The sequence below is a fragment of the Bidens hawaiensis genome, unplaced genomic scaffold, assembly GCF_021521415.1.
Source record: "Bidens hawaiensis isolate Kalapana, Puna unplaced genomic scaffold, B.hawaiensis_p1.1 tig00015256_1, whole genome shotgun sequence".
Lineage (NCBI taxonomy): Eukaryota > Viridiplantae > Streptophyta > Magnoliopsida > Asterales > Asteraceae > Bidens > Bidens hawaiensis.
The window spans coordinates 496,910-568,998 of NW_027492361.1; the positions used below are offsets into that span (position 1 = coordinate 496,910).

Consider the following 72,089-nt stretch of genomic DNA (forward strand, 5'->3'; position numbering starts at 1 on the left):
TGTCTAAAATCAAGTAAAAATGTCACGAAAAAACGTACATTTTAAAACAATTTGTAGTGGTTTTAAGTAAACTATTTGTTCGTGCAAACGTTAATACGCTAGCATGCGTAAGATTGGGTTTAATTTATAATAAATACGTTTTTTGTAAACGTTTCATCTCCTAACATGCGGGTTACAAATTGATTATAAAATATTGTAGACTAAACGACACGTTTCCTAGCATAGGTATTACAAATTATTATTGTGTATAATAATGGCTAAAAATTGTCTAATCTTCAAACGAGCGTGCTAGAATTATTATTTTAGTAAATAATAAGCTTTACACTTTTAATATTTCTAATGAGCGCATTAGAAAATGTGGGCTTGTAAACCTATGAAGAAACCTTTATGAATGCTTAATCTTCTAACGAGCATGTTAGAAATTATTATTTTGATAAAATAATAATAGTAAATACGGTTTATATATATAACTAAAAGTTGTAAACTGTAATCAATAAAGCATTTTGTAAACATTAGTTTTCTAATATGTATATTAGAAATGAAATAGTTATTGTGAAATCGGTTATAAAGTTTTGCAAACATAAAGAGATATTTTGAAAGGAATAAAATATGTGTTTGCAAATATACATGGTTCATTGCTTATACGAGAAGTGACATGTCGGGTAGACTATTGATGGGAAAACAACTTAGTGTTGTTATGAACAAAATTAATTATTCAAATATTACTACTAGCGTGTAGAATATTATTTAACGTGTTATTGTGGTTGGACAGATTTGGACTGTTCAAAAGTCTCGGTATGAATGAGATAATGATGATATGACTTCATGAGGCCCTATTGAGGGAGTACCTCAAGGCAAACCACAAGATGATGTCATTCTGATGATCTTAACCGAACGATGAAAGTGTTGAAGATAATAACACTTTGAGATTGATGTCTAGTTATTGTCAACTTATCCATTGGAATTGTTGTTAAAAGAATTGTACACATTATCTTGTAACTTCGTTTGTATTATTTGGTGTTCAATATCTTTGGATAGCACGCGCAATTTTACAACGAAATAAATCAATGTGTATTATGACATAAGAGATATTATTGTAAGATTTCATTTAATGGATAGTGCAAAAAGAAATTTGTACACTTAGAAACTCGGAAGTTGTTCCATTGACTATGAGTCCGTTGACAAGGCATCATTTATCTAATTACACCAAGTGCAAACATGGTGAGTGTATTAAGATAAAATACAATAACAAGATATGTCATTCAATGAGGAGAGCATCAACATGAAAATGCACAAGTGCGTTTTGATTATTAGAAACATATGAAAGTAATATATGTTATTATTGTAAATTACTATAAAAACTTTTGTAGTATTTATTTTAAGAGAATTACAATAATGATGAACTTGTCAGTACGTATATCACTATTAATATTGTTTGAACTATGGTGGAATCAATTTGAAAGTCAATTTGAGTGATTCCATTTCGACCATGACAGTGATTGTAGATAAGTACCATTTATCTTGTTGTGATAAATATGTTCATCAAAGTGACTTGAATTATAGACTTATGTTTAAGTCTCTATGAGTCAATGGTTAAAGCCTTGGAGGTTAAAGGCAAACGAGTTATAACCTTAGCAAATGAGATTAAATTTGGTGTTAAGACGTTCTAAAAGTGAGGTTTAGGAACGGTAAATGAAATCAGATTATCTTGTCTAAACTAAGAAGTGAATGTTGGGAAGGTAGTGAAGAATCAGAATGAAGCATCTTCTATTCACAGACCTAAGTATTGTAGTCTAAGCATGCTAGACTAGTACTTGTTAATTATGGTGCTTGACGAAGACTAATTAACGTGGAACATTCATAACATACACAAGAATGACTATGTGTACAAACAAGTTAAAACGAATTTTATTTAATCTAAAGGTAATAATATAACTCTTAAGGATCTTGAGTAGATCTCAACTTTCCAAGTTCTCCTTGATGTGACTAAGTTTGTGATGGCTTGTTAACTGCCATATGATAAGGATTATATTAGACGCTAGAAAGTGGTCGAAACTTATGATAATGCATGAATTGCTTTATTGGTAATGTCAATGAACTCGCTGATACAATGCCGTGGTATTGTTCAAATCATGAGTATCGATGTATGATCATAAGTAAATTTAAACAAAATATGTCAAAATGCAATAATGTGGGGGATGGTGGTTGAGATGAAACTTGTGATGATATCTCAAACCTATGACGAAAGCAACAACTTTTCTTTAATTGAGATTATTGCGACTATATCTCAAATCAGTGTAGATTGTAGAAAGGAAAAGCTTGTCTTTATCCAGTTAATAAGTTGGATAAAGAAAAGAAATTTCTTATAATTAAAAGAAAGAGAATTTCTTTATGCCATCAGTACGTTGGATGATGTTATCCGATAACACTTAAATGTGGGGGTGTCTTGCACTTGAACTTGGAATGTTTGGCAATAAAGATTATTGCAAACCTGTGACTTGGTGGAGTACACAATGGTTATAACGAGCTAATTGGTAATTAGACTCGAATGCCAATTGGTTGAAATCAGAATCTAGCTAGATGTCTGGTATTAATATAATGATGTGTTTGCCTAAAAATGAAAACTATGTTCTTCAAAAGTCGTTATAACAAGATTCGGGGTGAATCTAGAGGTTATGGTCTTAAAAGATGATAACAGGCCTGGAAGTTAAGAACACATCATAACAACTCATCTTAATTGCGCAATTATCTAGTATTGACTTGACGAAGTCATAAATAATGATTTTGGATCCAACAACCTGAGGGTTGATGAAAGATGAAGTTGTAGAATGAGACTAAAGCCCATGAAGAAAGCGAGTGCAAAGGAAAACCTAACCTATGAGATTGGAGATCCCATGATCTAGGTTCAATAGGACAACCTAACTGCATGGACTAAGGGTGGTCACTGTGGGGGCATGGCTTATGTACAAGTTGACGCATAAGCCAATATCTATATCCTTCTAAATTACAAAGGGTGTTTAAATAAACATCCTAGTCCATTCCAAAGACAGTCAGTGACAAAGGGGAGGCTAAGCATAACATATGGTTAATGATATGGGGATCATGATAACCATTATGTTTTTAATGATTTGAAGGTCAAATCAACTATGTGATGGTTAATGATATGTGGATCATGGTAACCATAATGATTTGAGGGTCAAATCACCTATGTGAGAGAGAAGTGGGGTCGCTTCGAATGGATTTGTGGGGGGCGCAAATCCTAGAGCTCTTGCAGAACCAGGCTAGTGTTCCATGACCATAACGAACACGACAATGAGGGGTTAACCAGACCAGGAAGAGTGTCGTGTGAAATGTAATAACGTCTACATCAAAAGGGGATTGGTTCAAGGACACCGCGTCTACCAACCACTAGGAGACTAACTATGTTTCACAAAGGAAGGTTCAAGGCTAACACTACCTATCCTGCAACGCTCAACCGCTGTAACTTTATTTGAAACGTGAGTGTACGAATCGATCTCCATTCATGTGGGGGATTGTTGGAAATTTTGGACAATAATTAATATTTATTAGTACTTGTTACTAATAAATAAATAAATAAATTAGTAACGTGTCCAAAGAGTAAAGATGAATGCGATATCGATACTCTAAAGTGTGTAGTTGAGAACTTGAACATTTGAGAGCCGCCTTAGTATTTTTGGTGGTTGGACAGGGTACTACGACAAGTGTCGACGTGAGGAACGACCTTGTGACAAATGTTGGTTGATCTGATGAGTCAGCTTGCCATGTGTCGTGACCAGGGAGTCAGTGTGCCACATCATGCCATGTGTCTTAACTGAAGGTGAGTCAGCATGCTAGGTGTCATCTTCTGGTGGCCTGCGCACCACACGCTACCACGTATCCTATGACTCATCACATGAGTTGCTATATATAGAAAGCTCGGGTGAGCAGATTTGGACATCGGAAAAAACCGAGACCTAGTAACATGACTACGAATTCGGTCACACAATCAACCACTAATTCTTAACTTTCATTTCCAGCTTTGAGATCCCGAACTCTTATTACAAATAAAGTTCGGGTGCTAGGGTAATCCCGGCAGTACATACTGTTTCAGCTGTTGTACCTTGGGAAACAGACGGGCTCGCAAAGGTGGCCCGAAATCTGTTTTAAGGGACTTTTGTTTAACAGAAATCCTCAGCCACAACCGGGAATCACAATTTGTTCAGTTTTGTAGCTAGAAAGGTGTAGACGTTTTCTGTAAGACCCCGAATCCCGGGAATCCTACAGTTGGTAATCACATCCACAATTTCACAAAAATTTAAAACCAAACAATTCTTTGTATTTAAAACCAGTTCAGAGTGAATAACAGTGGAAAAAGTTTAAGTATTAAAAGTTCCAAACTCGGGTACAAGTGTCCAAAATCGAATGTAAATAAAATATCCGTTTTATTTGAAATCCTTGACCAGAAATGCCTTCAACCTTCCGAGTAGTCTCCAGCACGTCCAAGCGGTAACCTCCAATCCTTAACCTGAAAGTCAAACTAACATACACACAAAGTCAGCTAAAGCTGAGTGAGTTCAAGTTTTCATAAACAATATTTCATACTTTATTTCAAAACTTATAATTCTAAACAATAAAGGGGATAATAATAAAATAATTAATATAATTCACCAAATAATACATTCATCGTCGAACACACGTACACGGGCCTCTCCACCACGAGTCAAGACTCGAGTAATATATTTGACCCGGACGCGGTAAGACCTAAGCATGTGACACGAGCCTCTCCACCACGGGTCAAACCCGAGTAATATATTTGACTCACATCCAAGCACGTGATACGGGCCTCTCCACCACAGGTACAACCCGAGTAATATATTTGACCCGATCTCGGCTCACACATCCAAGCACGTGATACGGGCCTCTCCACCACGGGTACAACCCGAGTAATATATTTGACCCGATCACGGCTCAACATACAACGGGCCTCTTCATCACGAGATTTTAAAACCCGAGTAATGTATTTGACCCGCCAAAATGATGATCACGCCACACGGGCCTCTCCACCACGGGATTTGAAAACCCGAGTAATATATTTGACCCGGCCGTGATCACCATGCACACACACATCAATAAGCCTACTCACATCATTCTTAGTCACGAGGAACTAAATATCATCACACAACCGTAGACTATAAGGTAACACATACTCATACATACATACATACATACATACATACCTCCATACATACATACATATATATATATATATATATATATATATATATATCATCCCAAGACATTCCAAATTACAAGTAAGCCTATGGGCCATAAGGTAATATATAATAATCAGTCCAATACATGAACTAAGTAAATAGGTCTACTCGTATTCAATTACTACCAAGCCTATTAACATCATCGAGTCTAGACCATAATCAGGTATATAACCTTAAGGAATATATGACCATAACGAGTCTAAAATATCCTAAGGCATAGAATATAGTCCACTCATAGTTTTATAAATGCACAAATACAAGTAAGGCTATGTAATACCATCCAAATAGTTGTAACGAGTAAAATCGTGTAAAATTGTATTACGGTGTGTATGCTAGCCCAAAACGTAAAAATATTTAAAAGGGGCATCATGAACTCACCTGAAACGAGCCACACAAACACCAAAGAGTTTGAGAACTTCAAAGCCAATCCACAGTTTACAAGTCTGTCGGATTGCACACAAAGATTACTAACTAAACGTACCGACTCGTTTATCCTACGAGACGTTCTAACATGATTTGATTGACCTAAAGCCTTGACATTACCAAATTCAATTACATCAGCCCCCGAGGCCATGTATTTACCAAAACCACCCTTAGTTAATCCCGGGGACAAAGGGTTCCCAATTTACCCCCGAAAGTTGTTGACTTTATCGAATACGCGCGTTAACGGGTTGTTTATGCACTTAGATACCGACTCAGCCCCGTGTGGACCAAATTTAGTAAAATCACAGCCAACAAGTCCACACGACGCTACACGAGTTGGATGGGTCGGTAATTCGCAAGCACGATGCACAAATTACCAATAAACGCGAATTTGCGCCGTACCGACCCGTTTGAGTAATCGACAACCAATTCAGCCCCAATAACATAAAAATATAGTTTTTCACAGCCAACAAATCATACCGAGGCTACAACATCCGAATTGGTTGTTAATTCCCTCAAACAACGCGCTAGACGCAACAATTGACAAACTAGACAACCGAAACCTAGTTTTCACTTCATCAACAGTTGACCAATCTAACGAATGCCAAAACTCATGATACTAAAGTATATTACACTAGAAATACCTAAGAAGATGATGGAGCACAAACTTCAATTATAACAGCCCCGAAAGATGCGAGAAAGGGCAGCCACCGGTTAAGCCTAAAACGAACTTATCGATCAATAACGAATATAACATGCAGATTTTAGCATGCAAAGATGTATTTTATTACATAGGAAAACCATGAAATTAAATTATTAAATTTTTACCAGAGTTGCATAAATATCTTAAGTTTATAAAAATATTTTTATAATATTTTTCTAGTGGACACAAAAATCAAAATAATTCCTCCAACACAGAAAGGTATGTGCAGCTATTTCAGTGCGCAACAAAATGGTTTTATTTTTATAAAATTCATTACCTAGCCAAATTAAACGATTCCAATTAGGTTTGGTTCCTAACTCAAAATATTAACTTCCAGAAGTGGAACCAACCAATTTAGACTTGTCGAAAAAGGGTTATGATGTCGGGAAGACAGACCAGAATCCGTCATCCCGCATCAGCTTTGACACTCGATCTTATAAAATCATAAAAAGTATTCAAATCTCGTCCAAAAATTACGTATTATACCTTTCTGGAAACTAGACTCAAAGTAGAACATCATGGAAAGGAGAATCGATCGAAAACAATGGATTATCATCAAGTTACAGGCCCTACAATAAACGAGTACAAATCTGTCAGAAATTGTTATAATCAAAACTCAACCCTAACATGTTCAACAAAGGTTTTAATGGTGAAAAAGAGTTGTATGATGATAGAACCGACCTTGAATTAGACTCGGGAGGCCGGAGAATGGCTGAAACCTGCACGGAAATCAAGGAGGATGGAAGCAAGTTAGGGTTTATGTTATAAAAATTTTACATCTAGGCCCTTCCACTTATAAATTATGATGTCTTGGATTAAACGATAACTAAATAGGCTTACAAGAAAGACAAAGAGGTCCCCGAGGAAGGCCATATTGAGTCTCAGTAAAAATACAAACTCTACAACACATAGATCCTTTTAACGAAAATTTGCGGGCATTACATTTTCGGGTGATCAAGACGGGTTCACCAAGGGAAGAGGTGTACAAGAAGACATGATTCGGAGGTAATGCTCGGATCTCGATGAACACGAGCTAGACGATGTGAGCTTGGTTCCGGTGCGGTTTCAACACGATGATCAACTCGACTCCGGTCCAGTTTCAACACGTCAAAGAATTCAACATTCGAGCACAAGTTAAGGACTTCGGTATGAATCAAGACATATATATATATGTTATATTTGTTGTTATTCTCGTTTAAATTTGTATACGGTATATTTACTACAATTTCCCAATTTTGTATAAAGAGATTATTTATTTATTTTATTGATATTGTTTAATAAAATCGTGACCCATGTCCTACACACCTTAGACAAAAGTTGAGTGGAATGGAATCCTTGGAATGAGGAACCCGAATGAATCAAACTTAAGTTTTATAAAAGAAAACTCTGCATATGGATTGATGTTTTCTTTTACAAATTGTCACTTTCACCAAATGATGTTTTCCTTAAGAGACATGCATGATCACATTCCACATAGCCTTTTGCTTTGATTCCATGCTTTAGCTTTTGATTGGTAAAAGAAATTGTGGATATGATACCAACAAAACACTACAAAACATCGATACCTTTTCTGGAATCCTAGGTTGCTCCTATTTTTTCCACAAAGAAAAAGGGCTTCTAAAACACCAAATTAGGTGTCTCAAGATTTCTTTCAACTTTTGGGTCAAAACATTCATGATGTAATAGCTAGCTAGTACACCCACAAACACCAAAACTTGACCCCTTTGCTTACCACTCATGTGTTCTTTTCCTTGAATAGTTGAATCTATTGCTGGCTAAGCTACTACAAAAAATTTCCTTACAAAGAAAACGAGTTTTTAATGGCAAATTCGACTTTGATCAAACAAATGGTTACTGGTAAGAAATCGAGCTCTTTTGCATTCAAAGAAGATTACTTTTAAATGTAATAGAGTCAGTTCTTTTACTTAACAACTGGATTGCATTACATTTAAAATAATATTAAAAAATTCAAAAACAATTTTCTAGCTAGTATAATAAAACCGGGTTTTATTACACTAAAGTGATGACCAATGGGAGTTTTCAAAGATTATAATGCATATTTTGGTTAAAGATCAGGTTCTAGTATCTTAAATATAGAGTCGAGTGAATTTTAACTAAACTATGTATTATATAAGATCTTTTACTTTTTCTCATGACCTTTTAAACCCTAAATTAATGAAATTAGAAATATAGCCACATTATTAACACCATTTTTGGAATAAAGTAAAAAAACATGCAAAGCATGTAAAAAACCTATGGCTAGCGATAAAAACTATAGTGTATGTATATTAGGGGTGCAAAATAGCCGACCCGAGCCTGAGCTCGGCTCATTTAACTTATACAGAGCTCGAGCTCGGCTCGTTTCGAGCTCATTTTCAAAGCTCGAGCTCGGCTTGAGAATAAATTTTGAAGCTCAAGCTCGGCTCGTTTACTATTAATGTTAAAGTGTTACGATTAAACAACATGTGTTCCAGACCATAATATATATAAGCTTAAATTCACGCGAGAAGTGACTTTAGTACGAGAAATTAATATGGATCATTAATTTAATTATGAGATTTAAATGTTTAAAAATAAATAAAAATGTTTTATTGATCAAAGGTTTTTGATTGGATTTTTCAAAATTTAGCTAGTGATTAAACGACCTTGATGATGGCAAATCTTTTTTCTTGATCAAAGGTGGTTTTCTCAAAAAGATTTTATAAACTTTTATATTAACAAGTAAATGAATTTAAAACTATCAGTTACAACCATTTATAAAATATCCATTTTTTGGAATTTCAAATTTACATTTATTATATGACATATGTATCAAAATATAAACTAATTTACTAAAATATGATGCTAGACTAGACCATAACAAAATTACGACCTAAAATACTTACAAATCTTGTTCATGGAGACTCAACAAAAAGGCTAATGAATAAATCTAATTACAAATCTTCTTGATCATGACACTATTATTTACAGAATATTAACTATTAAGCAAACCTCATTATTTTTCGACTGCATATTGGTAAAAGATAATTACTGGTTCATCTCTCGTTGGTATTGGGGGACCTACCCTATAGGTAAGGGGGTCGGCCGACTCCTATGAAAAAATTTTTTAGTGCTATTATAATGTTAAAATTCTAACCGACCCCTGTGAAATTTTGACACCAACCCCTGTGGAATTTCGAAATCTGAAGGGTGATGAGCATCCGGAGAACCACAAGTGAAACTTTGCCTCGCTTTTCCGGCCGTCGCGTTATCAGAAGTCAGAACAATGAAGTTACAGAAGGAAAAGAGAGGAAGAAGATGACTTAACCTAATATTAGTTTGGCATGTATTGGACTTTTTCAAACTCAAAACCACGGCCCATGAAGATTTATTTTTCCTAAGTATAAACAAATTAGTTTTTTTGTTATACTTATTCTTGAACATAAGCCTTTTTTTTACGTTTTATTTCATTTTAAAATTATTTATTTTGTCCATTAGTTTAGCACATTATTTATTAATTTAAAATTTTAATAAATCTTTGCTTTTCATAACGGTTGAACAATATTTGTTGATATTCTTTACTAAATATTTTTTAGAAAAAACTTATTATTTTTCAAATCCTTAAAAGAACAAGTAAAGTAAGCTAAAAGAACTCGACAAGTGATGAGAATCTAAATGATAGTTGTATTTATTTCATTCAGAAAGACTTGTTTACGATTGTCAAAAGTAGATAATATTTCAACTTAATTAGACTTTAAAAAATCAAAACATGTAACGAACAATTTTAAATACATTGTCTTTTAATTATGCATTTCTAATTATATGTTAATTGTCTTTTTTTATATAACCCGATCCTATTCGATCCCATCGGAACGGTGGAACCGGACCAAAAAGAAAGTAATACTGATCCTATTCAACCGTTAAGAAACTATATAATTGTGTACCGATCCAAAAATTTTCTGACCCCTATGAGAAAATTTCTTAAATCCGTCACTGAGACGTTGATAATTATTATTAAAAAGTTCATAAGTCGGTTACTATTCTCTCTTTCCTAGCAGATTATATACAAATAATTGGCTCCTTTAATTTATCAGTTATTCCTTCAATGCAAAGTTTAATCACATTCATATTTCATATTTAATTGCTATGGTCAGTAGACTAGATAGTTGCTAGGGCTACTCAGGTGTTATTCGTCATGTACTCAACTGTCTAGACCGATATTTACAACACTGAAATCTGTTGCCTTTTTAATTGTTTTACATGTAATTTAATACGATCATTTTAATTATGCGTGTAACACTCCCCTTCATAAAAAAAACACATTAAAACTGAGAAAAAAATTACTCTGACAATTAACCTCCCCAAAGAAAATTATCAATTAGCTATTTTCCCATGGAAAAAAAAGGATTGACAAAAAGAATAAACTATACACTCTCAACAACCATTACAAAAATTTGAGTAAAATCTGTTACTTTTCTTTTATAGGGATTACTCTTTCAAATAGAAATAAAATTTCAGAATTTTCCAATCAGGTCACTGATAAAATAATTTGTTCTAATCAGGTCATTAAGTTTATTTATTGTTTCAATTCTAGATATTTCATCTGATTAACATTTTTTCCTTTAATATTTAAAATACATATTATTAGAAACCTCTCACTCAACTCCCTCTGTTCTTCAACCACCGGACCACTGGCACCACTCAGCAGCCGCACCACCGACCACCTTGACCCTACCCTCAACCTTTTACTCCATCTCCGGTGGTGTTTGGATGTAAATGATGAACAAAACGCAATCGCACCACAAACCGGCCGTCAACCAACCTCTCATATCTTTGCACTTCTAGAATCTGACCAAGTCGCAACCCTTAACCTTTTCGTTTTTCCGATCCGTTGTCGACGATGATGGTGGTTACAGTCTTGTTGGAGGCGATGCGCCAGCGGCGATAGTTGTTGGCCGGGAAATCGATGTCGGAAATCTATGCCGGAAAATCAATTTGTAGTTGTGTCGGGGTTAAGGAACTCGGTAGATTACGTGGTGGTGTTGTTAAGATTTAGCCCCGTGGTGGGTACATTCTTGGTGGTGGTGGGTGGATAAAGGTGGCGGTGAATGGCTGAGTTGATAAAGGGTGGTGGGTTTGTGATCTGAACGAAGAAGGCCGCTGAGGCCTTCTAATGAATTATTTGTGATTTATCTTTTTTTTTTTTTTGAACTGCTTGATTTATCTTATTAATTTTAATAAAACAGTATATCCTACTATTCAGGTAATAACTTTGAAAATGGTTTAAATTATCTGCCATCCAGGTAAAATATCTAAAATTGGAACAATTTTAAAAGTTAAGTGACCCGATTGGAACAAATTATTTTACCAGTGACCTGATTGGAACAATTCTAAAACTTTGTTATTATTTAGTGGAGTAATCCCTCTTTTATATGAATCAAAACCATTACGAAAACAAAAATGTGACCTTATTTATGAACAGAAAAAAAAAACAACAATGTGGTAAAAGATAAGACCTTAATTATGAACAAGAAACTGACGAGGCGAACAAATAAAACTGAGAAACAACAATTTTAAAACGCAATGTCATAAGAGCAACCATAATCAACAATGGTAATGGTGTCTCACCGTCCTGCTCTAAGACTCCCCCTGCTTATAAACTCGGACGACATTACGGGTGATGACATGGAGTTCACGCCAGTTGAGGTGGTTGTATTTGCAGTTGAAGTTGCAGTCATCATGCTTGTACTTTCAAAAGAATTAAGTTCTCCATCATCGAAATCGTTGGTAATATCATTAAAATCCCAATCTGTCAGATAACTCGGTTTTGCTGTGACAGGGGGTATTTCAACATCACCTGATAGCATGGCAATTGCACGTGACATTGCGGGTCTTGATGCAGGCGATCCTTGAACACATAACAGTGCTACCCCGATCATACGAGTAGCTTCTTCTTCGTTAAAAGATGACAAAGATGGATCTATGAGCTCCACTTGACGGTTGTTTTCGTATAGACTCCATGCCTGAAAAGTTCCATAAATTCTTTTGATCATTATATATGAACTAGTTGTGTGCTACAAAGTGTTTGCGCGCTTCATTATCCATAGGCTGTTTACAAAAGTTTTACATAAATGTAAACCGACGGAAAATTTGATGTCAAATATGTAAACAACAAAGTATGCACTTGAAACATTGTTAATTGGAATGGTGAAAACTAAAATAAGCACGCCGGCAACGGCATACTTGGAATTTTATAAAATATCGTAACTTAAAAGTTAAAAGAAAAAAAAATAAAAAAACAAATATACATATAAATACATATATAATATGTATTATACACACACATATATATATACACATAAATATGAACAGAGGACTCGGTCCAGTTGGGCCGCACCCAAAGACATTTCCAATTTCCAAGGTCCAATCAACTTACCCAATGCAGCAGATACTTCTGTTCAGAATCCAGTTTGTCATCATAGTTGGGCCGCCCACTAACAATCTCCAAACAAACAACTCCAAATCCAAAAACATCAGCCTTCGATGTTAAATGTCCACGCATTGCATACTCTGGTGCAAGTAGCCACTATGTATGATACAGATTATAAATACTTGGTTAGTAAATAAATGAAAATAACATATTTCTCTAGTAAGGACAAAAGAACTCACATGGTTCCTGCAACCCATGTGGGTTCTCTTATCATCATACAATTTTGCTAATCCAAAATCTGATATTTTAGGGCATAATTCTCCATCAAGCAATATATTACTTGCTTTAACGTCCCGATGCACAATTCTAGGCCTTGATTCCTCATGAAGATAAGCTAGTCCTTTTGCGGTTCCCATGCATATATTGAACCGTGTTGGCCAATCAAGGTGCACATTTGTTTTCCCTAAAAGAAATCAAGATGTTAAGATTTTAAAAATATGACTAAAGATCACGAGAACGGTTGGATTCCCCTTTTCAACCCATTAGTTTAAATTTGACTTTTTTAGTCTAATAGTTTCATTTCGGTATCAATTAGTCCAGCCCACTGACCCATCCAGTTTATCTATTAACTTTTCAATAAAAGACCGAAATACCCTTGGATTAGTATATTTTATAGCCTGTACATTCTACTTATAAGATTGTGCCTATAGTATGAGTGTGTTTTATGTTTAAGTGGGTCCAAAATATTTGATTATTTTGGCTATACACAAATCATTCGAGGGTATTTTGGTCTTTTTAATAAAAAGCTAATAGAAACTTGGATGGGGTTAGTGAACTGGACTTTAATTGAGACAAAAATGAAACTATTGGACTTTAAAAGTCAAATATAATTTTTTTTTTGAATGACTAAATATAATTAATAGACCTAAACAATTATTTGGATAAAACCACCGGGACTAAAACCGTATTTAAATCTTTAAGATATGTACAATTAATGCAGCTTTTAGTTAGCAGAATGTCGATTTTACCCTTAATGCATTAAAGATACTTGTTAAATTGGAAACTTGCAAGATATGATTATAACTTAAGGGTAAACAAGGTAAAGTGAGAATATTAGTAATTCCTAACTATCCATTTCTAAAATTGCACAATTATTTAATGTTCGTCCATTTTAAAAAAAGAATCAATTTGGTGTTTCTTTCTCCTGTTCTAAACATGTGAAATATAATAATATATTACTAAAATACGATCCAGGCGTGTAAAGATTGGACATACCAAAGAGTGCTTGATCAAGACTTTTATTTTCAAGATACTCGTAAACCAAAAGTCTTCTAGAACCTTCTATACAAGAGCCATGCAACTTCACAAGGTTCCAATGTTGGACAGATGAAATAGTTGAAATTTCAGTTATAAACTGACTCCTTCCATGGTGTGATGCTACTGACAGTTGCTTAACTGCCACTACACTCCCATCATTCAGTATACCCTGTGACAGTGTGACATACTATAACTCAGTATAACTAATTATTAAATTATTATACAACCAAATATCAGTTAATATCAAACCTTGTAAACAGGTCCAAAACCACCCTCTCCTAGCAAATTTGCACTACTGAAATCTGCAGTTGCGGTTTTCAGTTCCGCATAGGCATAAGTTTTTACTTTAGGCCCCATTCCAAGAATTTCTGCTAAAATAATTAAAGGTAAGGACTCTGCCAGAAACATAAAAGAAAATAAGATATTATGAAACTAAAATCATTACCGTCTTCTTCCCCGTGTTCCGACCTTTTCCTTTTCATGTACAAACCGAAAATTAACAGCAGAACGCTGATAGACGCTACGGAAGCTACAATACCAATGATCATTCCAGTTTTGTTTGAATTATTGGACTTAACTTTAAAACCTGTAATTAAAGTAATTAGCAATCACAAGAGTTGTTAGCACAAATAAAAATAGTGTATGTTTGATACCAGGAGAAACTTGTATGGCAGAAATTAAAGGTCCATAATCTCCCTGTTCAGGTATGCAGCAGGTCCCTTTTCCAGCCCAAAACAAATGAATTTCAAGATAATTTTGTGTGACAATAATATCAAATTCCTTTTCAAGAGCTTTTCCAATGCCGCCTGCCTCCTTTGATATATCAAAATCCTTCTGTGCACGGTTTCCCTAGAGAAATTGACAGCTCATCATTCACAAAAATAAAACGACATGTTACTTGGAATTTAGAACATGTGCAGGCACACTTCTTTTACTTCTAGACATTTTTGTTTCATAATATCTCCCAAGATTTTAAAACAGGTTTGAATAAAACAGATTGCGCAGGTCAGGTTGGATTAAGCTGTCATACAGATTGTTTTCCATTTGTATTTGTTATATTTAATTAACGTCTAAATATGATTAAAAAAACAATAGAGGGTTTTAGTCCCTATGGTTTGACCCAAATATTAGTCCATTAGGCTGGAATGCTGGATTAAGCTGTCTGCTGTCATAAATATGAAAAAAAGAAAAGAAATAAAATTCAATGGTTTGGACAAGTTACTTGCGATTCTCAAAACTCACCTAGTTCTCAAAGTAACCCTCCCTTATCTATCTCTCTCCCTCTCTATCTATCTATATGTGTGTGTGTGTGTGTATGTTCGGAAGGGAACCACAAAAAATGGGGAACTGGAGAACCATGTCTTTTACATGTAAACAAATAATAAAAAATTCATTTTTACATGTAAAAAACACATTTTTACATAAGCTTTTTTTGAGCTTTTACATATAAACACATGTACAAGCCATTTTCATGAATTTAAAAAAAAATCAGTTAAAAACGGTAAAAAATAATATTTTTATTGGAATGTCTTCTACATGTATTTATAAGCAAAAACTCAAAAAAAGTTTATGCTAAAACTATGTTTTTTACATGTGAAATTTTTTATTATCTTTTTACATGTAAAAGGCATGGTCCCTAGTTCCCCACTTTTTGAAGTTCCCATTGACCGCCCCCCCCCCCCCCCCTTATCAAACAAAAACCACTAAGATACTTAAAACCTTTGCGAAAACCACTTTGAAACAAGAATTTTCTTTTTTTCATTCTTATTGTCCGTTATTAATCTTTGTCAAAACCAAAAAAGGAAAAAAACAAAAAAAAAATATGTAGTTAGCGATATTACATATACGTAGCTCGTAAGCTATAAATATATACACACACCTTATATGAGATACATATATGTAGCCTCACGAGCTACATATAGCGTTTTAATTTTTTTTACAATACCGACCTTATAATTAAAAGAAATGGAAAAAATTGATTGGTTGGTAGTAGTTTTTGTGCTTTTCAAATTAAAGGATGTTTTTGTTGGAACCTCCCTCTCTCTCTCTCTCTATATATATATATAAATAAAGATCTAACCTGGATGTAAATATCAAAGACACGCCTCCCATGACCCGTCCAGCTGTTATTGTTTAGGTTAAAAACAGTCTCTGCAAAGAAAAGTTTTACAGTATACGGACCGTTTACCAGCCCTAATCCATAGTATCTAAGAGAGTTCGGAGACTTTCTAGAAGTTCTAAAAAGTTCCGGATATCTCGTGTTATTGACTTGCATAGAAGTGGAAACTTTAAATGATGTCGTGTCACTTTGGTCAATGGCAATGCCCCCATTGCTAACTGCCCATTTGTCTCGATATAATTTAAAGGAAGCTGGTCCAAGTGTTGTGTCGTTCTCGGTGTCAAATAGTATGTTGCCGAGGGACATTTCTGGCCCGCCACACTTGATTGCCAAGCTGGAATCTTTAGCAAGTAACAAAAATCATCGTGTCATCATTAAATAGTTATTTGATAATGCATTTGACAGATGTGCAAAGATACAATGAACTCACAAGGTGTTGTGTTCTTGTTGCAAGGAAAGCCTCGTTGAAGACAGTCTAATCCTGGGAAAGTACTGCACATGGAGATGCAATTATTCATAATAATATAGAACTTTCATTCTTTCAACATGAAATTATTATATAAAGGGTTTTCAAATGGTTACGTTATGTTTGTGCTGTCAAATCTAAAGTTATTAGCCACCAAATTCCTGAAATAACAGGTAAATATTTCAAATATAAAAATTATAAGCCACTAAAATCCTTAAAGTTAATGAAGAGAAGTAAACATACAATTGCAGATTAGCTCTTGACCACGTTGGAGTCACCCATTGTGGGAAAGATCCCGAGAATTGATTGTAAGACAAATCTCTGAAAATAAAATTTCATCAAATCATGAGAACAAAACTCTTAAAACCTTGTTTAAGGAATAAAACTAATGCAAAAACACAACTTACATGTTCAGAAGATTTGGACTTTTCTCAGGAAGAAGAGAACCAGACAAGCTGTTGTTTCCAAGGAATCTGACCACATTAAGAACAATAAACAACTTAAAGTATAAAACAGTTAAATTTTTCAGATATTATAAGGGAAGGTTTAGTAATAACTTACAGAGATACTAGAGAGCTCATATTCATTAACGTTTGTGGAAGTGAACCATTTAAATTGTTGAAGCTTAAATCCCTACAAAATAGAATAAATAGTGAATGAAATTTAGTACTAAATATGTGAAAAGTTTATTTAATTAATACTGCATTATCATTTACATGTAATCGAGTTTTTGCAATTGAATAATGTCTGATGGAATAGGACCAGAAACTAACGCGTTTCTTATAACTCTAGTTAAACATTAAAAAGTAGTTAGTAACTTGAACATTGAAATATACACAAGATAGACATGAGAGGGCAATTGTGTCTTTTTAAATTTGACCTTAATAAGATAGTCTTTTCAAATTTGAGACCCTGATAAAAAATTGGATTAATATATTAATTATATAGTTACTGTAATAATACTTAGCACACTAGTTATTAAGCTCAACCCTGACCTGTTTCAACACATACAAAAAATACCCAATTTAACCCAAACCACCCGATCTCCCATTCTGCCACCTGTAATGTACATCATTGCATGTCAAAGAGATATGTGTGCTTACAAGTCAGTCAAATTCCTTAAAGTGGTGATAAAATCAAGAGATGAACTCACATTCTGCAAATCACTTATTCGCCTGTAAAATTTCAAGTAATTGAATAACCAGAGGAAGAAATATCAAGAGAGAGAGAGTATGTATACATATAAAGAGAGAAAGCATGTAGCTCACAAAGATTTCAGTGAGGTTAGACTTGAAAAACTAGCCGGTATAGGACCTTCAAAATTATTCCCTTGAAGTCTCCTATAAAGTCAAAACATATGCAAAATGAGTAATTTACATTTTTGTAACTTCAAAATATCATTCTTACTCACAGTCTCTGTAATTTTGTCCAGCCTCCTATAAAAGAAGGTATCTTTCCAGAAAATGGACCATCTGAAGCCCACCTGAAAGTAAAATTAACCGATCTAAACATATATGGTTTTCACTTATTTCAAAACAGTAAGAATGGGACAAAAAAAAGTACATCTCACGCATTTTTGTGAGGTTGGCAAATGTTGAGGGAATCTCACCGCCAAGACCACAACTGTCCAGATAACTGCAAAATTTAGTTAAGATTGTATGAATTAGCTTCCAATCGAATACTGCATATATCAATAATTCATATATTCAAAGAAACATACAGTAGTTCCATATTGACTAGGTTTCCAAGTTCAGGGGGAAGAGTGCCTGAAAATTTATTGGAACCTATAGCCCTGAAAGAAACAACAGACAACTTTAACCATATTATGTAAAGATCCAACTTTTATTAGAAAATGATATTAAGAGGTAGGTACTCACAGCATTATTAGGTTTTTAAGGTTTGCAAGCTCCCGGGGTAGAGTACCCGTTAATTGATTGTGGTCCACTGACCTGTTAAGATCAATCAAATGAAACAAGACCAAGAATCCAAGATGAAAGTGTGTGTGTGTGTGTATGCGCATGTGTGTCAAGTCAAATAGATAAATGAATTACTAAACATGCTACACTTACAAGAACAACATGGAAGAAAAATTTCCAAACCACCGGGGCAACGTACCAGTTAATGCATTCTTATCAATTTTCCTGCAGAAATACGACTATCTGTCAACTTATTATGACTAAAGTTTGAATTTGATTTACGAATTTTAAAGGAAAATGCATACAATTCAACGAGATAAGTTAGAGAAGCAAATTCTTCAAGAATCACCCCTGGACTGCTAAGTTTATTGATTTTCCTGGATGACAAGTTTTAGGATACCAGGTTAATAAGAGAGACAATTAAGATAAACTATTCAAATCGCTCGTAACACTTAATAATAATACCCAATATCCATATTAGAAATTGGAATAAAATTCAAATTTTTAGTTCAAATATAGTAGATGTGCCGTTAATCAGGCTGAAGTCATGATGATTCAAATCTGATTCAGATTTACAATTTAACAAAGAACACATCTTTATTTGTAAATTCACAACAATGTTGAATGTGATTTCATATGAGTGATTCCATCGATGTTTGTAAACGAACTGAACTTTAGTGAACCGTGAACTGTTCATGAACTGTTTAAAAGCTAATCACCGAGTAGGGACGGGCCCGAGATGTTCTAGTTAGATTGATTAGAATAATGGGCTCTAGGGTGATTTAGTTTTCTTGTTGCCTAAGTCGTGTCAACACTATATATATCATAACCGAGTCTATAATTGAGAGTTATTGTTTTAGGGTTTTTGAGTTATATATTTCTTTGGTATAACAAAAGTGAGTCCTCTTGAATATTGTGTGTTGTGTGTCGTTATCGGATTATCGTTAATTCCTTTTGAGACCTTGACTGTTTGGCGGGAAGTTTGTTTAGTTAAATGAACAAACATTAACACATAGCTCATTAATCCATTTATGTCTGATTGTCTGTGTTAGGATTAAACGCACACACGAAACTGAACACGACACGAAAGCAATAAACGAACACGAGGATTTAACGTGGTTCGGTCTAAACTGACCTACGTCCACGGGTGGCAACTAGGTATTTCTTTATTGAGTGACCAAATATTACAAGTACATAATGTTGTTTATATAGAGACTGAACTAGGGTTAGTAAATTATTATGCAAGAAATCTAAACCGGGCCGGGCTTGGGCCCGACCGCCCACACCCGTCTCCTCTTTTGACTTCATATAATAAACCGGGCCAACAAGGCCTACGAACCCAACAATCTCCCACTCGGAGGCCTTGAGTACTCTCGTCTGCACTCCTGATTGTACTTTTGTAATCTGAACATTAAACTTCTTCTAGTTGCCACCGCCTTCTCATCAATTAACCTGAAGGCCCGTTGAAGCTCCCCGGAGCTCCAACACGCCAGTCATGGCTGAAACTGCCCCTGACCCATTCTCTGTCCCTACCGGCTCCCACTGTAACGAACTACCGGATCCTGAGATAACCTGAGAACAAACACTCTCCATATTCAGCAAGTAATTCATTGGAGAGACTTTTACAGCTGGAATACTGGTTTTCTTAATCCACTGTCGACCTGGAACTGTAACTGAAACACGACCTGTGCTCCCACTGTCACGATGTCCCCCAACTGATTTAACCTTCCTAGCTCGTTCATCCTGAATCTTCACTTTGGCTCTGGGTTTGTTACTTGCAAAACGAACCTTCTTCTGCCCACGAGATTCTGTGAACCGGACTTTGTCTTTCACCAAAACTGGATCCACTCCTTTCGGTGACATATCGACCAAATACAACGAACCCATTTTCTTGCCACGAGCAACCACGAGATTCCCTTTGACTACTTTCCACTGCCCATTCCCGAACTTAACATCGTGCCCTTGGTCATCCAACTGCCCAACTGATATCAAACGTTTCTTCAAACTTGGAATAACCCTCACGTCTTTCAAAGTCCAAGAAGTACCGGCTGAAGTTATCAAATCAACGTCTCCCATACCCGTAACCTCTAAAATATCATCATTCGCTAGTCGAACCTTTCCAAAATCCCCAAATTTAAGATTCTTCATCGTTTCACTACAGTGAGTGGCATGAAACGATGCACCAGAATCCATCACCCAAGCATCAACGCTACTCTCAACACTACAAACCAAAGCCTCATCACTACTGACCCCGTCATCTGTGTCGTCTTCTGTAACGTTCACCTCTTTCTTACCATTCGGACACTGATTCCTGAAGTGTCCTTTCTCTTTACAAACCCAACATTCAATATCCTTACGATTCTTAGACTGACTCCTCTTCCTGCTCCCACTGCCTCGCTGTTTTCTCCTGCCTCTACCTTATGTGACTAGCATATTGCCTGATGATTCACCTGAACTTCTGCGTCTTGAATCTTCTCCCAGAATCAGATCTCGAATCCCATCGAAAGTAATATTTGTAGACGAACTACAAACTGCAGTCACTGTTTGCGACCAACTGTCGGGCAAAGAAGATAATAACAAGAGGCCTTGAACTTCATCATCAAACTTAATGTCAACTGACACTAAGCGGGACAAGATCGAATTAAGATTATTGATATGAGTTGTAACTGACCCACCCTCTTTCATTCGAGTTGTCACTAGCTCTCTGATAAGATAGACCTTATTCGCTGCCGAAGGCTTCTCATACATGTTGGATAGTGCGTCCATCATACCACGGGCTGTGGTTTCTTTCATGGTGTTAAACGCCACATCTTCCGACAACGACAAAGTAATACAAGCCCTAGCTTTCTTGTCTAACTTCTTCCAATCTGCTTCTGACAGCTTTTCTGGTTTTTCATCCTCAAGCACTACATCCAAGTCTTTCTGACAAAGTAGTGCCTCAATCTGCATCTTCCACCAACCGAACTTCTGTCCGTCAAACTTCTGTATCGAAACCTTTCCGTCTTCCTCCATAACAATGACTAAAACGAAAAACTGGATAAAAAAACAGAGACAGACACAGCAACACGAGCCTGAACTTAACGATTGTTCTACTGAACTCTGTTAAACAATCAACCTATTTAACGTGCAGCGGAATAACGAACTGTAAATCAGAAACCGAAACTTTAAACTGAAACGATAAACCTGACAAACGCTGTTGGCACTGGTTCTAAGTTTCTTTAAATTTCTTCTGAGTTGAAACTGTTCTTCAACGAAAATAGGATCTTGATTCGCTGTTATTGACTCGTACTTTGCAAAGTAGGATCTCGACTCGCAAAACTTCTGCCTTCTTTTCAACCTTCCGGTCGATCGCTGGATACGTCGGCTAGCTGCCAACACCGAAAACCTAGATCGACAACCTGAATCTGACCTGTGGCAACTGGTGGCAGCGAAACCCTAGCAGCAGTTAGCGGTAACGCGGCGGAACCCTAGCCCCGATCACTGGTGCGGCGGCGACACGCGGAACTGGTTCACCGTGTTCTTCGTGTGATCCGAACCTAAGCTCTAGATACCATTTGTTAGGATTAAACGCACACACGAAACTGAACACGACACGAAAGCAATAAACGAACACGAGGATTTAACATGGTTCGGTCTAAACTGACCTACGTCCACGGGTGGCAACTAGGTATTTCTTTATTGAGTGACCAAATATTACAAGTACATAATGTTGTTTATATAGAGACTGAACTAGGGTTAGTAAATTATTATGCAAGAAATCTAAACCGGGCCGGGCTTGGGCCCGACCGCCCACACCCGTCTCCTCTTTTGACTTCATATAATAAACCGGGCCAACAAGGCCTACGAACCCAACAGTCTGTGAATGTTCATTTGTTCGTTTATGTTTGCTAGTTTACGTTCGTTCGTTTATATTCATTAATATATATCCATGTTACAATTTATTCTAGTTTTACAGGCTCAACAATTGTTTTGTTCACAACTTTTAATTGGTTTTAACTTAATTATGCGCGTTCATTTACCATTAAATTAATTGTTCGTGTTCGATTGCTTGTTCGGTTAAAGTAAACAAAAGAACACCTTCGATGTCTTCAAGAAAAACAAAGTGAGGGTGAGCAACTGATTCAAGAAAACAAAAGACTTACAGTCTAGTAATATGGCAAGTGGAGTTACTGTCGAAGCTACAATTACATTCGATGGCTGTATCGTTTAAATCCTGGGCAAAATATCCTCCTAGCGCTGGTCCGCTGCATGGCTCTCCACTAATGTTCCACAGGTTCCTCGGATTTGGAACGTCCCATTTTTGAAATATCGTTCTTAACGCCGTCACTGTTGTACCGTTGTCAAAATCAGAATATTTATTATGTACAAATATCACTTCTTTTGTATATTGATGGATGCTACAAGTTTCATGCATACAGTTATTGCTGTTAAAACAGATCAACACAGTTTTTTATTTACCTGCATCGGGTCATAGACAGAAAATTTATTAATTTGGGCCCTTTCTTTTAGGAGTGTAAAGCAGTGTTAGAGCTCAAGCTTGCTAAACTTATCAGAGTTCAAGCTCGATTCGAGTTCTAATTCTAAAGCTTGAGCTCGGCTCAATCCGGGCTCTATTTCTGAAGCTTGAGCTCAGCTCGTTTATTAATGATTAATTAATTGTTTTATATTTAGAATCATCTTTTATATGTATTTTAATTATATTTTTTACATAAAATTATATATGTTATTTAACTATTATTATCATGATTTTTCACATAATAACAATTATTGTATAAATATATATTTAATACATTAAATAAAAGCTATATAAATAACAGGGTCAACTAATCTAGGAATTAGGAAACACATCCCATGCTCATACAAATACTATACTGTTTAAATTTTATATAACATATATAAAGAAAATATTATTAATTATGATGCCTTCCGGTTTTGAATTAAATTCACCGAATCTAATCGGAATTATTAATTAGTAGTGTGATCGTAAAATTTCATACAAATTGATATTTGTAGCTGAAAATCATTGCAAGTGACCAAGAGACAACCAAATTTTCCCGGAACCATTGCTAATGGGAAACTGGGAAAGAAGAAGAAAAATGTCAAGAAAGTGTCTCCCTCATATTTAATAACTTGAATACAAAGTCACATGGAAACTTTGAAAAAGAAAATAGAAAATAAACATGTACTGTTTGTTCTGACCTTGAATTGGTTGTTAATAATAATAATAATAATAACAAAAAATCAAATAACAATAGTAGTAACAAATATAATTGATGCTTTCGTTGCTTGGTATCTCAATTAACAAAATCAATAGTTTATTATAAACTGTAATTCAAATTGAGCCGCCAGTGTTTTAATATGTATAGTATAATGTCAATGCATGCAAGTGTTCTAAATATATTTGTTAGTTCCGTATTTTAATCCAAAATGATTTGGAAAACACGGTAGGTAAGTCTTTCAGTTATAAATTCAGCAAAATACAACATGGTTATTAAAATTTATGTTACAAGTTGTTAAAACTTAAAAAGTCAACCATTTTTTCTGATACTATAATTTATGTTCAAGTTGTTACATGGTCAACCATTTTTCTGATATGGTCAAAAATATATAGACATTGATAGAGGTGCAAAAATCAGTTCATACACCTAACAGTTCGGTTGGTTTGCGAACTTGAAAACCCAAACCTGTGGAACTGATTCAAGTTCGCTGTGGAACTGGGTTGAGGTGGAACCTGTTCCTAAACCAGTTTGTATAAAAAAATATTGATATAAAACATATATAACATAGACAGACACATAAAATACAAATATATCACACATAAATAGGTTCCTGAGCATCGGTTCCAAAGCGGTGCATAAACCGGGTCCTAGTAATCGGTTCGTAAAACCAGTTCCTGCTTGCAAACTACAAACGGTCCTAAACCTACGGTTAATTTCGGTTCTAAACTGATTCCTATAATACTGATCCGGTTTTGGTTCAGGTAGTAGGTTCTGTTCGGTTAACCGGTTTCATTGTCCCCCTCTATAATGAAATAATCTATCCTATGTATATTAATTATATTACCATAAATATCTTTATAATATACAAAATTCTCAGAAGAGTAAAAAATACCATATTTATATATTAAAAAATATAATTAATATACATGACAAATACACGTAGAAATTGCCCAAAAATGTATAATTATCTTTACGAAAATTGTAAACTCTATAAAAAAGAATTGTAACAAAAGTACCAAATTTACCCCCACAGCCCATTCTCTAAAATAGAGATATGGTTACCAAGTTAAACTTTTTCTTTATTTATGGAGGCATAAAGCCAAATATTGTGTGTGAAAAAGAGAAAAAGTAATAAAATTAGCTTACGTGAATATGATAATTGATAAAGATAGAGATAGATAACAGGATACCAGAATTACACAAATTTTTTAAGAAAAATCAGAAACATATGGTTTCCTTTTTTTTTTTTTGGTTAAATTATAATGGGACGTAAATGCTCTAAAATCCTCAAGATAGTGATGTGAATGATAGTCATCGCCGATGTTGACCAATTATTTTGACATTTGGATTTGGAAGCTACTAACTATTTAATTACTTTTAATATGACAAGTACTTTTAATATGACAAGTAGACAAAAAGCCATTTTTGAGTGTTTACGAGCATCACATGCTCAAGATTTTCTTCTTGCTATTCCTATAGATGGGTTAGGACAGCATATGTCTCCAGTGGAGTATCGTGCTATCCTTAAGTATCGCTTCATGATTCCTCTATTCCCGGTTGATGAGATATGTTCTATTTGTCGTAATGCGTGTTTAGACTCATATGGGGAGCACGCGGTGCACTGTAAAGAGCTCCCGGAGTTCAAGTACCGACACGATCTGGTTAGGGATGTGCTCTTTGATATATTCAGGCGGGCCGGAATTTCTGTTAAGAAAGAAGCACATGTGAATTTCCTGACTGACCCGTCGGAGTGAAGATCATCTCTTCAACCGGCTGACATTTTGGTGTTTGGAAGAATAGGAGGAAAACACGTGTGTGTGGATTTAACAGGACCCTTTGGTGGGCTTGGGGTGTAGTGGTTTCGCAGTCGGTCAAGCCGCATTAAAAGCTGCTTCAGGCAAGGTGGCAAAACATGAGAAGGCGTGTCTTGACAACCAACATGTATTTATTCCTTTTGCTTTTGACACTCTTGGTTTCCTCGCGCCTGAAGCTGTGGAGTTACTTACCCGTGTTCAGCGGGTCATGCATAGTAATGTTATAACTCCAAGATCAGCTAATGTAGTTTTTAAAAGATTGGGTTTTGCAATTCAAAAGGGAGTTGCGGCGCAGCGTGTTGCCCGCTTGCCTTCATGTAATCTAAACTATGCACAAGAACTTTTAGTTATTTTAACCGGATTTGACAGTTACCCGGTTAAAATTACTTTTGACTTGATCGATATGAATTGTGAATAGTTGGAAGACTCGATAACAATTTGTGTAAATTACAGTAACACTTTTTGAACTAAACAAACCGATTAACGCAATAAAATGAGAAGGCGATTGAATCATAATTAGCGATCGAGGAGCTACAATCAGATCGAAACAGTTGAATTGTAAAGTCGAATATGATATCTAATGGGGTACCAGAGATACATACCTTCGGAAGGATCTGTAGTTTGAGCGTTTGATTTCTTAAATATGATGATGACGTAGAGAAAGAATAAGATGAAATACGGTGGTATCGACGCCTGAAATTTGAACCGGAAAACCATTGCATCCGATATTGAGAGAGAGGAAGAGAAGACAGCGTGGAATTTCAATTTCAATTGAATTGAGCAGAAGTCAATAGAGAGGTATTATTTGAAGAGGTATGCACCCGCCTTAACATCGAGCGGGGCGGGTCAACCCACAAGATATAGACAAGAGGCTTGAAATCAGGATGTCATGAAGACACAAAGCCAAAACCTATGCGCGTGGCGCATATCACATATGCTCACGCATCACATATGCTCACGCGCATCACATATGCTCACGCGTATCACATATGCTCACGCATCATATATGCTCACGCATATCACATCTGCGCGTGGCGCATCTGCGCGTGGCGCATATCACATATGCTCACGCATCATATATGCTCACGCATATCACATCGGCGCGTTGGCGCATATCACATATGCTCACGCATATTACATATGCTTGCGCATATCACATCTGCGCATGAAACATCTGCGCGTGAGAATAAAGAGAAGACTTCGCGCATCCCCAGGATAGGCGCATATCACACATGCACATAATCAACCACGTCCTTATCCAAATCAGGATAAGGACAACCATGATTGTGCTCATCAGACAACCTTCCAGAAGGTATCCTTTAAGGAATAAAGAATATGCTGATGTTGACAGCTGCCAATGAAGGGTGGACAACTCAGCAAAACCCATGTGCTACCACGTGATTGTACATGGGTCAGGTGAAATACCTTGGTCAGAGAATAATCAATGAAGAAGCACCAGGTGTCCTAAGGACACGTGGCGCGAAGCAATAGGAGGAGGCCAAAAAGGCCCTAATTGGGTCTGAGCCCAATCATTGGAAACCCTAACACTATAAATACCACACCACCTCCACAAGGGGATATAAGCAAGAAAATACATTCTAAGTCCTTACTCACTTTCAGATTATTATTATCTTCCCCTACAATATCTTATTCTCACACCGGAGGGTTACCCCAAAGAGGACCCCTCTGTCCCTTTCTGAGGGGTAAGTTCACGGTGCTGCTCGTTTTGTAGGTGGAAGAATTCATACTCCGGAAAACCATCGGTGATATAGCACACTCATACCCGAGGAAAGTTGATCGTCTACTAGTAAGTCGATCCACATTTCTTCATTGGCGCCATCATTGGCGCCATCACCTGTTACAACGGCAACAAAACCACTATCTCATCAGTTCTCTCTGAAAATCTTCACCATGGTTTCCGGTGTTCGAAACAGCGATCAAGTTCTGGAGGATAATGAGCTTGAGGATGTTAATGAGGGACATCAGTTTCTGAGGGCGCCGCGTGATACTGCGCGCACCACCAGTAACCATCCCTTCATCACAACACCTCATAGCCAGACTGAAACTCCTCCAGACGATCTCACGTTCCAAAATCTGACTGGTGCAAAACAAAAAGGACCAATGGGTCCGGAAGTTGAAACCAATGACCCTAAAGAATGGCTCATAAACGAACAACGGCGTTTAATGGACAAATACAATGAGCTGGTCAAACACAAAAAGTTAGCCGACTTAACACAAAGGCTCGCATTTGATAAACAAACCATTCAGGGAACAACAAAAAGGGCGCGCGCGCCGGAAGATGGTCACTCTGTTCACACCGAACACGCTGATTTTAGTGATGAGGAAGAAGTGCACAGCATGATGAAGACGCGAGATACTCATGCAGGAGGGTCACAGCTCCGCGCGCACATGAACATAGCACCTGGAGCCAAAGCCGATATGGATCTATACACACCGTACAACCCACAAGCGAAAGGGCAAGTGGACGTAACCACACCATATAGGCCAGCCATCTTGGTGAAGCATTCAAAATTCACTGAGCGCATCGCGAAGGCTCCCATTCAACACAAAACCAAGATGCCAAGTGGTTTGGGCAAGTACGATGGCACAACAGATCCAGATGATTTCTTACAAGGTTTTTACAACACTGGAAACCTAGAAAGCTGGACGATGCCAACATGGTGTCACATGTTTGCTCGTTGCCTCACGGGCGCAGCGCGTGTCTGGTTCGAAAGCTTGCCGACAGGACAAATCGATGGGTTCGAAGAGCTATTGGAGAAGTTCCAGGCTCACTTTGTACAGCAGCGCAGACACACGCGCGACCCCGATGACATCATGCACTGCGTGCGCAGGAATGATAAAAACCATTGAAGACTACATAACTCGTTTCAATCAGGAATCTCTTGCAATTGGAGGTATCACTGAACAACTCTTGCGCGTAGCCTTTATACAAGGTGCGCGCAGTGGTCAACTCCGCAGAGCTCTCGTAAGCAGAGATGGCATGCCAACCACTTGGGCTAAGCTTATGGAAGCATCGCGAGTCTTCGCGCGAAATGAAAAACAAATTGCCCAAGACAGAGCAAGAGATAGAGGGCATCAAACAGAAGCACCACGCAACAATGAAAGGAGGGGCAAACAAAACTCCGTATGGTCTAGGTTGCAACAAACCAGTTATTCTCCCGCAGAAAAGCAAGTGCAACAAAGTTCACCCCAGCCCTAAAAAGACATTCGTAATCGCGGAGAAGGTGACAAGAGGGAAGGCGGCAGAGAGCCTAACAGACCTCTACCAAGAATATGGACTCCCCTCACCAAAACGCCTTCGCAAGTGTTAAACACAGAGAATGTCCAGTTTAAAAGCCCCAAGCCATTACTCCATAAGGGACCACCAAACAGTGGCAAGTATTGCGAGTTTTACAAGTCCACAGGGCACAACACCGACGCATGCCACCATTTGAAGGATGCGATTGAAAGAGATGTGAAATCAGGCAAGTTGGCTCACCTGGTGAAAAACCCAAGACCAGAGAATGAACAACCAGACGGAGCCTCAGCCAGTAAAAAAATTCAAAAGAATCTGTGTAGCTGAAGGAGGAAGGCAAGGGCAAGGATCGAGGAAGAGAAGCGCGCAAGTCCAAGGGATTGGCGCGAGCAACAAGTAATCTTTCCAAGAATCAGAGGCGGCCCGTCTATCAGCAGTCCTCTAGTCATCACTGCACACATCGCTCATTATGAGGTGTCAAAAGTCTTGGTGGACACCGGCAGTGAATCAGACATCATGTATGAGCAATGTTTCAGGAAGTTGGATCCAGCAGACCAAGCAAGGCTCGAAATTGTGAATGCACCAATCTCGGGTGTCTCAAACGAAATTATTCACCCCCTAGGTCATATACAATTCGAACTAACTATGGGGGATGAGAAACACAAGCGAGCTGAAATTGTCAACTTCTTGGTCTTGCCCACCACTTCATGCCATAATATGATCTTGGGTAGAGGAACGATTGCCCAATTCAACGCCATACCGTCACCAGCGCACGGCGCGTTGGGGTTCCCAACACCAACAGGAGTAACATTTGTATACCGAGATCATTTGTGCGCAGTAACAAGTATACCGCGAGAAGGGAGAATGAAGCTTCCAATGGCAAACAACGCGCCAGAGGAATAGATTCTCAACCCAAAATTCCCAGAACAAACAATCACAATTGGAGCTACGATATCAGATGACACAAGGGTGAGAATGAAAAGATTGCTCACAACGTATATATCGGTCTTCGCGTGGCAACATTCTGATATGACTGGGGTTCCGCGAGACCTGGCGCAGTATTCTCTCAACACATTCAAGTCTGTAGAGCCAATTGCTCAAAAGAAAAGAGTCATGGGGGATGAGAAGGCAAAGGCCATGAATGAGCAAGTAGAAGATCTACTGCGCGCAAATATCATCCGCCCAATACGATACCAAACATGGGTAGCCAATCCTGTGATGGTAAAGAAGAGCAATGGGTCATGGAGAATGTGCATTGATTTCAAGGACCTCAACAAAGCGTGTCCAAAGATTGTTACCCCCTCCCAAACATTGACGCGAAGGTGGACTCTGTGGCGCCATTTAAGCTCAAATGTTTCCTGGATGCCTATAAGGGCTATCACCAAATTCAAATGGCACCACAAGATGAGGACAAGACTGCCTTCAGAACTGACAAGGGTGTTTTCTGTTACACAAAAATGCCCTTTGGTTTGAAGAATGCAGGAGCCACTTACCAAAGACTCATGGATGCGGTTTTCAACGAGCAAATTGGAAGAAACTTAGAAGTCTACGTGGATGATTTGGTGATTAAAAGCAGGGAGGAAAAACAAATGCTCAAAGACATCGAAGAAACCCTTTGGCGCCTAAAGGAAGTAAACATGAAGCTCAACCCGAGCAAATGCACATTCGGCGTAGAAGAAGGGAAATTTCTCGGTGTAATGGTCACCAAGGATGGTTTCAAGGTGAACCCAGAGAAAGTGGAGGCTATCCTTGACATGCCCTCACCATCCACCATGAAGGAAGTTCAAAAGTTGAATGGCAGATTGGTATCAATTAACAGGTTCCTAGCAAACCATGCAAGCAAATCTACCCCATTCGTTAACACATTGAGAAATTGCTTAAAGAAAAACCAATTCAAGTGGACGCCTGAGGCCGAGCAAGCTTTCAGTGAGATAAAAGAATGTCTGATAAATCTGCCTGCGCTCACAGCTCCACTACCTGGCAAAACTCTAACGTTGTACCTGTCAGCAGGAGAGCGCGCCATTGGCGCAGTGTTGTTGGTGGATCGCAAGGGAATCCAAACACCAATCTATTATGTAAGTCGGGTGCTGACAGATCCTGAGACGCGCTACACCATCATAGAAAAGTTAGTTTTATCACTAACACATGCGTCGCGCAAGCTTCATAGATATTTCAATGGTCATCCCATTGAAGTCCTAACTGATTACAACATCCAGCAAGTCTTGCGACGTCCCGCGCTCTCAGGAAGGCTGACAAAATGGGCGTTGGAGTTAGGGGAGCACACGATCACCTACAAACCTCGTCCAGCAATCAAGGGACAAGTTTTAGCTGATTTCATTGCAGAAATCCCTGAAGGAAAAGTCGAAGAGGCTCAGCGCGAAGTAGACCCTCCGCAAGCCAATAATGAAGAAAATGTTTGGAGATTATTCACTGATGGAGCTTCAAACAACGAAGGGTCCGGCGTAAGCCTCAAACTGGTGGATTTCAAGAGCACCAACAATGAAGCTGAGTATGAAGCCCTGCTGGCTGGTCTGCGCATCGCGCACAAGTTCGGAGTTAAAAAGCTAGAGGCCCATGTCGATTCATACTTGGTAGCAGCACAGGTCAATGGCCTTTATGATGCCAAGGTAAACACCATGCCTCTGTATCTAGAGCAGGCGAAAAAACTCATCGAACAATTTGAATCTTTCAGAATCATACACATTCCGCGCAGTGAAAATAAGTCTGCCGACGCGCTGAGCAAGATGGCATCAACCAGCTTCGATCACTTTGGCAAAGATGTCAGGGTGGAAGTAATGAGCAACCCGTCGGTGGGAGCGAAGTCTGTCCTTGTAATTCATACAACACCTTCATCATGGATAACTCCAATAATGGAATTCTTGAAGGAGGGAAAGGTACCGGACGATCGTTCACAGGCGAGGAAGATAAGACACAAGTCGCAGAACTACGAACTGCTTGATGGTACGTTATATCGACGCTCTTATCTTGGACCGCTCATGAAATGCCTGGATGCTGAGGAAGCAAGCTATGTGATCAGAGAGATACACGAAGGAATCTGTGGAATACATGCTGGCCCGCGCATGGTGGTTGCCAAGGCAATGAACGCAGGTTACTATTGGCCAGGCATGTACTTGGACGCGTTAAAAGAGATCCAAAAATGCAAAGCGTGTCAGAGTTATGCGCCAAACACCATGCGGCCAAAGAACAACTTGATTCCGGTGACCTCCGCATGGCCTTTCCACAAATGGGCAATCGATATTGTGGGTCCCTTACCACAAGCGCAAGGGCGGTTAAAGTTTTTGGTAGTGGCAGTAGACTATTTCACAAAATGGGTTGAAGCCAAGCCACTAGCAAAAATCACAGCCGAGGCAATGAAGCAATTTATTTGGAGTCACATCATATGCCGTTTTGGCCTTCCCATGGAAATTGTGAGCGACAATGGCAAACAATTCACTGACAGGAAGATATCCAGTTGGCTCAAGGAATTGCGCATTAACCAAGTCTTCACTTCAGTATACCACCCTCAAGGGAATGGCCAAGTGGAGCGTGCGAACCAAAGCTTGCTGAATGGGCTGAAGAAAAGGTCAGAGGGAGAATCCCATGCATGGGTCGAGGAGTTACCTAATGTCCTGTGGGCGCACAGGACATTAAGCAAAACCAGCAATGGCGAGTCCCCGTTCAGCCTAACCTATGGAACGGAGGCTATGATTCCAGCAGAGATTGGATGCCCATCCTATAGAGTGCTCATGATGAGTAAAAAAGACAACGAGCAAGAAAGAAGGTTGGATCTCAACTTACTTGAAGGGCGCAGAGAGGCGGCCATCATCAGTGAAGCCAAATACAAGAAAAAACTAGAAAAATATTACAATCAGCGCGTGAAAGAATGCCACTTCAAGAAGAATGATTTTGTCCTTCGGAACAATGAAGCTAGTCGCGCAATACCCCCGGGAAAGATGTCTCCCAACTGGGAGGGACCCTATCAAGTCTCGGAAGAATTGGGAAAAGGCGCATACGCTTTAAAAGATTTGAATGGAAAGAAGATCCCGCGCACATGGAACGCAGCACAGCTTAGAAAATGTTTCATGTAAAAGTTGTCAAGTTTGTAATCAAGGCCCTTTAAGCCATTATGAATAATGATGCGCGCTATTTTCTCTTAATGTGTGTTCTATTACCTTTTGCGTACATGTTTCACACTTCCCTTTATTAATTTTGAGCAATATGACAACATTGTATTGACATCAAACTAAAAATAAAACGAAGTAAAACATACATGCGCGAGCTTCAAGCTCAAACGCGTTAACGAGTTTTAACTCTAAAACGTCAGGGCCTTAGCCCAATAATATGAGCCTTAGCTCAGGGCCTTAGCCCAATAATATGAGCCTTAGCTCAAATTACTCAACATCCATCCTACATGCTGCGCAACTAAACCATAAAAATACCTAAGCACAGCTAAGGCAAAGCACATGCCAAAACATAGTTGTTAAGGTCTCAGGTCGAGGTCGCGCATGGGATTGTAATGGATATCAGAGTAACACATACTGACACGTAAAGGCTAAAAAACTCATTCATAATTCCCTATAATAAATGCGCGATAACGTCGCGCAAAAGAGGAATAATGAAATGCCAAGGCACGTGTCAGCATATTCAGAATATAGCAAAATAACTTGAAATATGACAAGGATTAAGTAAAATAATTTCCTTACAACCTTGTTCAAGTTTCAATGTGCAAGCATATCTTATATTCAACAAGCAAACACATGCAATATAAAGAGATGAATTGGGAATGCGCAAGATGCGAATAAGGGAAAAACAAAATTTCATTCCAAAACATAGAAGTTTACAAATTTACAAAATGATGAAATAAAAACTACAAACAAAAAAAAACATGAAGGGCTTTTCAAGTCTCTATATCAACATCAGCCTCTTCATCGCCCTCATCATTACCTCCTCCCTCAGCATCTGGCGCAGCCCGCTCCTCGTCATCTCCAAACTTACCATAATTAAGCTGTTCGTCTTGAATGGAGTCGTCTTCTATCACGATAGTGTCAGGAGTAGGTCCTTTGGCCACGCCAGAGCCGCTAGCAGAGGCAGCATTGCCCGCGCCATCATCGCTGCCACCAGTCCCTTCACATTCGTTAGGTAATTTCTTTAGCGCGCCAAGATCGGGCTGGTCAGCAAGCGAGGCTATCTGCAAGTCACAAGGAAAAGTATGAGTACAAAAGATTAGGAAAATAAGTCAAGGTAAACTCATTAAGGTTAAAATACCTTCTCAAGGATGGGAATCGGAGTATTCAAGTACTTCTCCCCCACCTCGGCCATGTCAGCGCAGACAACGTCGAGCTGATAAGGGTAGTCGGATGGATTCTTCTTCAACATGCCATATTCATAGCCATCCTTAAACCCTTCAGCTCGACCCACCAAGCGCGACGCAGCATTGCAATCCATCACAAGGGTCTGAAACTCGTCTGAGTATTCCATCGCATAAGCGCAACGAGTCACACCCTGTGAGACTAGCCATTGACGATCCTGCGCGAGGGAAGAAACAGACGTCTCAAGAGCAGGAATCTGAGAGTTTAACAACTCAACAGTTTCCTTGGTTTGTTTTAGCTCTTCTCTGTCAGACGCTGCTGCCCGCCAAGGCTTCATTCCTTTCTGCTCGTGCAGCATCGAGCTCTTCTCTCTCAGACGCTGCTGCCGCCAAGGCTTCATCCTTTTCTGCTCGCGCAGCATCGAGCTCTTTCTTCAAGCGCGCAACCTCACTCTCTAATAAAGATTTGTCAGTGTTAGCCTGCGCAAGAGTTTGATCACGCGCCTCTGCCTCCAACTCCAAGTCACGCGCTCGACGCGCGTACCTGGCCGCATCCGCTTCTGCCGCTTGCAGCTTCTCCCGCGCAGCCTGCAGCTCATGCCCGCGCTTCACAAAGGCAGCGTTGGCACTTGCTCGGTTCTCGCTAAGTTCTGCTTGGAGCTTCTCAGCTCTCTCTCGAGCGTCAGAAAGATTCCAAGCAGAAATCTTAGCCACTTGCTTGGCCTCCGCAAGGGCATCACGCACTTTTATATAATCATTGCGAAGCTCTTGGGAGGCAGCAAAGAACGCAGACCCAGCAAAAAGGTGGTCATTGAGCAAGTCAACGCGAGCGCGATCCTCCTGAAACCTCCTTTCAGCCGGAGGAACAGAGTGAGCCCAGAAGTCTTCACACACGCCCATGGATTGAAATGAGCTATCTTCAGTACTATTCCATCTCGGGCGGTATATGTGATCGGCTTCCTGCAAACACAAAACCACGCAAAAGCAACGTTTTAGTCATCTAAACACTAATCTGGAAGTCCGCACAGCGGAACAAAACAAACTTATACCTGCGAAGAGCCGGCAGAAAAGTCAGCGCCAGCCCCGCGAGATGAAGGCTGCGCCACGAAATCTCGTGGCGCTACAGGGCTTGCGCGGCCACCATCGGAATCTTCAAAATTGACCTCCTCATCATCCTCTGTAACAGGTCTTTTCTCCTGCGACTTGGAAAAATCAAAAACAGTCTCATGAAGAAGGCTGCACGCAGGAGGAGGTGAGGGAGGTCTTGACGCCGTTAGATCAGCACGTAAAATAGTCTCCTGCTTCTTAGTAATCCCAATGAGAGGAGATTCAGTGCTTGTTGGAGCAGGAGCAGAACTAACGGCGCCGGCGCCGGCGCCAGCAGTGCCACCAGCAGCTTGTGTGCCAGCTATAATTCCTATGAAAAACCAAGGAGAAATGATTCATAACTTGATCTAAAGGAAAAAATCAGAAAATCAAAGCGCAATAAATACCTTGGCGCACCGCCGTCCGCGAATTGAGCATCGCCATGAAGTCCATTTTCCCCCTTTTTGAGGGTAAAACAGGGGACTTCAAAGCAACCTTCGGCGCAGCCTCGGTACCTTGCTGCGCCTGAGGTTGAGCCACCAAAGTCGCCGGCTCTACAAACATTTGAGTGAACAAAGCTTCATTAATAACTCTATCGGAATCACGCTCATAAAACCACAAAATATAAACAAAGTATACCTGTTGGAGAAGATGAAACAGCAGGCGCAGCGCCGCTTCCCTTGTCCGCCGCGCGAAGAGATGAGGTGGCAGCACCATACCTCGTGTGGACGGGAGGATTGCCCACACCTCGAGGCAAAGAGGACGAGGAAAACTTGGAGGTAAATCCCTTGGTTTTCTCAAGTCCCTTCGCTTGGGTAGGAGGATCCTGGGCAACAGGGGCATCATTTTTCTTCTGTTTTTTACTGGCCCCTGCGCCAGGTTTGCCTTTAGCTTTGCGCTTGAGTTGTGGCGCCTCAGCTTCTTCCTCCACCTCCTTTTCCGCAAGCTCCAACTCATAATTCTCGAGCGCATCTACAATACGTGCAACAGAAATGTTAACCAAATTTGGTATTCTAAAGGCCTAAGCATAAGTACAAAGGCTTACCAGGCGCATCGCTGTCAAAGCAAAATTCTAAATCGACAGGGATGAACATATCATCGAAGCGATCGGGGAAAGCAACTTCCCCAGCGCTCAGCGCGACAGAGCCACCCTCCATATGCTCGTCATAGGCGGCGTGGACGTATTCCTTGCTTACTGCATAATACAAGACAAATGATATCAGCAAAACGAATTATATTCGCGCAGATATAATGCAATGAGCAAATAACTCACCCAAGCCATCAACATGGATGACGGGCTCAGTCGCGCTGTTGGTCCACCTCTTGCTCATACCAACCCCCACCAGCGCCTCCTCGCAAATATTCTTGGCGGGGGAGGGTTCAGCAGTTAACTTGTTAACCCATGTGCCCGTTGGGTTCTTAAGAACATTCTCATCCGCGGGCGCAGAAGTGATCGCGCGCATGGTCATGCGGATGGGAATCACACCAGCCTTAATATAAAAAAAAATTTCAGACCAGTCATGAAGGCTTTTGAAGGAAACAGTGCAGCACTTAACCTTCTGATTGCGCGGTGTGAATGAGAACCAAGAATCTTGGATTTTTGGTTTGTAAAAATATTGAAAGCGCCAAGGGGTGGGCTCCTCGCGCTGAGCTTTGCACATGAACTCAAAATGAGTCATGCGCACTAGTCCACAAGGATGGACTTGGGATATGTGAATCCCATAAAACTGAAGGAGCGCACCTATAAACCTTGTCATCGGAAGACGAAGGTTACAGTGAGTGAAAAAGTGAGAGTATAAAGAGATATAGCCGGTGGGCGGATCTGCCGCCGTTTGCCCGGTCGCCGGGAGCAGACAGCTGTACTCAGGGAGGTAACCCTGAGAGGCGACGAGATTATCGAAATCAGACTGTTTCAATTTGCAGGGAATCTCATCACATCTCTTCACCGTTTTGTTCTTCCCCACCTCCTCCGACGAGGCCTCGGCAGCCCGTTTACCCTTGTCGGTCTTCTTCAAAGTGGACATAACTAACGATTTTACACGGCGTTTGCTGGGGGAAATTGTGGGTCTGGGTTATCAGACATACAATTGGGAATCAAACAGCGGTTACTTTAAGCACGGAAATCTGGAAGCAAAAGATAAAGGCTCTTAATCGGAATGAAAATTGAAGGAGAAAGAGCTCTGAAAATAACAATGAAGATGAAGAAAAAACCACTCAAAAGGCTTGCTTTTATAGGCCCAGGAGAGAGAAAGAAACAGGTACTGATCAGAGTTACGCTCACGCGCCCCCACTCGCAGGTGCAGGCCAACATGAGCGCGACACGTGTTCCTGACACTGTATGAGGAGACATGAAAGGCCACTGTAGCACCTCGAGCACACGAAAAGTCTGACACGTAACGTCTCCATCTCTGACGCATGTCAGCACCAACCAACCACGTACATGGACGATTCATTTCAACCAAAAGGATAGAATTTCGCGCAACACACATATGAGAAATAAAAAAGAAAAGACAAACCCTATTAAAAGAGCAAACTATTAAGTCTAATATCTATCTTACCTCGCTCGCGCGAGACAAGACACACATTAGACTGGGGGGGTTTGAAGAGGTATGCACCCGCTTTAACATCGAGCGGGGCGGGTCAACCCACAAGATATAGACAAGAGGCTTGAAATCAGGATGTCATGAAGACACAAAGCCAAAACCTATGCGCGTGGCGCATATCACATATGCTCACGCGCATCACATATGCTCACGCGCATCACATATGCTCACGATTATCACATATGCTCACGCATCATATATGCTCACGCATATCACATCTGCGCGTGGCGCATCTGCGCGTGGCGCATATCACATATGCTCACGCATCATATATGCTCACGCATATCACATCTGCACGTGGCGCATCGGCGCGTGGCGCATATCACATATGCTCACGCATATTACATATGCTTGCGCATGAAACATCTGCGCGTGAGAATAAAGAGAAGACTTCGCGCATCCCCAGGATAGGCGCATATCACACATGCACATAATCAACCACGTCCTTATCCAAATCAGGATAAGGACAACCATGATTGTGCTCATCAGACAACCTTCCAGAAGGTATCCTTTAAGGAATAAAGAATATGCTGATGTTGACAGCTGCCAATGAAGGGTGGACAACTCAGCAAAACCCATGTGCTACCACGTGATTGCACATGGGTCAGGTGAAATACCTTGGTCAGAGAATAATCAATGAAGAAGCACCAGGTGTCCTAAGGACACGTGGCGCGAAGCAATAGGAGGAGGCCAAAAAGGCCCTAATTGGGTCTGAGCCCAATCATTGGAAACCCTAACACTATAAATACCACACCACCTCCACAAGGGGAGGTAAGCAAGAAAATACATTCTAAGTCCTTACTCACTTTCAGATTATTATTATCTTCCCCTACAATATCTTATTCTCACACCGGAGGGTTACCCCAAAGAGGACCCCTCTGTCCCTTTCTGAGGGGTAAGTTCACGGTGCTGCTCGTTTTGTAGGTGGAAGAATTCATACTCCGGAAAACCATCGGTGATATAGCACACTCATACCCGAGGAAAGTTGATCGTCTACTAGTAAGTCGATCCACGTTTCTTCATTATTATTGTGTCAAGTGCTATGGTTGGGACCAGTATAATCTTCTCATGCGACTTTGTGTTTTAATGATTCATTCCATTGACTTACCAGGTCAGTCTTCCATTTTACCTATTCCCTCTTTCTTCGTGGGAACTGGTCTCGTAAGGCCGTAAGGGAGGTGGGCACCCTTTGGTATAATAAGCTAAAGATAAAAGATTATAACAAACATTTAAAAAGATAACCTCATCCATATTATTATATTTATATAATGCAATTAATAAGCTTGGTGACACGTTTAAATTGGGACACTTTGCGGCACCTTATTGGTCCTTTTTGGTTTGTTTTCGTTCTGGACCGTAACAAGCGTAACGAGAATTGACCGAACGTCAATTTTATTTTGTTTTAGTATTGGTATTGTAATGAATGTGACGAACCCGACCGAATTCGAGTAGACTCAACGCGTTTTGTTTTGGTTCCAGCACTGTAATAAATTTAACGAAAACCAACTGAATGCCAATTTTGTCTTTGTTTTTGTTTTTTTTTTTTAGTTCCGGTACCGTAACGAACATGATAGAAACCAACCAACTTTGCGTAGACTCGTCGCCTCAACGCCCGGAATCGACAACGATCGGGTTTTACCAACACCCGATAATTTTAACTATCGACACCACCTCATTAGCCAACCTCAAATTTTATTAATTTTTTTATTTTGGTTTTAGTTACAGTACAATAACACACGCAACCGAAACCAACTGAATTTACGTCGACTGACCACGTCAACGCTAGCGACAACGCTTGTGTTATACCATTGCACCGGTTTTACCGACATGCCCGGCCCGGCGCAACGCGCCGGGTAAATCACTAGTTGATAAAACAAAAACTATTAACATCAATAAAATAACTATCCAAGATGACAAAACATAAATGATTCAACTAAAAAGTAATAGAACATCATGTAAGAAATGTTCATATTCATTTAGTGAGACGTTGCACGTCCATAGTTGGTCTCAATCCTCGTTGAAAGAATCGTTGTATGTAAAAAAGATTATTTGCATTAGGTAGTGTTTAGTATAAAGGAATGGACGTTTGAATGAAATGAATTAGTTTAAAGGAATGGAATTAAACATGTTTGGTTGTCATGTATCAATAAAATAGATTATTCCAAAGAAATGTAATTCTTTTTATTTATAGTTTTCTTCATTTCTTGAGAGAAGGTGTTATTTTTTCATTCCTTTAAAGAATAGAATGAAAAAAAGTTATCAACAATAATAATAATAATAATAATAATAACAACTAATAATACTAAAATTATAATTATGATGTTATTATCGATATTATTTTTTCTATTACAATAAAACTATTATCATTATTATAATTATTATATTATTGTGTTATCGATGTTTATTTCTATTATAATATAAGTATATAACTATTATAATTATTATAATTATAATTTTATTTGTATTATTATATCATTGTTATGTTATTTCTCCTCTATTAATTGATGAAAAATATTATGCGTGTATAGTTCACTATTTAAACAAAATAATATAAAGTGATAATTAATTTCATTCCTATATGATAATCAAACAAGACAATAGAATGGTAATGATCCATTTCATTCATTTGTCTATTCCATTATCTCATTCATCTCATTCTATTATTCATTTCATTACCTCATACCAAACAGACAATGTTATGAATTAGAATAAAAAATCATATGATACATAAATGAAAGCATTATTACTATCTCCAATTTCTTCAAATTATCAATAAAGTCTTCTAGTAATATTAATTACTAACAATATGCATAAACCAAACATACAGTCATGGGTTGATTTGGTTTTAAAGGTTACGATTTGGTTTGGGTATTATAGTTTTTGCGATTCTTCACAAAACACAAAACTAAACCAAAATTAATACTTCAGTTCTTAGAAAAATCAAAACCAAATCATTAGTTTTTAATTCGATTCAGTTTATCGATATCATGTCGGGTTTTCGATTTCGTGCTTCCCTAGAATCAAATCTTATGGATGGAAAGGGAGGTGGCCATTCAAGAGGTTAAAGAGGCCGTCGGTTTTTGTTTTGGCTTTTTAACGATGTGAACACAAAATCAAATAAGGGCAACTACGTAAAATAAAAAAACTATAAACAATTGTTTGAAATAATGAAAGTAGGTAGGAAAAATAGTTATTTAATGCTTTCCCTTTCTAAATCTTCCGGTCAATACCCGCTAAAGATAAAGTCGCCGCCAAGGTTGACCACTTATTCTAATTGCCTTCAGACTATCAATCAAACTATATTGACATTTTAACTATCGTTTTCACACTTTTCTGAACTTTAACGACTCCTTAAGTCGGCAAATTGGAAGCAGGTTGGTAAGCTTCATCTTCATGAATGATCAATTAGGATAGTTGTAATTGGTGGTGATTATGAAATATTATTATCAATTTATGAACAATAAGTTCGATTCATGCAAATAACATGACCTAATTATGTGCATATGATATTCTGACAGTTGAATTAATCGAATTAAGCTAGTAACGATAAAGGAGTAGAAGAGTACCTTCGGCAGGATCGGTAGTTTGTCCGTTTGATTGGTGAAGCATGATGCTGATGATGCAGATAACGGAGAAGATGAAATTCGAATGCGAAATTGACGACAGCGGTGCCGGAAACTTGAAGCGGAAAGCCATCGCATCCGATAACTGAGAGGAAAACAGGAAGCTTTTTATTCAAGTGGTTGAGGGTGCGGGCGTTGGTCCCACGCGCGGTGAATGTGTACACGTGATGGTGCCTGTAGACCACAGCAAACGTAATGGTTTATTTATTGTATGAAAGTTAATAATTAATAAGCTTTTTATTTACTTGTAAGAAAGTTAATAATTAATATATTTGAGGTTTGATAATAAAATTGTTTCACAAATAAATGATATGTTATAATCTGGTTTAAAAACTATCTGGGTTTGGTGATACCTATTACCCGTTTATTTTCTTTATTATAAAATTGTTTCTTAATTATAAATAATATCTTTTTTTAAATAAAATGAGATATTAATTTTTAGTATATCCCTATTTTATAGGATTTTCATATCAAATAATTGGTAAGATTAATTTTTAATTTAATGAAATGTTATAACCCGTTTAAGAGCTATCTGGTTTTGGTAAGACTCATATCCATGAATTTGGGTTAAATCAATGAGAGGTATCCATTTAAAAATCAAAAAATCTGGTGGCTTCCATAAAAATGGGGAACGACCACATCACGACACATAGGATTTTAGGGTTTTCTTTTATATATATTATAGATTGTATTTTAACTATTTTCTTTTGAACAACAAAACAAACATATTGTTTTCGCCTTCTTTGTTTCCGTATAGAGGAGTAAATGATTGCATTCAAGATTCTCGAAATGAAGCAGTTTATTTTAGTTGGAATTCAACCCTCCTGATTACAAAGAGGAACTAAACCATCCCCGTATAATTTAGCAGCTAAGACTCATCTTAACCTTTACATTGAGAATTTGCCTGACTGATGCGTCCATGGTTCATCTCCAACTATAAAACCTTACCGGCGTGAAACGAGTACAACATGACCATCTCTTTCACGTCCTCAACATCAACAAGAAAGTTAACCAAAAGATTAGTAATAGATCAGCCCTAACCGTTTTAAACAACTCGTTCTCATTTGAAATCGCTCTTTCTTCATCTCTAACTTGTATAAATCAGGGAATACATCTTTCAGAGTGAGTGAACCTGCCTAGCCGAATATCTAACTTGAATTTGGTACAATTTCCTGCCTCAACTTCCCTAACAAGCATACACCTTAAATCAAAACCCATCAAAGAGAAACATGTACCAATCTTTGATTTTTTGCTACGGGCCACAAATAGACAATCTCGCTGCCATCTTCATGAAGATGAGTAAAGTGAATTGCATTAATACAACTCATCCATAGAGTGTCCTTCTTGGTGCACCATCTCCACCATCATCTGGCGAGTAAAGCCAAATTCATCAAGTTGAGACACCCCACACCTAGACGTCCATATCTTTTTGGCTTAACCATCGTGTTCCAAGCCACAGAATTGATTTCTCTTATTGCCACCCGAACCACCCCACAAAATAGTTCCTTGACTTTTCCAAATTTGCAACCATCTTCAAAGGAGCACCAAAAATCGATAGAAAATAAAAAGAGACAAACTCCCTAGAACCGCCTTGACTAAGGTGAGTCTACCCCCAAAGGATAAAGAGCTAGCCTTCCATCCGTTGAGCCTTTTTTTTTTACTGATCGATGATAGGTGGCCAATGTTTATAAAGACCCAAGCTAACCCTGAGGGGCAAACTGATAAAAGAGACCGATAAATTAGCGGTTTCACAATGAATAATAAAAGCCAAAGAAGAGACTTCTAAATCTGTTACCGCAATGCCAAAGACTTTAGTTTAACCTAACGAAATTTTAGGTTAACTGGTTTGATAACTTAAAATGATTTTCTTAAACCATAGCAGCACAACAGACTTTTCAGAGGCTCGTAACTTTTGAATTTATTTTTTACATATTATAAAAATAAAAAATAAACTTAGATCAACAACTTTAGGAAAAAAAAAGCAAATGAGTTAGTTACTTTCCTAACAAAAAATGCTTTAGAACCAATTAGTTAGATCAACGACTGTCAGTCTGTCAAATGGCAGCTGGCAGTATGGTTTCCCACATGACGCCCACACCAAACTTTGAGCCAGCGTGGGACCAGCTCATACAATATAGTCTAGCCAGAGTGGTACAACAGGACTTTCCAATTTAAGGAGTTCGGTGGCCTAAACACAAAAAAGTCGTCGTTCTAAAGAGAAAGGTTACACAATGTCAAATGGTGTCATCGAGGAGCTTGAAGAGGAATGGTGCCATTGGATCATTGCATAGGTGGGTGTTGAGGGAGAAGTTTTCACAAGACGGATTTGGTGCAAACTTTGTCTACAACGGATTTCAAAAATGACGTGTTTGGTTCAAAAGTTGTTTGAGCTGACATGTTTGGTTCAAAAGTTGTGTGAACCGGCGAATTTGAAAATGGGCTTTGGGTCTATCATTGTGCCGGAACAAAAATAAAGAAAGGCCGTTAAACCATTACAGAAATTTTAGTAACATTTGTTACTTCCTTTTTACGAGACAAAAATGTAACCATTGGTCCATTATGAACAAGTGATGTGTTAATACAAAAATATAATAAAGCTTTAAATGTCACCTTAATTATGAACAAAAACGATGTGGTAAACAAACAAAATTTAAGAAATGCAACCATATGAACAATAATAATCAACAATGGTGTCACCTTCCTTCTCTAAAACTCCCCTTGCGTATAACCTCCGACAACATTATGGGTAATGACATGAAATCCACACCAGTTGTGGTGGTGTTTGTAGTTGTAGATGTAGTCATCATAGTTGTATTTTCAGAAGGCATAGATTCTTCATCATCGAAATCGTTGGTAATATCATCAAAATCCAAGTCTGTCAAATAACTAGGTTTTGTTTTGACCACGGGTATTTCTATGTCACCTGAGAGCATTGTAATTACACGCGACATTGTAGGTCTTAATGCGGGTGATGTTTGAACGCATAAAATTGCTACCCCTATCATACGAGTAGCTTCTTGTTCGTTAAAAGATGACAAAGACGGATCTATGAGCTCCAGGTGTCGGTTTCTTTCGTATAGAGTCCATGCCTGAAAAGTACCATAAATTCTTTTGGTTGTTATATATGAAATGAAATTATGAACAGAGACCTTTTGAGGCTAAATGCATCCCCAAGGCGCAATCAACTTACCCATGGTAAGAGATACTTCTGTTTCGGGTCCAGTTTGTCATCATAGTTGGGCCTCCCACTAACAATCTCCAAACAAACAACTCCAAATCCATAAACATCAGCCTTTGATGTTAAATGTCCATGCATTGCATACTCCGGTGCAAGATAGCCACTAAATACTTAGCTAGTTAGTAAATAAATAAATGAAAATAGCATATTTCTTTAGTAATTAAGAACAGAAGAACTCACATGGTTCCTGCAACCCGCGTGCTCATGTGGGTTCTCTTATCATCATACAATTTTGCTAATCCAAAATCTGATATTTTGGGGCATAATTCACCATCAAGCAATATATTACTTGCTTTAACGTCCCGATGCACAATTCTAGGCCTTGATTCCTCATGAAGATAAGCAAGTCCTTTTGTGGTACCCATGCATATATTGAAGCGTGTTGACCAGTCAAGGTGCGCATTCGTTTTCCTTAAAAGAAATCAAGATATTAAGATTTTGATAATATGACTAAAGATCACGAGAACGGTTGGATTTCCCTTTTCATAATTATTTGTAGAACTATTTTTAAAAGGAATCAATTTGCTGTGTCCTTTTGTTCTAAATTAACATGTGAAATATAATAATATATAACTGCAATATGATCAAGGTGTATAAAGATCTGACATACCAAAGAGTGCTTGATCAAGACTTTTATTTTCAAGATACTCGTAAACCAAAAGTCTTCTAGAGCCTTCAAGGCAAGAACCATGCAACTTCACAAGGTTCCAGTGTTGGACAGCTGAAATGGTTGAAATTTCAGTTAAAAACTGACTCCTACCATTGTGTGATTCTACAGACAGCTGCTTAACTGCTACTACACTTCCATCATTCAGTATACCCTGTGACAGTGTGACATACTATAACTCAGTATAACTAATTATAAAATTATTATACAACCAAATATCAGTTAATATCAAACCTTGTAAACAGGTCCAAAACCACCCTCTCCTAGCAAATTTGCACTACTGAAATCTGCAGTTGCGGTTTTCAGTTCCGAATAGGTATAAGTTTTTACTTTAGGCCCCATCCCAAGAATTTCTGCTAAAAATAATTAAAGGTAAGGACTCTCTATCATAAACATAAACAATATATATATATATATAGGATCATGATCATGTGAGAACTTTTTGGGAATTGAGAACTGTGAGAACCATTTTGGACCACAAAAAAACCCAAAAATAAAAAAAAATCATAAAACAAAAAAAAACACAAAAATAAAAAAACTAAAAAAACCAAAGTTCTTATTTATCATCCCGGTTTCTAAAAAAAATTCTCGGTTTAGCTAAATTATACATATATGTATAATATGTACATATATGTACACACACGTTTTTTTCCTATAACATATGTATAATTTAAGGTAAATGATAATATACATATATGTACATTACGTAACTATAGATTAAATGAAAGTATACATATATATATATAGGTATAATACGAATTAAAAAGAAAAAAAATCGTTTTTTTTATTATACATATATGTATAATATAATATGTATACACATTTTTTTTCCTATACACATATGTATAATTTAAGGTAAATGATAATGTACATATGTGTACATTACGTAACTAGAGATTAAATGAAAGTATATATAGTGTATAGGTATAATACGAATTAAAAAGAAAAAAAATTCGGCTTTTTTTTAATGAAACCGGAATGAAATATAAGAATTTTGGGGTTTTTAATTTTTTAAAATTTTCGTTTTTTTTTTGTTGTATAATTTTTTAAATATTTTTTTAGAGGTTTTTTTAGTGGTCCAAAATGGTTCTCAAAGTTCTCAATTTGTCAATGGTTCTCTTAGGATCCTTACCCTATATATATATATATATATATATATATATATAGGGGAGGGTTAAGATACAAATGAAATTAACGTGCTAAACATGAGAATCAAGTAGAGTAATTATATATATAAGTAGAGTAATTATGTAATTACATAATTACACCATAGAGTAATTACGTAATTACTCTATGATGTAATTACATAATTACTCTACTTGATTCTCACGTTTATCACGTTAATTTCATTTGTATTTGATCCAAACCCTATATATATATATATATATATATATATATATATATATATATATATATATTATGAAATTAAAACCATTACCATCTTCTTCCCCGTGTTTCGACCTTTTCCTTTTCATGTAGAAACCGAAAACTAACAGCAGAACGCTGACAGACGTTACGGAAGCTACAATACCAATGATCATTCCGGTTTTGTTTGAATTATTGGACTTAACTTTAAAACCTGTAGATAAAGTAGGTTTCAATCACAAGAGTTGTTAGCACAAACAAAAATAATGTATGTTTGGTACCAGGAGAAACTCGTATGGCAGAAATTAAAGGTCCATAATCTCCCTGTTCAGGTATGCAGCAGGTCCCTTTTCCAGCCCAAAACAAATGAATTTCAAGATAATTTTGTGTGACAAAAATATCAAATTCTTTTTCAAGAGCTCTTCCAATGCCGCCTGCCTCCTTCGATATATCAAAATCCTTCTGTATGCGGTTTCCCTAGAGAAATTGACAACTCGTCATTCACAAAAATAAAACATTATTTTACTTAGAATTTAGAACATATGTAGGCAGACTTCTTTTACTTCTAGACCGTTTTGTTTCATAATGTCTCCAAGATTTTAAAACAGATTTGAATTCTCTCTCTCTCTCTCTCCATATATAGATAGATATATATATACCAAATAAAAACCACTAAGATATTTGAAAACTTCGCGAAAACCACTTTGAAACAAGATTTTTTTTCTCATTCTTATTGTATGTTATGAATCTTTTTCTCTACATTTTCATAGAAATGTTAGTTCAGTATTGCACTTTTGTTTTAGCTGATGTGTTATATGACTAGGGCACCAGTTTGGAAGTTCTTTCTTCATTATGCCATTGTTTAAGTGTTTCATTGTTGTAACAATTTGATGGTTTGTTTATTTTCTATATCATGTGTGCAATTTAATGTTTAAAATGTTGCTTTTTAGTTCTTTTTGATGGCAACATATGAATTTGATTGTAATAATCTCTCCTGCTATAGTCTGTTGATTTTTGGAGAATGTTTACCTTCTGGAATTCTTTGGAGCCGGTAGTGTGAGTAAGTGAGGGCCGGTTAAGATTAAGTATGAGTTATTGGCAGGTTTTGCCATGGCTGGGTCATGATGACCAGATTGGAGCTCTCGGGAGCTTCAATAGGCCTTTCAGGTAACTGATGAGAAGGGCCGTTGTAATTAGGGTGGATTGGTAGAAATCTTAGCTTGTCCCTAGGGAACTGGAGGCTTGGAGAACTTCTGTTGTTAAACTAGAGGCTTGATAGATTTATGTTACTGAAGATTACTGGAGTTACTTGATGACTGGGATTGTTATTTGCTTAGACGGCGAGCTAGAGTTTATTTCAAGGCATTCAAGTGGGAGATTGTTGGGTTTTGAAGACCTTTGTGCCGGTTTTATTAGGAGGCTTGGTTTTGGTTCCTAATTGCGTTTAACGCTAATCTTGTTTATTATATATATCCCATCATATAACTATCCATTCTAACCTAATAAGAAAGGCCTAATTACAGCCCGTGGATGTAGTTCCCTTATGGGGACCGACCCACGTAAAATTCTTGTGTCCTTTATTTTCTCTTTTGTGCGCTGCTTTGTTCTTAACACAGGTGATGCAACAAGGGCAGCAACTTCCTATTTATGTGCCATGTAATATTCAACCAGGACAACAAATGATGCCTCATAGCATGCATGGCATTATTGGTTCATCACTTCAACTGGAATGCAAAGTTTTCATATATATCATATATGTTAATTTCAACCATATATATTATTTTATTTTCCCCTCATATGGAGTTATGCTTAATATTATCTTCATGCCGGCTTTATCAATATTTCACTAATGAGGATACCGTTTATGAAGTTGAGCTCTTTATTCAGTGGTCCCTAAAAGGCAATCCAGCTCATCATTTAATCGAAGAAGTTTTGTTTTCATAATTCATGTATTAACTTTTAACATATTAAAAACGTAAGATTATGAATTGTTTAAGTTGACCTTTTAATTGAAAAACCATTTTGACTTTTTCTTTGATTTAAGTTTGACTTTTGGGTAGGATTAAGTGGAAGAAAGGATGCAACAAGTTCAGGCGATGAAGCAACGGATGATAGCCGGAGCTCTAACCAATGGAGAGGTCAGATCGGTTGGCTTAAAGAAGTAAAGAACTTAAAATGCTCAATAGATGATTTAATTTTTGTTTATAATGATTTCTTATTTTTGAATGGAAAATATAAATACATTTGGTTTACGTTATGTTTATTTAGTTAATTTAATGTTTTACTTTTTATATATTATCTATTATGTGGTGTTCATTATTCAACTAGACTCAATCCAACCCAACTATAAACCTACATGCCTTAATAGAAAGAGCTCAAACGTTAAAAATATAATGAACGTAACAAAACTAATAGATGCGTATTAAATCAAAACAAAACTTCGTTGAAAAATAAAACAAATCATTAAAAATAGTAAAATAGCAAAGTGATTAATAAAAACCTAAATTAACCATCGTAACATGGGGGGGGGGGAGTTAAAAGCTTGTGTGTGTGTATGTGTGTGATCAAAGATCTAACCTGGATGTAAATCCATGAACGTTCATCTGTTCGTTTATGCTCATTAGTCTACATTTGTTCATTTATATTCATTAATATATCCATATAACTTTTTAGGGCCGTTATAATTTAGTCTAGTTTTACTATCTTTTTAGGCTCAACAATTTTTTGTTCACGACTTTTTATTGGTTTTAACTTTTAATTTAGTTATGTGTGCTCATTTGCCGTTCGTGTGTGCAGTTCAAGATCGAACATAAATGAGCACGTCCATTTTCTTAGCAAATGAACACAAACAAGAAAACCCCGTTCGTTTAATTGTTCGTGCTCAATCGTTTGTTCGGTTAAAGTTAGATCAACAAACAAACACGAACATTCTCCGTTCGTATTCATTTGCAGGCCTATCGAATACCATCAATATCCTCAACAAGAACAAAAAAGAGTGAGCAAGTGATTGAAGAACACAAGGCTTACAGTTTAGTAATATGGCAAGTAGAGTTGCTGTCGAAGCTACAACTACATTCGATGGCTGTATCGTTGTAATCCGAGTCGAAATATCCACTGAGCGCTGGTCCGCTGCATGGTTCTCCGCTTATGTTATACAGGTTCCTCGGATTCGGAACATCCCATTTTTGAAATATCGTTCTTAACGCCGTCACTGTTGTATCATTGTCAAAATCAGAATATTTATTATGTACAAATATCACTTCTTTTGTTTATTGATGGATGCTCCAAGTTTCATGCATAGAGTCAAGAACTCAAAATCAGAGTGTTTGCACTCAGGTTTCTCATTTGTTTTCAGAGTTTGAAAACAATCGACCATATGAAGCCTCACAAGCTCTCTTTTGTGTTTTTCTAACTTTTTATTGTTTTCTTAAGGGTGGTTACGAGGATTCACAGCGGTTTATGGCTTCCTTTTACGGTGGTAAATGATGTCCCTATAGGGATACTAAGGCCGCTCTTTAGTCTCAACCAATAGTTTCCTGGTGTATAAATAAATTGGATCATTGCAAAGGTGGGTTCTATTGGGTGTCTCGTGAAACAACGAAAACAAGTTACGGCTTTAGGCCCACACTTAATTAAGGCCCCCAAGTTCAGAAAAAACATTATATATAGATATATTATAATGGTAAAGTAAACTTAAAGTAACGTGTTGGTGTGGTGGTAGGCTTTGTTGTTAATAAAGTATCTTTTACTAATATATTAAAGCAAGATGATTCTCTCCATATATCCTTATTCTAGCCTATCCACATAGGATTCTATGTAATCACATTTTCATATCAATAATTTTCACATATTCACAATTATTTTTAATCCACTAAATTAAAATCAGCATTCCAATTTAATTTAATTAATTCTACAATTAAATCTATTTATTCAAATTAATGCAATTAACTCCATGATTAAGTGTATTTATTCCAATTAATAACCACCTTGTCAATGATTTAATTTACTCTTGAGGAAAGAAGAAGAGCCAGTGAATAGTGATCAAACCGAATGTTCTTTAAGTTTTATTTATTTATTTATTAAGAAATGACATGAAAAATGCTATAAAAATATAGATATCTCTTAAAATTATTTATAAAAAACACTCTAAAAGAAAAAAAGAAAAAAACGTTCTTTAGAACAATTAGGAACATTTAAAAATAAATAAATAAAGCTGTTTACAAAGAGATTTTCGGAAACTTAATATGATACAGTTTAAAGCTGGTATGTATTTGTAAACTTAGTTTTCAATTAATATTACAAAATCTTTTACTAATATGTATTTTTTTTTGTCAGGTCTAATGGTTCATTTATGTTATATTGTTTCTTATTTATTGCATTTTTTGTTTATAAAGTATTTTCTTTTTATGTTATATACATAGTTTAACATTTTTTGTAACATCTGAGGGTAAAAAACTTATGTCAAATATTTGTATTGACTGAATGCGTAGTTTATATTTTATATTGTTTGTTGATATGTTTTCCACCCGTGTGTAACACAGGTTATTATCCTAGTAGGTTATTAATTCAAAACTTGTAATAAGAAATTTTTTTTCCTTAACAATTGTTATGAAAAGGCCACAAGATCTTGTTTCGATTTAGGCCTCCACATTCGTTGAGTCGGTCCTGAGGTTCTACACATATAGTTCTAAGATTAAATTATAATTTTAAAGTATAAATACTTTTACAGATGTTCATGTAAGTTAGCCCCATTTATGTATGCTTTTATGGTATTCAAAGAACGAAATCGACACAGCTAACACCCAAACTTTATTGATCAAGAAATCTGACTCAAAAACTTGATACAAATTGTCCCATACCCTAAACACTATATTTATAGCTAACCTAACACATTATACTATAACCGGAATTCTAATTAATCAATTCCATAATAATTATCTTCCTAGCATGTATCAATTAGAAAACTAGATAATAACCCATAAATTAATTAATATTATTTAATCATTAACTTGCACGCCAAGATAATATCCTAGCCGCCCCCACACACCAAGCCACGAGCCGACTCGGGAATACCCAACAGCTTTTATCTTTTTTTGGCTAGAAAGTCTGTATTTTTTTTTTTGCTCTTATTTTGTATAGCGGAACTGGTACAGTGAAGATGGGGAGAAAGATGTGTCCAGTAGTCTAGCTTAGTGGTGACACCGTCACAGCTGGAAAAGTTATTGCTGCCTAATTAGGAGCACCCTTTTTTATTAGTTCATCAACAGGTACAAGTTCACTTTCGGTTGAACTTTAGGGTTACTTCATAATTCGTTCTTTTTCAACTTACTAAGGTGCATTTTGGTTTAATGTGAACTTGGCTGCATATGCATAATATTCGGAACTGGGATGGATGAATATGCTTTGGTTCGATGCTTATGTCATCTAATCTATTTAAGTTTAATATGTTGTTTTTCTGTGAAGTAAAGGTTACAATGTCAGTCCATTTATATGGAAGTGATATGGGTTGCACCTGATTGGTAAATGGGTAAACATAATAATTATCTATACTATGTAATAAATAAAACAATAAAACTTATTAAGTGTAACATGCCATCATTAAATTGATTCTTACAAAAATTGTTCCTCATTCTCTCTAATATTAAATACATTTGACATTTCTATTTCTTAATTAATATAATATATTTAAAACCTTAATTTTGGTATAAATTAAGCTTTATTTATTATATAGTATAGATTAAGATTTATAAGAAATGATATTATTGGATGAAGAGGGAAAATTAATTTAAAATTAAATTTCATTAAACTTTAACTTATTAAATATGTATGATTATTTACTAAATTACAAGTTTTTTTTCTTTCAAACCCTGAAAAAACAAATTTACTATTGATGTATTCTAAGTATTTATGCTAACTTAAACGAGCGGGTTTTTTTTTACCGGTTAAAATATCAAACATATTTCAGGTCAAAACAGTTTATAATTAGAATGAGTTTCGGTCCATAGGTTGGTTTAAAAAAGTAGACATTTACAACTTATTTTTTAATTCACTATTTAATCAACGAATCATTTATGTTAAGTTCATCATCTTAAAAATCCACTAAAATTATAAGCACTAGAATGCATGTTTTGGTTTTTCAGGTGGATAAGACAACTTATCTTTGGAATACAAATGTTAGACATTAGCACACTATTAATCATATGATAAATTGACTTTGTATATTCTTCTATTATTGAAGATTTCAAAAATATAGATTACTATAGTGAGCGAGTTATACTTGCAACGAAAAATGAGGCCGTTCAAGAAATTAGCAAGCATTTGCTATCTATGTTTCTGGGAGATAAAAAAATATTACCATTCTCTATATGGTATCTATCAAACATAAAATGATACGTTACTAGAAAGTATTAGTTTCCTGATGTTTTAAATGGCCTCAAAATCTAAGGTTGTCAAGTTATAGATTAGTCCGAAAAGTCGATGTTGAAGTGATGTTGCTTAAAATATTAACTAGAAAATTGGTCTATGCAATTAAACTAAACTATATGTTGCCGAAATCATATCCGAAAGTAATTATTCGAACTCACACTTTTATTCTTAAAAAAAAAGTTGATACCTTTAGATAAAATGATTAATTTAAAAGACGAAATTTTCACTTTATTTTTGTTTTGCATTGAAGATTATTAAAAGCTAAGGTCAATCATTATAAATGGTTTGTTTGTTTTTGAGACAATTTATTTTAACTCATGGCCAGTTATGTATTGCATTATCTAGAGTTCTAGACAGAAATAATGTAAAACTACTAAGTTTTAAAATAGAAAGTAAAGCTACAAATGAAACTATAAATATTGTGTACAAAGAAATATTTAAAGATTTGTGAATTTTTTAACTTTTTATTTTCATATTGTGTAATGTGTAATTTATTTTACCATATAATATATCTTTATATCTTTTAAACATATTTTTTGTATTTAACACTGTGTTATTATTTAAATATTTTTTTTATTCTAACCCGTGTGTTGCACGGGTAGTTAACCTAGTACATTATAATACATATAGATAAATACTAAAATGTCGGTGCCACAAGTTTTTTTATTATTCTATTTGTTTGAAATATTTTAACTTGAATTTATATGTGGGTTTATTTCCAGAACCATAATAAACAAATCCGATGCCTGCCGAATTTACATCGACTCACCGTCGTAATGCCCGAATTTTTAACGATTGTGTAAACATCATTTTAAATATGTTATTTGTATCATAAGCTACATCATAACTAAGTTTGTGTCATTTTTGTCATAAATTGTACGGGTGTCGATACTATTTTGGACAATTATTTTTTTTCCATGTAGTGTCGGTATCATAACGAACTTAAACGATACCGACGGAATTCGCGATGCTGCACCGCCGCAACGCGGCGATTTGTTTACCTAGTTTGTTATAAAAATGAAATTAGTCGAACCGGCAAATAGTCAACAAACATGTTTCAAGTGTCTACAATGTCCTAAGTTCATTATTACAAAGGTCTATAGAAACGACCAAAAATGTGTTTTGACGTTGGCGCAACCTAGGGTTATTCAATAAGCTCAAAAGCTTTGAACATACAAATTTGGCTCGGCTTGGCTTGGCCCAGCTCACCCCGACTCGAATGATAAGCTGAAAGTTGAGCTCGACTTCAGCTCAATTTTCAAAGAAAAGTTAAAATTCAAGGTGGGTTGGACTTAGGTCGGTTATTTGGCTCATTGGTACTAAAGTTAAGTAAAATCATAACAAGTTTGACCAAAAGATGGGCAAATATTTTCGAAACCATTGCTAGTGGGAAAGAACAATGTCAAGAAAATGTCTCGCTCATATTTTCTAACTTGAATACAAAATTCACATGGAAACTTTGAAAAAGAAAATCCATATACTATATAACATATAAAGATTTTTAAATGCTATATTTTATCACACTAGAGTGATTCTTTCAAAAGTTTTCATTCTCTCATAATAAACAAGGTTAGATCCCCTGTTACACACGTGTGAAAAATATAACAAAAATAAAAAATTATTACATGTAATACGTAAATTCAGTTATTTCATAAAATAACTTTTATTTATGATCTTTTAATAAGTTTTAGATATATTTATGCACTATTAATTTAGTTATTTAATAAAAAAAATATTAATTATTTAATAAGTTTCCTCTCTCTCTCTCATATTAAATATATTTTTCTTTTTTATTAATAGCTTTATATTTCATTTTTTTTTCTTTTTAATCTATCAATTTCTCTTTTTAATAATTATTTGTTGATTTAAAAAATTTAATACCAACATAATTATATTATTTTGTTTTACATAAATATATTATATTAATTATTAATATTAAGTTTTTATAAGTCACCAATTTTCATGTTGAATTTGAATAATTATTTCAAAAATTAAGGTTTTAAATATATTATATTAATTAATATTAATGTTTTATAAGCAATGATATTATTGGATGAAGAGTAAGCTTAATTTAAAATTAAAAATTTCAATAAACTTTAACTTCTTAAATATATATGATTATTTACAATACGATTTTTTCCCTTTCAATCCCTTAAAAGATAAATTCACTATTTATGCATTCCCAATGTTTACATTAATTTAAACAAGCGGGGTTCTTTAATTGATTAAAGGATCAAATATGGTTTAAGTCAAAATAATTTATGTTTAGAATGAGTTTCGGTCCATGGGTTGGTTTAAAAGAGTATCCGTTTACAACTTCTTTTTTTACTTGACTATTTAATCAACCCATCATTTATGTTAAGTCATTATCTTAAAAATTCACAAAAAAAATAAATAATAATAATAAAAACACTAGACTACATATTTTGGTTTTTCAGATAGATAAGACAAATTCTTACTTTAGGGATATAAATGTTAGACTCAAGCACAATGTTAATCAGATGATAAATTGATTTTGTATATACTTCTATTAATGATTTCAAAAATATAGATTTCTTTAGTGAATAAGTAACACTTGCATCAAAAAATGAGTTTGTTTAAGAAATTAACAACCGTTTGTGATTTATGTTTCTGAGAGATTAAAAATATTACCATTGTTAGATGGTATCATTCAAAAATAAAATGATGCTGTACAAGAAAGTATTACTTTTCTAATATTTTAAATGGGTTCAAAATTTAATGTTGTCAAGTCATAGATTAGTCTCAAAAGCGAATTATGCTGCTTAAAATATTGGAATTTTTATATATTTCGCCTTTCTAAACCTTTGAAATTACATATTTCTCCAAAATACAAGTTTTTAATGCAAAATGTACAATGCTCTTTAAGCATGGTTTGAGGAAATACGTAATTTCAAAGTTTAGGAAGGGGAAATATGTAAATGCCCCAAAAATATTAACTAGAAGAGTGGCATATGCAATGAAACTAAACTACATGTGAAAATACAACATGGTAATCATGTTATAGAAGCTGATATTATATTCGGAAATATACTGGAACTCACACTTTTATTCTTAAACAAGTCATATACCTTTAGATAAAATAATTAATAACTAATTTCAAAGAAGAAAATTTTAACTTTATGTTTGTTTTAATACGATTTTGTTTCTATTTGAATCGACTTTATCAGTCACAATATGACTCAGGCAATAGTTAGCTTTTAATTTTGTAAATTTGAATATGAGTAGCATTAAAACATTGATATGTGTTCGATTTTAGTATGGCAAACGTTTTCTTGATCCTAACCCTAATTTTATTGCCTTATTTGTTTTTTACTTCTTTTTACAGCGGAATCATTTTGAAACTTGAGCTCTCATCTTCACACTAATCGTTCAATCCTTTCAACTTGAATCTGTTTGAATCGATGTATTAAGGTATCATCGTCATCAACGAGCTTAGTTTTATTGATCCGTGCATTACACGTATATTTATGTTTAGATTTTTGTTTGTATCTAAGTTGTTTTAAATCCTTTCAATTTACGTAAAGGTTCTGGTCAATTTTGAATATTGGGCGAGTTTTGACTTTTTATGGGTCAAAACTGTTTTTGGGAGATTGTTAACTTTTATAGTCAACTGTGACTTTTTAGGTAAGGTTGACATCTGACTCTAAATTAACAAATTAACAGGCCTATTTTTGTTTCTAAATTAACATGAGATTTATAACTATTTTACACACTTTTATACTTACATATTTCATTCTTTGGTAATCCAAAAGGAAATTCAACAATGTTATGCTTCTTACACAGATTGCATTAAGTGGAAGCAGTGCTACATGAAACAAGATTATGATTGATTTATACTTACATATTATGACTTTTATACTTAGTCAAAACATTTTACACACTTTTATACTTACATATTATGACTGGTGCAACTCAAAATGTCTAGGTATTCTTATCATTAATGATTGATTTGATGTTTGAGTTTAACTGTTAATTATAACTAGGTGTGCTATGTTTGTTTGGCACTTGAGCTTGGTGGAAAGAGTCAAATAAGGTATTGTAATTTTTAAAGTTTTGTTCATATTCAAGTTCTTGATATTTTTTTGTATCATATTTCAAATTAATATATGTTCATATTCAAGTTCTTGATATTTTTTTTTGTAATACTTAAAGACCCAGTTTTTACACATGGCCAATATTATGTAGTTTTATCAAGATTGAATAGTAGACACGGTCTTAAATCGCTTAGATAAACAAGGTAAACGTACAAACAAAAAAACAGATGTTGTTTATAAGAAATATTTGGTATTTTATGAAGTTTATGTTTTAAATTACTTATATTGATTTAATATACTGCACAAATGGAATTATGATATTTTATGGTGTTTTATGAAGTTGATGTAATAAATTACTTGTGCCAATGATTTAATATATTGCACAAATAGATATGATGTGCATAAAGTATTCATCAAATTAATATTTTTTTTTGTTTGTTTGTTTGGTGTTTAAAGTAGTTGAGATGTTTTCAAGTGTCATTTGATAAAACTATCACAAGTTAGATGTTTTAATATAAATATGTACTTCTAAATGTTTCTTTTGATATTATGGTATGCTTTTAACTAATTGTTTATATCGGATCATAAACTTTTGTTACTCAGTTTGTCTTTGTATGTTGCTTTGGTTTAGAAAACACAAGAATTATACAAATGCAGTTTCAATTTAAAGTCATGTAATAACCCTTACATTGATATTCATATCAGTAATACCTTATAATTATTAAATTTAACTGTATAAATTGATAACTTTTCATCTATGGTCATTTTTTTTTTCATTCCAATATATTTATTTAAAATAATCCATTACATTTCTTCATATATATATATATATATATATATATATATATATATATATATATATTGTGTGCGTGTGTATGTGTATGTGATTAACGATTTTTATATTTCCGCTCATGTACATAGCCCTTGTGGTTTTAATAACCCTGAATGCTCTTGCATGGTGGATAACTCACGTTCTAAAAATTTTCAAAGAAATTTCTTAATAAATATCTATTGATTCTAATGGATTTCCTATTTATAGAAGAGATTCTTGTAATATTATGGTGAAGTCTACAATAAATTTAGATAATAGACATGGTGTTTCATATAACAAGACCCTGTTAAAAAATATCAAGCCCATATAAATGTTGAATTGTTAAATCAAGAAGATTAGATAAAGTATTTGTTAAGTACATTAATAAAGGTCCTCGTCGTGTTACTATTTCACTTGTGCACATCAACAATGACAACTAAGATGAAGTAGTAGACGAAGTTAAGGCATTTTATGATTGGAGAAATCTATCGGCATGTGAGACTACATGGAGAGTAATTGCAAATGACGTCCATTATAGGCTTCCCTTTCATTTACATGGCCAACAAGCAATTGTATTTGCTGATGACAATCATGTTGAAGATGCTCTAAACAAAACGACTGTTGGTTATTCATGTTTCACAAGTTGATGGAGTGCAATCAAAAGTATGGCAATGCAAGACTACTAAAGAATGGAGAGTTTCCAACAAAATTTGTGTGGAAGAAAGATGAATGTGTTTGGGAACCATGTTAACAAGGTTTTTCTTTCCTTTCTTTTCTCTCTTTAGTTGAAACTCACGATCATAAATATTCTTCATTCTTTGCCTTTCTCTCCTTAAATGAAACTCGGGAACACATATCTCATCCTTTCCATCCATTTCCTTTCCTTTCCTCCGTTAAGTGGAACTCGAGAATATATTGGTAATTTGTATTAAAGGTTTTTCAAGTCATTAAGAGGGTGCGGGTACCTATGTACGGGATGAACAAAAGTCTCAATTTTAACTTTAAAATATTCCGTAGTTGTCTTCACCTTTAGGTTTAGACGGAGGGTTGACACTTTCTTACTCGGAACTGTTACCATGAAATAACACGGAGTTAAACAAGTTTGGGTTTCAGCTTAACATGATTTATGTCTCAAGCAGGTCGACACACTTAAAGGACAGTTGTTAATTTGCTTCCAATTTTTATACTCTTAAGAAAATCTAGGATGCATTCGGCAGGTCGACATGCTTAAAGGACGGTTGTTAATTTGCTTCCAATTTTTATTCGCTTAAGAAAATCTATGATGCATTCGATATAACTCTTGAAGAATACTAAACTTGCCATTTACCATCTTCCCAATCTTGTCATACATGTGATATTTTTAATGAAATACTTATAATGAGATAATAGTTATTTTAGAACGAGTGACTTTTTTATATTTAGGCTATCGCACTCCCTAAATATAGAGTCTTGTTGTCCTACTCTGGCCAGACTGTGTTGTCCTAATGGGGCCCAAGTTGGCTTCAGAGTTTTGTTTGGGCGCCCCCCCGGAAAATGATACCATCGGCCCCGGAAAATGATACCATCGGCTGCCGCTTGATAGTCGTTGTGCCGTCACAAGAGCAGAACTCTCTAGCGTAGGTGGAAGAAAAACCCGAGTGGACTCGGGATTCGAACTGACAACATTGTACAAGACTTAGCTCAAATCCTTCATTGCCATAATCTACCAAAAGTGACGTTAATGGGGATCAAACTTGAGTCTTCACCGGAGTACCCAAGCCTCCTACCACTAAGCCACAAGTGATGGATTAATGAAATAATAGTTAATATTTATTAAATAGTTGAATATAATATTTTAATTTTAATTTATTGTATTCATTTTTCTTCAATAATAATTGTGGTTGTTAGCAATACATATTGGTCGTCTCAGGCAGTATGTTGCGACATAAAAAGAAATTTTCTTATTTAGGTTAAAACGGTTCGGATCAAAAAAGTTTCAATCAAAATAGGTTTGGGTAGAACTATATTGTTAGTGCATTTACAGTGATATGAAAAATTCACTCGAATACACATATCAGTCATTGCAAGCATAATTGCTATGATACTCAAATTAAATAGTATAAAATGTCTTATTTTATAGTGTACGGTGTACTTTTATGGGTGTTGCTAAATGTACCCTCTTCATATATTTTTACTAAGTGTACATCCCTTTAAGCTTATCAAATCAATTATCATTTTCTCTCAACATTATTTACATAAATTTTAGTCCTTAAACATTTTGTAATAGTCTTCACTAAATATATCAAACTAAAAATTAATTTTTCTTTGTTATTATCATTATAAATATTATTAGTATTTTTTTTTAATAATATCAATATTAATATCAGTCTTTCACACACACATATTTATATATAATTTTATAAATATAATAATATATTGATGGTGATAATAATAAATATATTATGATCAGGGACAATAATTACAAAAGGAGATAAAAAAATAAAATAAAAATAAATCATTATAAAAATAAAAATAATAAAAATAAAACTTGTAAAGAGAGACCATAAAATTTAAAAAATGTTAGGGAAATCAAATTCAGAGGAGGGCGTATGAGTATGACAAGTAAGGAGATGGTACGTTTACCCTAACCCTTTTTAATTTATTCGTTTAAAAAGATTATCAGTGACTCAGTGTTGTTTATTAAAAAAAGATGGAGGGGAGAGTTGGAATAACAATCAGTCGGTGTTAATTAACAAATAACTTTCACTTTTGAACTAAACACGTACACCGAACCAACTAATGAGCAACGAGATAGTACATAACATACCTTCAGAAGGATCTGTAGTTTGAGCGTTTGATTTCTGAAATTTGATGATGCAAAGAAGGAAGAAGATGAAATATGGTGGTATCGGCGCCGAAAATTTGAGCCGGAAAACCATTGTGTCCGGATGGATGGATGGACGATTGTAATTGAGACAGCGTGGAATGGAATTTAATCAACAGGGGAAATTTATTGCATCAAGTATTATAGTTGGGACCGGTATAATAATCTTCTCATTTGTCTTTATACTTGAATTATTAGTTCTATTGATGTGGCTCGTCAAGAAGGTAGGGGTGGCGTGGTAAGTGAGAGACTAAGAGCTTGTTTGGGATTGAGTTTAAAAAATGCATATTGGTTTATTAGGGTTTTCAAAAAGCTACTAAGATAAAATGTGTTTGACAATCATTAAAAACTTTCTTCTTTTAGTTTTTTGAAAAGATTAAAAATCAGTTTTTCAAAAACACCAAATCCTGGCTTTATGAAAAAACCAATAAGTCAATAAGAAATTTCAAACTCAATCCCAAACATGCTCTAAGTGTTTCGTGTGAAACATGTTCGATTACTGGCCCTATCAATTAGTTTCAACGACATCGGGTGATGATGGGAGACTACGCGAGTAAGTGGAGTTCACTAGCTTGATCCTTGAACTGAACGAGTTTATCTCACTGCATTGTCGTGCCTGGAGCAGGTGTTCACGGGTATTGCCCTTAGATCAGGGTTTTTCCTGGATCAAACGGCGAGAGCATCATAATGTGGAGAATTTAGCCAATAGCCGATTTGGAGGATTTGTTAGCCGTTCAAAAAAAATATTGTGTCAAAAATAAAAAGTGTTTTTTTTATTAATTAAAACAACTAAAAGTTAAAATGGGCTTATAACTTATTAGTTATAATTTGGGTTGCATAAAAAAAATTATATAAAAAAGGGTTTAAATGAAATGGATAATTGTTAAACATTAAGAATAAACACTTTTTCAATATATATATATATATATATACATATATATATATGTGTGTGTATGTATGTATGTATATAAGGTTAGGTTCGAATAAAAACCCACTTGAGTTGTGAAAACTCTGAAAACTCATTCTCAACCACATGTTTTTAATTAAAGATTAAATCTTGTGGTCCACAATTAAAGTTAATAAAAAATGTAAAAGTTTATTTACATTTTCTCTCTACCGAAAACATATATAAAAATTACTAAAAAAATGTAAAAAAAAAATAGCAAAACATTTTTTTTATGTTTTCGATGTTTTGTATTAAATATAACAACATATATTACATGTAACAAAAAAACGATGTTATATAGGGTTTTCACCGGTTTTCTCAACTCAAGAGGATTTTCAAACTATACTTCTCTTGTGTGTGTGTGTGTGTGTGAGATGGTTCAGTGGATAAATCATTTTAGTGTGAGAAGTGTGAGAAATGAATTTAAACCATTGATTATGTTTAATCTATACTTCATAATGTTAATTGCAATCTTGTAATATATAAGAAAATAATTTATGAGACTTTAAATATCAAAAGAGTAGTTTAGTCTTCCTATTTTATGACAAACATTTACAATTAATGAGTTGTTAAATGTTGGCTTCAATCATTTAATACTTTCCATTGCCATAATCCTCTAATCCAAAATTCAATTACCAAGAAAACTTGTTTTTATTATATTGTTTCTGTTTTTTTGTTTAAATGCACTAAATATATCACGATTTTCATACAGAAGAAGCCTACATTCTTAATTAGATAATAAAAATAATGTGATTCATCAATTTATTTGAAAACAAAAAAAATATGGCTTCGTTACAATACCAATTGGGGCAACTGATTTTGTGTTCAACTAAACCTACAGTTTTTGTTTAGTTATTTCAAAATTTTTGCTTTCTTTGACTACGAGTTCCTAACAAAACAATTTGACTTTGGTTGGAGTGTAAGGTTATCTTCTTTTTGTGTAGGTATACTTTTAATCCTTTACTTTAGTAGATTTTGTTACAAAAGGTGGTTGTTCACAAATGTGAAAACATCCATAGACCGTGTAGGATGTTTTCAACTTATGTAGTTATATTTAAATACAAACAAGAATGATTTCTTAACTATGTAGGATATTTTCAACTTATGTTGGGATATTGTTAATGAGAATGCTTTATTATTCGTTTAATATAACTAACACCTACGTAGGAGATATTCAAATATTATTGTGTATGGGTACTTTAATTTTGTGCAAGAAGGATTATATGCTTATTTAGATTTTTTATTTGTGTACTATGATTAACACTTGTGTAGGATATATTCAAATAGCATGGTGTATGGATTTATTAAAATGGTGTAGGAAAGGTTAAATGGGTTCTTTAATTTTGTGTAGGACTTAAAGTTGTTGTGTAGGTATAAGTTATTTGTTTGTGTTTTATGTAGTAACATTTTTGGCATCCTATGTCTATAGGTTGTTTATTTTGTTGTGTATTTAGTAACTATGAAACTTTGTATGATTGCTTTCTTAAATTTTAATGCGTAGGAAAACTTATTTTTTGTGTAAGATGTGTATGCTTTGTAGGATAACAATAATAATAAAGAAAAGAAAACAAAAAAAAATGAATTCAGGAAAGAGACATAAGTTTAAAACTAACTTGACTTTTGGGGAATATCGAATTTTGTTTCAGAGATAAAATACAAAAATTATGACTTTAAATACGTTAATAGTATTTGATAAAAAAGTATTTAAAGATAATAATATTGTTTGGCAAAGTTACCATATTTATACCTACTTAGTAAAAATATAAGTATTAACAATTTACTAGTCTAGCACTCTTTCTTACAATTAAATAAAACAAAAAGAAAAAAAAATCATAATTGGTTAAAACCATTTCTCATATTTCTCACACTAAAATTACTTCTCATATGAACTTAACTCTCAATATATATATAAAAAAAAACCCTGGCCCTACGAGGATATCCGGTTGACAGCAGTCTATTAAAGTTCAATGCTTAATTAAAACAGACATTGGTTAAATGAAAAAAAGGTGGTATAAGCATAAATCAGTTACAGAAACATAATTATTAAAGTCCATGTATCGTATAATAACTATATTAAAGTTTAAGGTTAAGGAAAAAAAGTTGGTCTAATAACAATGTGACATGTGGCCTGCTCACGAAGGAAAACTTTTTATGTTTACGATTGTAAAAGATAATAACTAGTGTTTTACCTGACACGTTCTGGCAACGTCGAAACCCGAATGTTGGTAAAACCCGAGAGCTACGATGGTGAGTCAACACAAATTCGATCAGTGTCAGTTACGTTCGATATGGTATATACATCGTTGGTAAAACCTGAGCGTTAAAATCCAAAAAAAATTTCGTCAAGTTAACATATAAAAACCTAAAATACTTAACAGAGTTAAGTGGATAAATCACCCATGTGGTTAACACCGCTTTACAGGAATCAACCCTGTGATAACGATTTTGTATATATCACCCTCGTGGTCTGCATTGTTTAGCAATTGGAACCAGCCGTTAGTCGGATGACCACAACAAACGCCACAAACTTAACTTAACCCTGGTTAAAATTAAAATATATTACCTAGTTGTATTTTTCTTTTGAGCGACAAGCATATTATTATTCTCGCCTATCTTTGTTGCTAGTATAGAGTAAATGATGGCATTAATTCCCCGAGCCACTTGACGGTTCACCCACCATGAAAAGGTTCTAAAATGAAATTAAAGCGCGTCACATCCTCATACGTAATCGGACCCACCATCACTCTCACGTTTTTGCAAGTTGCTACTTTGTAGTGCACTCTCTCACATTTTCCTTTATTTGCTTGCATTATCTCCTATTATTACTTAGCATTCGCATGAAAGTTTAAGCAGAATATTGAATTAAATTAGTTTAGTCATGTTCTTGGCTATTTTTTTTTTGAAGTCTAACTCACTCTAAAAGTCTATTAATAGATTGATATCTTGAATCAGTTTTTATCAGATCCCAACCACACCAAATGGAGATCGCCCTCCAAACAGCCTTTTTTTCCCCTGAAACCGCTCAAGAAATACATGGTATGTTGATTCAGCCAAGAAGTTGCAAACTAAACAGTAAGGAAAAACTGAAGACATACCTCTAACAATTAAGTTAAGGTCGTGGGTGCGTTCAGCCACCATCACTAGTGATGTCCTACGTGGACAAAAATGATGGAAATGAGGTCATTGAACACCACGTGTGAAGAGAACCCTCACGCATGTCACACTTGATTTTGGGTTAAAATTATACTGTTGACGACAATAACTTTAAAATATTATATATATATATATATATATATATATATGGGAGATTTCAAATGAGAACCCCTTTGAGTTTTAAGAACTCGAAAGAACTCAGTGTAACGATTTTTTTTTCGATTTTTTTTACACATGCGTAATATATGTAAGTTACATACACGTAAAAAAATTACAGAATTTTTTACACGCCGAGTCGACTTATTACACATGTGTAACGGACGTAAAAATTAGTGTAATCACTTACAACTTTATTCTCTCTCATACTTTGACTTTTTAGTCAGATTTAATCTCAACCACACAATCCAATCCATTTAATAAAATGTGTGGCTAATAATTGAGTTATTAAGTTCTTAAAACTCAACATGGTTCTCAAAATATATATCCCCTATATATATATATATATGGTCTTAACCACTAGATTTTAGATCCAAAGGTCTAGATCTATTTTTACTCTTCCGATAAAACTATCTCTTTTTACTTTAACCTATATAGAAAAATGTTAAAATAAAAATAAATAGTTTTCTAAATCCTGGATACCAGGAAACCATTTGGCATTTTGGAAACTATTAATCTTGAACATAGGTTGAGTAATGGAGAAAGGGCAGATGTGGCAAACAGTGGATGGGTCAAAAATCACAAGACCCAAATTGTTTTTTCTACTTCTATGTTTTGGGTTGGTAATCCAGTTCGGATCGGTCAAACAATAAAAATTATATATTCAATCATTCAACTTATTATTCTTACACATAAAAAACAATTTTTTAAACAAGCAAAGACAATGTGGAGAGGACATATGAGTATTTCAAAAAGAGTCACAACTGTGAAGACCTTTAAGCTTTGTGGTGTTTATTCCCTTCCGCTTCATTTTCATTCAATCTTTCTTTTGAAAAAAGAATCAATTTTAGGTTTTCCATGGTAATTAACCTACACGTATCACCACAATAAACAAAAATTCATATAAATATCACACATTTAACACCATAAAATAATTTTTAAAAAAAACTTAACCTATTGCCTTTAAGTTTTAATCTAAAATTATAACACATCAAATTCACATTCAAATACATAATTCACTTAATCAAAACACACATATTCCTAACTAATGACCGGAGACCAAATTCAAGCACCAATTATTCTAATAATTTCAAACCCTAACATACCAAATCAGAAAGGAAAAAAAAAACGTTGAGCATGTTGCTTGCCTAATGTCTAAATCATGACTCGTGAGCACTCGTGGCTCTTCCCTGGTCTAGCGGTCTAGGTCTTCTTCAAACGGTTTACTTTTGTTCGATTTCAATTTTCACACCTTAGCGCCCAGACAAAAACTCTTCTGCTTCAGTTGCCCGATTAGGGTTGGGAGTGTAATCTTATTGTTAGTTTTTTCCTTTGGTTTAAAAATCATTTGGGCTTGGGCTTTTTTTTAAATGGCCTTATGGGGCTTTTTTTATGTTTACTAGGTAAACGGTTTCTCATTCTTCAGCTTTAAACAGAGTTTATTTAAAAAATAAATTTAAGTGTGGGTAGAACACAAATAATATGGAAGGGCCGAAAAAAAATAATATAGACGGGCTGGACTAATACATATATTTATTTATTTATTTATTTTTATTTTTTCCACAAAATTTACCCTAATGAGTGAAAAAGCTGGTTAGGCCGAGGCCCGGCCTGCCCCCTTATAAGATCCGTCTTTGGTGGCGAAAGATGGAGAATGAGGGAAGTGAACCTTACCGCATAGCCTAACCGCGATCGGTGTCCAGTTGTGCACTAATTTCCAAATGAAGCATTTTGTGTTAATTGGAATCCAACTGTCCCAATTACAAAGACGAGTTGAATCGTCCCCATACTTCAGTAGCTAAGACGCATCTCAACCCACCCTTGACCTAAGAATTTACCAGCCACGTCCCCGGTCGTTCTCCAACTATCAACCTTACAGGCGTGAAACGAGTACATCATGACCATGATCTCTTTTCAGGCCCGCCTAGTTAAACATCTAGCTTGAATCTGGTACAATTTCCGGCCCCAACTTCCCTAACAAGCATACACCTTAAATCAAAACCCATCGAAGAGAAACAATGTATCGATCTTCGAAATTATAACCAATTACTCAGATCAACAACTTCACAAGAAAACAAATGAATTAGCTACTTTCCCAATGTCAAAAACAACCAGTTACACAATGTCAATAAATACATTGGGCCCCAACAAAAATAAAGAAATTTAGTAACATAATGTTACTTTCTTTTTATGAGACAAAAATGTGACCTTCATTATGAACAAACGATGTGGTAACAAAATATAATAAAAATTTGTATGTGTCCTTAATTATGAACAAAAACGTTGTGGTATTCAAAAATGCAACCATATGAACAACAATAATCAACAATGGTATCACCTTCCTTCTCTAAGACTCCCCTTGCGTATAACCTCCGACAACATTATGGGTGATGGCATGGAATCCACACCAGTTGAGGTTGTGTTTGTAGTTGCAGTTGCAGTTGCAGTTGTAGTCATTATAGTTGTATTTTCAGAAGACATAGGTTCTTCATCGTCAAAAGTGTTGGTAATATCATTAAAATCCCAGTCTGTCAAATAACTTGGCTTTGTTGTGACCGCGGGTATTTCAACGTCACCTGAAAGCATTGTAATTACACGCGACATTGTGGGCCTTAACGCGGGTGATGCTTGAACACATAAAAGTGCTACACCTATCATGCGAGTAGCTTCTTGTTCGTTAAAAGACGGCAAAGATGGATCTATGAGTTCCAGGTACCGGTTGCTTTCGTATAAAGTCCATGCCTGCAAAATACCATAAATTCTTTTGATTGTTATATATGAAATGAAATTATGAACAGATGCCTTTTGAGGCTAAATACATCCCCAAGGCCCAATCAACTTATCCATGGTAAGAGATACTTCTGTTCAGGGTCCAGTTTGTCATCATAGTTGGGCCTCCCACTAACAATCTCCAAACACACAACTCCAAATCCAAAAGCATCAGCCTTTGATGTTAGATGTCCACGCATTGCATACTCTGGTGCAAGATAGCCGCTATATATGATCCAAATCATAGACATTTAGTTAGTTGTGAAACAGAATTAACATATTTCTTTAACAAGGCTAGAAGAGTATAAAAACTCACATGGTTCCTGCAACACGAGTGCTCATGTGGGTTCGCTTATCATCATATAATTTTGCTAATCCAAAATCAGATATTTTGGGGCATAATTCTCCATCAAGCAATATATTACTCGCTTTCACGTCCCGATGCACAATTCTAGGCCTTGATTCCTCATGAAAATAAGCTAGTCCTCTTGCTGTTCCCAAACATATATTAAAGCGTGTTGACCAGTCAAGGCGCACATTGGTTTTTCCTAAATAATATCAAGATATTCAGATTTTGGTAATGTGATGGGAGCAAGCATGTGAATTATATTAAATATTTGACATACCAAAGAGTGCTTGATCAAGACTTTTATTTTCAAGATACTCATAAATCAAAAGTCTTCTAGAGCCTTCTACGCAAAAACCATGCAACTTTACAAGGTTCCAATGTTGGACAGTTGAAATGGTTGAAATTTCGGTTATAAACTGACTCCTTCCATGGTGTGATGCTACTGACAGTTGCTTAACTGCTACTACACTTCCATCATTCAGTATACCCTGTGACATATCATAATTTATTATTAAATTATTATGCAACCAAATATCAGTAAATATCAAACCTTGTAAACAGGTCCAAAACCACCCTCTCCTAGCAAATTAACACTACTGAAATCTGCAGTTGCAGCTTTCAGTTCCGCATAGGTGTAAGTTTGTACTTTAGGTCCAATTCCAAGAATTTCTGTTAATAATGGAAAAAAATATGTATTAAAAAAAGATAAGGATTGCCTTCAAGAAACATAAAAGAAAAATAAATTACAAAAAAATGTCATCTTTGTACCTACTCGCATGTTTGGTCCTTTATTTTCAATAACTAGTTGGACTTCCTCTATGTAAGTGTTTTGTAACAAATTAGGTCTTTTACAGTTTACACTAACTGAAATTAACTTTTTTCTGTTAAGGACAGTTTGGTCTTTTAACCCCTAAAGGACTATTTAAGAAATTTAAAACTATTGATCTTTAAATTATTTAATTAGTTAGTGTAAACACTTACATAAAGGATGACCAACGTAATTATTGAAGATAAAGAACATAACATGCAAGTAGGTATAAAGATATAAGACGTGTATGTAATTTTCTCAATAGAATATTAAGAAATCATAACCATTACCGTCTTCTTCCCCATGTTTTGACCTTTTCCTTTTCATGTAAAAACCAAAAACTAAAAGCAGAAGGCTGACAGCCGCCACGGAAGCTACAATACCAACAATCATTCCAGTTTTGTTTGAGCTGCTCTTAACTTTAAAACCTGTGATTAAAATAATAAATAATTAGTAATCACATAAATCAGCATAAAATAAGAAAAGTGTGTATTTCATGTACCTGGAGAAACTTGTATGGCAGAAATTAAAGGTCCATAATCTCCTTGCTCAGGTATGCAGCAGGTCCCCTTCCCGGCCCAAAACAGATGAACTTCAAGAAAATTTTGTGTCACAGAAACATCAAACTCCTTTTCAAGAGCTCTTCCAATACCGCCTGCCTCTTTTGATATATCAAAATCCTTCTGTCTACGGTTTCCCTAGAGAAATTGACAACGAATTTAAGTTGCTTTTTTGAAAAAGTGAAAAAAATAAAAATAAAGAAGAAACAGTATTTAAGTTAAGTTTCAAAACATATGAGAGAACTTTAATTTCTAGTTAGTTTTCTTGCCTAATATCTAGGCATGTAAATGAACCAAACGTTTAGTGAACTGTCCGGCAGGAAGTTCGTTTTTTTAATAAAGGAACCACCATGAACACATGCTTCACTCGTTCATTTATGTTCATGAAAGTTTACTTATGTTAGTTGATTTATATTCGCTTATATTTTTTTATGTTTGTTAGTTTACTTTTGTTTAAGTTCTCGTTCATTAATATATTCATTTAAACTTTTTGGGCACATTATAATTTAGTCTAGTTTTAGGCCCAACACATTATTGTTTACATTTAGTTTTAATTGGTTTTAGCTCAGTTACGTTTGTTCATCTACATTAGTAATGTTCGTTCGTCTACGTTTGTGAGCTGTTCGTTTACACTGTTAATAAACACACATAAACAAACACGAACACGAACACATCCATTCTTAGTGAACTAACTAGAACAATAAAACCCGATTCGTGTTTGCTCAGTTTGTTTACAAGCCCCTAATTCAGATATATTTTCAAGGAAAATAAAGAAATAACCTGGATGTATATATCAAACATGCGTCTGCCATGACCCGTCCAGGTGTTAGGTGTTCGGTTAAAAACAGTCTCTGCAAAGAAAAGTCTTACAGTATACGGCCCGTTTACCAGCCCTAAACCATAGTATCTAACTCAAAACCCGTTACAATTATTCTCTATTGATCATCTGACCAAGCCCTGTATTTATAATCTAACTCTAACATGGTGACCAAGACACTACTATATTAGTTATATTACAACTAGGAAACTAAACCAACTTGACCGACTTGTCAACTTAGGCCCTTCAATATTCACCAACTTGTGAATACGGTCTGGAATTACCAACACTAATTACTCTAAAAAAAATTAAATAATCAAACCCTATTAAAACACAATCTCTTAATTAAATATATAAGCTAAACCATCTTTATCCACGATCTGTTCACGTGTGAAACTAATATGGATTAACCCTTTATAATTTAATGGAATATTGGTTTTAAATAATCTCAACTACGCCCTATTGATAAATATCAGTTCCAACTTTACACTTGCCTGCTGACAGTCCCAACTATTGGTGTATTTGTTTTTAACGGGTCGCGACTAACAGATGACTAACTCTGTTAGTCTAATGCTTACGTGGCACGCCTAGTTGTCAAAAAAAATCTTCGTGGCAACATTACATGGCATTTGATGATGAGTAGGCTGCCTTGTTGGACAATCACTAAACACAACTTATCATCTTCATCAGATCCACTCTTTGCAACCCACCACCAGCCCACCACCCCTACAACCATCGCTGGAACACACGCCGCAACCGTCGCCGGAACACACGACCACCACCATGTTCATCCCCTGCAACCACCACCGGAACCCATAACCACCACCATGTTCATTCCCTACAACCACCACCGGAACACACAACCCCCACCATTATCTTATTCGTCGGCCACCGGCGGTGGAGATCCAAACAGAAATTGTCGCGACCACCATGTTCTCCGGCCATCACCTGCAACTTTGCTTGGCTTCTGTACCTGCAACTTCCGCTCGATCTCTGTGCCGCACTCTGCCGCCACCGTCTCGTCTGCAACTGTTGCCGAAAACACCACCCTCTCCTACCCCTTCAACTGAATCTCAGGAATTAGACTAAAACTGTCGCCGAATATCACAAAGAAAGCAACAATTAGATCCAAAATTAGTTTGACAAAAACTTGTTGCGAATTAGAGTTAAAAGAGGGGAAATGAATGTTGATCTTGAAGGAGACCCGATCTAGACTCAAAATTAGTGTGGAGATGTATGATTTGGGGGTTGATTTGATGATTGTTGTAGGTTGATAACGATATGATGAAGATGATGATAAGTTTGTGTTTAGTGATGGGTCCAACAATGCAGCCCACTCAGCATTAAATGCCACGTAATGTTGCCATGTAGATTTTTTTTTTTGACAACTAGGCGTGCCACGTAAGCATTAGACTAACGGAGTTAGTCATCCGTTAGTCGCGGCCCGTTAAAAGCAAATACACCAATAGTTGGGATTGTCAACAGGCAAGTGTAAAGTTGGGACTGATATTTACTAACAAGGCATAGTTGGAATTATTTAAAACCAATATTCCTAATTTAATTGGCAAATA

At 35.7% G+C, this 72,089-nt stretch overlaps 2 protein-coding genes and 1 pseudogene across 3 annotated transcripts in view; all 3 read right to left on the reverse strand.

Moving 5' to 3' along the window:
* Positions 1-12,000: 12,000 nt before the first annotated feature.
* Positions 12,001-26,376, reverse strand: LOC143548839 (putative LRR receptor-like serine/threonine-protein kinase At1g56140). The gene is made up of 24 exons (XM_077039907.1): positions 26,262-26,376; positions 22,769-22,952; positions 18,932-19,003; positions 18,780-18,851; positions 18,588-18,659; positions 18,431-18,502; positions 18,274-18,345; positions 18,122-18,193; positions 17,979-18,050; positions 17,814-17,885; positions 17,427-17,498; positions 17,272-17,343; positions 17,118-17,183; positions 16,954-17,031; positions 16,827-16,871; positions 16,675-16,736; positions 16,206-16,585; positions 14,779-14,974; positions 14,571-14,711; positions 14,375-14,493; positions 14,084-14,294; positions 13,036-13,271; positions 12,815-12,964; positions 12,001-12,401 (listed from the first exon to the last, which is right to left on the reverse strand). Exons 1-24 carry the CDS (start codon positions 26,374-26,376, stop codon positions 12,003-12,005), a joined length of 3,102 nt encoding a protein of 1,033 aa, XP_076896022.1. The 3' UTR covers positions 12,001-12,002.
* Positions 26,377-44,228: 17,852 nt separating this feature from the next.
* LOC143548851 (putative LRR receptor-like serine/threonine-protein kinase At1g56140) lies at positions 44,229-45,782 on the reverse strand. The gene is made up of 4 exons (XM_077039915.1): positions 45,675-45,782; positions 45,384-45,594; positions 44,726-44,883; positions 44,229-44,624 (listed from the first exon to the last, which is right to left on the reverse strand). The coding sequence occupies exons 1-4, from the start codon at positions 45,780-45,782 to the stop codon at positions 44,229-44,231; spliced, it is 873 nt and encodes a 290-aa protein (XP_076896030.1).
* A 22,267-nt stretch (positions 45,783-68,049) lies between these two features.
* LOC143548852 (putative LRR receptor-like serine/threonine-protein kinase At1g56140) overlaps positions 68,050-72,089 on the reverse strand; it is a 9,931-nt pseudogene continuing 5,891 nt past the window's right edge. Inside the window, exons 18-25 of the transcript XR_013138024.1 lie at positions 71,467-71,584; positions 70,482-70,608; positions 69,644-69,839; positions 69,432-69,569; positions 68,884-69,002; positions 68,611-68,821; positions 68,301-68,532; positions 68,050-68,209 (exon numbers count right to left, since the gene is read on the reverse strand). The product of XR_013138024.1 is annotated as a putative LRR receptor-like serine/threonine-protein kinase At1g56140 (transcript). The remainder of the gene's footprint in view (positions 68,210-68,300; positions 68,533-68,610; positions 68,822-68,883; positions 69,003-69,431; positions 69,570-69,643; positions 69,840-70,481; positions 70,609-71,466; positions 71,585-72,089) is intronic.

Coding starts and splice junctions, on each gene's coding strand:
- LOC143548839 (XM_077039907.1), bottom strand. CDS start 26,376: ATGGTTTTCCGGTTCAAATTTCAGGCGTCGATACCACCGTATTTCATC. Junction 17,344..17,426: donor TTGCAAAAACTCGATTACAT/GTAAATGATAAT, acceptor TCTATTTTGTAG/GGATTTAAGCTTCAACAATT. Junction 17,184..17,271: donor ATGAGCTCTCTAGTATCTCT/GTAAGTTATTAC, acceptor TAATGTGGTCAG/ATTCCTTGGAAACAACAGCT.
- LOC143548851 (XM_077039915.1), bottom strand. CDS start 45,782: ATGGGGCCTAAAGTAAAAACTTATACCTATTCGGAACTGAAAACCGCA. Junction 45,595..45,674: donor GTTTTGGACCTGTTTACAAG/GTTTGATATTAA, acceptor ACACTGTCACAG/GGTATACTGAATGATGGAAG. Junction 44,884..45,383: donor TCTTGATCAAGCACTCTTTG/GTATGTCAGATC, acceptor TAACTAGCTAAG/TATTTAGTGGCTATCTTGCA.